This window comes from Lupinus angustifolius, unplaced genomic scaffold (genome assembly GCF_001865875.1).
Source record: "Lupinus angustifolius cultivar Tanjil unplaced genomic scaffold, LupAngTanjil_v1.0 Scaffold_58_61, whole genome shotgun sequence".
Taxonomy (NCBI): domain Eukaryota; kingdom Viridiplantae; phylum Streptophyta; class Magnoliopsida; order Fabales; family Fabaceae; genus Lupinus; species Lupinus angustifolius.
In genome coordinates, this window is record NW_017722852.1 from 1 (window position 1) to 65041 (window position 65041).

The window sequence follows — 65041 nt, forward strand, 5'->3', positions numbered from 1 at the left end:
CTTTGGAATGCCCATGAAATCATCATCGGTAAGGTATCTGGTACAAAAATCAAGAGCTTCTTAAATAAAATATCGCTCGACAATACAACCCTGTGGTCTTGATTGGTTCTTCACATACCCTTTTAATGTCTTCATATAACGCTCAAAGAGGTACATCCATCTCATATAGGAAGGGTCATAGTTGTGTCTCTCAAACAAGATGAATGCTTAGATGAAATATTATGTCAAAAAAGAAGGTGGGAAATACATTTCAAGTTCACACAAAGTCAAAATAATTTGTTTTTGCAATGCAGGTAATTTCTCAAGGTCAATCACTTTGCTACAATTGCCTTGAAGAAGAAGCATAACCTAGTTGTGGTTCCTCAACTTTTTTATCAAGGTCAATCACTTTGCTACAATTGCCTTGAAGAAGAAGCATAACCTAGTTGTGGTTCCTCGAACTTTTTTAGGTAGAATTGACTGTATTCCAATAGGCAAGAAATGCTCCATAAGTACATGATAATCATGAGACTTAAGACCTTTTAACTTGAGGTCTTTCATTAATACGAGGTTCTGAATGTTGGAAGAGTACTCTTATGGAACTTTAACACCATGAATAAATTTACAAAATTCCATTTTCTTCTTCCTCGATATAGTATAAGCTAATGGAGGTAGAAATGTACGTTTTCCCTTCATTATCGGCCCCAATTCCTTTCTTATTCCCATACTAACCAAGTCCAACCTTGTATTCAAGCTATCTTTGGTCTTACCAGGGACATTGAGTAAGGTACCAAAGAGACTTTCAAACACATTTTTTTAAATATGCATAAGATCGAGGAAATGTCTTACATGCAATGAACTCCAATATATCAATTCAAAGAAGATTGACCTTTTCTTCCACTCACTTGTAACAATTTTTTTTGCAAAAGGTTTACCAAAGTTAATATTAAAACCCTTTAACTTTTGAAATAATTGGTCACCTATCAACGGCAAAGGAGCACAACCTTCTTCATTGTTTCCATCAAATGCTTTTCTCCATCGTCGATAGTGATGATCTGAAGGCAAAAATCTATGATGGCCAAGGAAGACATTTTTCTTATAGTGTTCCAACCTCATTGAATGAGTATTGTCTTCACATACATAATATGCAAAATGTCCTTTTGTACTATATCCAGGCAGATTACCATATGCTCATGATCAATTTTTCTCCATTGAGGAGAATCTGCAAGATACCGAAGCTTGCCATCTTTAATCATTTCTTCATCATGCCATTTCAACTTCTTTGCATCTTTGGCATTGCTAAACATATGCTTGAATCTTGATTTGATGGAAAAATACCATACAAACTTTTTGGGAATTGAGTTTTCCTTCTTATATCATGATGCATTACATTTAGGACAAAACTTTAATAAAGCCTACTCATTAAAAATAAGATGCAATCATTTTCATAAGCATATATCTTAGTGTAGTCCATGCCTATGGAGTGTAACATTTGTTTTGCATCATAGGTTCGAGAAGGGAGCACATTATCTTCCGGCAACATATCCTTCAGAAATGCAAGCAAGCCGGCGAAACTCTTATCAGTCCATCCATTAACAGATTTCAACTTATACAACCTTGACATCGCTGTCAATCTTGTGAATTTAGTACAACCATCATATAATGGTTTCTCAGCATCACTTATCAACCGCTGAAACATCTCAGGACAATCCTGAAGATCCTCTTCGACAACATTTGTCATTTCCTCGAAACGACCGTCTTCATATGCATTTGTGTAGTCGTCTTTCATATGTATCTCATCATCATAATCCATAACATCTATCGTCTCACCATGTCTTGTCCAACATGTGTAACTTTGCTCAATACCATGACACACTAAATGACCTTTTAACTCATTTGGAATAATTTGGTTTGAGTAACATCTTAAGCAAAGACATACAATTCTATTAGGGTTTTGAGTATTCTCAATTGCAAACCTAACAAATGATTTCACTCCTTCTTCATACTCCTTCGTCAATTGATTGACACTCATCCATTTTTGATCCATTTTATATTAAAAATATAATGAGCATAAATCTCTAAAGCTTGGAGTTAAGCTTGCAGAGCAAATGCATTAATATGAATAGAACCCTAACTCATAATGTAAGCTAAATGAGTCAGAAACCCCAACTCAATACAAGCTAAATGAGTGAAATCACTTTCACTCATTTATAAGGAAAATATTTATAACTCAATACAAACTAAATATAATGTAATTAAAAAGGCAAATAACTACAAGAAAAACTCACTTTCAATTCGGTGTTGAATGCGTGAATGATGATTTTGAGGTTAAATGAGTGAAGGATTTTTGAAATCAGTGTTGAATGATCTTCGTGTTGAATGAGTGAATGAATTTTGGTGTTGAATGAGTGAATGGTGATGAGGTTGAATGATAATCATGTTGAAATGCGTTTCGCTACTAAGTAAATGAGTGTTATGATTGCTGATAAATGTGTGAGAATGCGGGAACATTTTAATTTTTTAAGGTATGATAGTATCTTCAACAATGCATAATGAAGAAGGCGCTATCAATGATATCTAATCAAAAGCGCAACCTAAAGGAAACACTATGGAAAAACTCCCCATTAAAATATGAAGGTAAGTGTTCCACAACGCAATCTTAAGGAAACGTCGTGGAAGATATAATAATTTTTTTACTAATTCATTTTTTTAATGAAATTCAAATTAGTAATTACATTATGACATTCGATTAATGACAATTAATTAAATATATAGAACAATTAATAATGGCAATAAATAGCATTCAAGCAATTAATTGATTAAGCACTGTGTTAAGCGATTAAAAAGAAATAGTTTTGATCATATCGACATGGATTCTTATCGTATACGCTGTTGTATAGCTAAAAGAGAATGAATGAGAGATAAGTATTCAACATCACTTGTTCTCTAATCTGGTTGACTTGGTCATCTGTATATGATTTGCCAACAAACTTGATTTCATTAGTTGGCCACTGCTGAATGATCTCCTTCATGAATTCTAGCACGTAATAGCCACAATCTACCTCGTTTGTTTGGCAAGGGGTTTACAATTAAAATGAAGTAAACATATAAGTATAACATTAGTTGGTCATTACACATATAATTGTTGGAGATGATTTGTGTCAATATCTGTAGACGAGTCCACTTGATTTTGTTGGGATTTGGTAACTTGTTTCTACCATGATTATTCAATTTGTAAAATTTCACCGCACTAAACAATATAAAATGTACTTAATTAACAAAAAACTAGGAAAGTGAACGTGTAACTAAAAGTTTAAATGAGTAGTCTACTTACTTAGAAAATATCTCTTTCATAGCGGCGTAGTTTTTCATATCACCACGTGTCAATGAGTTAAAGTAGTATATTTCTTCATTGACCCGATTAATGGCAACCAAAACTCAATGTTGCCTAACAAAACATATGTACATGGTGCACATTGTTGAGCTCAAGCGGGTTTGAATGCCATACAAAGTGCACATTGTTGTTGATGGTGTTTGGTGAGGAACACATGATTCTTGAGCAATGTCTTCCTTCGATCTTCTCTCTCCACAAACTTCTCTGCTTCATGTCGAATTGTTGACGATGATTCTTTATTGAATCTTGGAAGCGAAAGATAATAATTAGTATAGAGAATGCGCAGCGGTTATCAAAGCCTCCAGGATGAAGGCTCTAATACCATATTGCGAAAATAATGCGAAAGCGTAAAATGAAATTTGTGGATATTTCTCATTAAATTATCAAGGCATGAAATGCCTTATTTATAGTGTAAACTAACTAGCTAACAAAATAATAAACACATGTTAAAAAATAATTCAACATGTGTTAAATGTGTAAAATATGTTTAGGGTTTAGGGAGCAATATGCGAACTCACCAAATACTTATAAAGGATACGAAAGCAAGCTTGGATTTAAAAAGGGTGCTAATATTGATTGGAGTGACTATTATTATCTTCATTATATTCCCTCGTCATTGAAGGACTACAACAAATGGCCTCATGTTCCTCCTTCATGCAGGGAAGTGGTTGAGGAGTGTTCGGGATGTCGCTGCACCAACAAGGAGTATGGCATAGAGTTGGCAAAGCTGCGTAGGAAGTTGATGAAGGTTTTGTCCATAAACCTTGGATTGGAATAGGAGATTCTTCAAAATGCATTTGAGGGAGATGACACAGATGCATGCTTAAGGGTGAATTGTTATCCTGGAGGCATGACTCTCTTGCTTCCATATGAGCAAGTAGCTGGTCCTCATGTTCACAAAAAACATAATTGGATTACGGTCGAACTTGCTCCCCATGCCTTCAGTGTCGATATCGGTGACCAAATTTGGAGCAAGTTGCGGTCTACACTTTTGAACCCCATATTTGCAGGTCCATTTCACATTTACCCCTCTGTTATGTTCCCTGAATAAATATGACAACCCTTTTAAGTATGATATGTCCTTTGTTCTTTTTAGTTTTTTTTAAACAAATGGTAAGACCCATATCCTTTTATTATTAGTAACTAGGATAATAAGAAATTAACTTGGTTTTTTAGCTACGGTATTTATGTAGTTAGATACCTTTTTAATAATTAATTAAGTATTATGCTTTTAAATTATTATTTTATTAGAAAAGTAGTAAAATTACTAATAGAAAAATGTTTTAGTAGGAATTAGATAACGTGATTATGTCTTGTGTCGCATCATCTTTCCATTTTGAGCTGAGAATCGGTCACGGTCATTTGTACTGTTTCTGCTACCTATTGAAGTGAGAAGACGATAAGAATCAATATTGACTCCTCATGTATTAGTTCTATTTCAAACAAATCTCTAAGCTTTATATGGAAAAAATAACAATAAACGTTTTAATTATTTTGGGATTCAATAGCGAGGTTATAACTCGTATTGCGTCTTTCTCCTCACTTCGAGTCAAGAACCAGTCGCAGTCACTTTTACTGCTTCTACTATCTATCAAAGTGAAAAGAAGGTAAGCAATCAATATTGACTCTTTGTCTATTAATTCCACTTCAATTAGATTCAAACAAATTTCTAATTTTTTAACCAAACCAACTTACCAATTTTTAAACAAAAACTACATAGTTTTGATTTCCATATTGCACCTAGGGATACGTAGGAGCAAGATGAACTCTTGTTAGACACAAAAAAGTAAAAAATAAATATTTTGTTTAAACAATTTAACTTAAATAAGTCAAGGGTATTTAGTTCATGCAATTAGTTAGGATACCGTTTAATTATGGGCGAATGATGTGTTATTATCTTCCTCGATCCGTAATCGACTCCCGAACTCAAACTCTGATATAAAAGACCATTTTATCCTAATTTGGGCTCAAATTGAGTTTTCCACGTTTTAACCGCAAAAGACGTGGTAGTGACTCCTAAAGAGGTCGTGTAGCCGAAAATCAGGGCACGACAGACATTTATAGATCACCTTATATGATTTTTATGCTACACATTTCATGATTGATCTAATATCATTTAATAATGTTAATATATATTAGGATCATTGATTGATTTAGTTATGATTGATATAACAACATATAATTAATGGACGATATAAGAATATGTATCAAGTTTATAATGACATTTTTTGAGCACATGAAGTCTAACACAATTTGAAAAATTACATATATGACCAGTGAGAGATTGTAAGAATTATTGGGTCATACATGTAACATTTAAATATGTTTAGGGTCATTATTTTAAGTAGTCAAATCAAAATGATCTAATTCAAGTAATGTAAATGACTATAGACATAATTGTCATGAAAACTATTGTGTAGATTAGAGGAGTAAGCGGTTTCGATTTAGACCGTGAAACCGATAAAACCAAACCAAACCAAACTGGAAATATGGTTTGGTTCGTTTCACATTTCAGTTATTTTTTTAAGGAACCATTCATGTTCGGTTCGATTTATAGTTTTATAAATTTAGGAACCGTTGGAACCAAACCGAACCGCATATTAAAGAAGTAGATACTAAGGAATGTTATTTTGTTTTCTTAAAATTTTTCAACCAATTTTATAGTTTAAATTATCAATTTTGTATGAATTGTAGTATTATATGTTACTAAATTGTTATTATATACGTATTACTAACTATTTTTTTCTCAATGTCTTGATATTTGGAACATATCTTCCAACTTTTGTGGTATTGAGTTTAAAACTAATATATACCATATATTGTCATACTGTATTGTTATGTGTTACTAATTGTGAATTAGAAGGTTATATATAACTATTATATATTTTACTAATTGATCTATATGTTACTAGTCGTGAATTGTATTGTTATATATGATACTAATATATATATGTTACTAATTGTGAATTGTATTATTATATATGTGATAATTTTATTTTTCCCTCCATAAATTACATAATTGTTATATATGTTACCAACAAACAATTATGAGTTTCAAGTTTTTTTACTCATCTATATATGATTCATAGTTTTTGATAATAATAGTAGTAGTATTTTTCCTTTTATAAATAAACAATATCTCTTATATACACTTGAACGTTCAATTGATGCACAATTTTTTATAAAATATAATAGGAAAAACCATGGAACTAAACCGAATTGAACCATTCAAGAGTGGTTCAGTTCGGTTCTTATAGTTGAATTTGCGGTTAATTGAGTGGAACTAAATCATATGTTTGTGTTTGTGTTCGGTTCGGTCACTAAAATACAGTAAAAACCGATCTGAACTGAACTTTTACATCCTAGTGTTGGTACCAAAAGTCTTATTATTATTTTATGATAGACAAAATTGGAATAAGAACATGAAGTAACATCATCCTTCATGGACGGTTATGCACTTCTTATAAATAAGAGTTATGGTACCCAAGTTATTTGCACCAACTAATCCATCAATGAATTTCCTACTCTAATATCCCTTCATTAGAAAGGAGAGATTTAAGTCTTAAGGGAGATTATGTATAATGACTTGAAAGGTCAAAGAATCTACATGTTCTACTATGAACATGCATTTGTATACAAGGACAAATGATATGAAGTTGGTGGATACATGATGAATGATGATATAAAGTTTATCCAATATATTCTAAATATATATATTAATGTACACTTCCGCTCAAGTTCTAATTTTATATATTTGTTATGATTTAATGTGAAAGAATTTGACTTTATTGAACAATAAGCATGAATCACATGCTTCCTTGGTGCCCAAGCAACCAACACAAAGCAACACCTTGACACAAACTGACCGAGACAAGCACAAGCACATTATGGCACATGGGGTTGGCCATAGAGACAAGGCCCTGATGCATCAGAAAGACAAGGGCTTGATGCATCAGCAAGATTACTCGAGGCAGGCAAGGCAGCAAGGCACAGACCAGGCAAGGCAAGGCACAGACCAGGCAAGGCAAGGCACGGGCCAGGCAAGGCAGGACACAGGCAACACAGGCAAGGCAGGGCACGAGCCAAGACAGAACATGAGCATGGCCCAAGCGAGGCAGGGCACGAGCCAAGCAAGACAAAGCATGAGCATGGCCCAGGCGAGGAACAAACCAGATTAGCCAACCTTGGGTTCTTATGATGTTTTATGTAATCCAATATGATTCAGTTTTAGGCCTAATTGTTAGTATAGCTTCATTGGGGTATTAAGGGAATAACAAAGATTAATTAGTTATGTTAGTTAGGAGTCAATGGGCTAGCTTGCATCACAAGCAATAGTTTGTATGAGTATAAAGGAGCATTATGACTCCAAAGCAAATTAATGAAAAAAAAAAAAAGAGGTATTATTCAGATTACTCAAGCAATAGACTTAATAGTTGTTCGTACTATATTTAGCAAAAATAGCACTGGATATGCAAAGAAATGCTATGTGTATAAGCTTAGTGTATATCTCAAAAATAGCTTTGTATATCTAAGTCAAACAGTGAGCAAATCTTGTCATATATTGGTATATTTGTGATTGCGAATAAATAGTATGGAAGACTGATTATATTTAATACGTTGTTTTACATATATCGGTATATGTACGTGTGTTGTTCTTGTTGGCTTGGGACATATTGATTGTGTTGATTCATTAACTTGGCCATATGATTTGATTAACTGTTTGCTAACTAAACTATGGCTTTATTCAAGAGTATGATTTTAGAAAGGAATGGAAGAGGAATGTGTCTATTTTTATAATCATCTCAATTTAGAGTTTTACTAGATACAAAATATAAAAATAGCTAAAAGTAAAATTATATAATTATATATTATTGTCAATTTCTCATTGTTAATTACATTTTTAAATGAAAAATAAAAAAGATTCTAATATTATCATTAATTTATTATCTTCATCTAAATTTTATAATCTCAAATAAAGAAAAAAATTATCTTCCTTTCCCATTCTTAGCCCTTTGATATATCTCTTTCCTTTTCCCTCGTAATATTATCATTAGTTTAATAGCAAGATTTTGTGATAATAAATTTTTAGACGTGAATAACATCCCAATTTTCTTTGTAAGCATAAAGTTTTGTATTTTGAGTGGGGATCCATTGACTATCAATTTTATAGATATCTAATGATTAAGATTTACCCACTAATTCAAAACCATTGAATTTCCCTAAAATTCAGCACTATGATGGGGAGTAAATTTAAAAAACTTATTCTCGAAGTAAGTGAGTCCCTCCTCTTGTATTTTTTGGAAAACTAAACTAGATTCTTAACCCCCTTAATGTTGATCTCTATTAATCATCTTTTGGTTGTAAAACCTCTTCGAGTATGAACATGTTCTAAAAGGAAAACATGTGTTCATCTCTAGATGTGTTTTGCTAAAAAATTCTATTTATAGTTTGGTCTATGCAATCCCTTTTCACATGTTAAAACATGAAGAGGATGAAGAAGAATTTGTAATTCAAGAGCAGAGAGTAATTATTGGACTTTAATAGTTAAATGGGCCTTTAGAATAACTAACTATAAATGACAACTCTTATTGTCAATTGGTTGTTAATTACCAACATTCACTTTCTATGAATAGAAGCATTATTCATTTTCTCTTCTTCACTTCACTACACACGTTTTCTTCTTCCTTTTCTCTCCCAATCTTTAACTTCATCTCTAACAGAGGAATAATGGAAGCCTGTAGACACTTACAAAGCTATATATATATATATAGTTTGAAAATGAGTATCTCATTCTGCCAATAAAAGTCTGATATGTGTACTGTTTTGTTTAGTTTTAGAAATATTTTTGTAAAAAATAATTAAATCTAACACATTCATTATTTTAGTAGCTATAGGAGATAACTTATCAACTTATACCAGAAAATACTTTATTCTCATTTTATAGTATTAATAGATTAAAATGTATTCCATTAAGAAAATCTCTAAAATGTTAAAGGATAAATATGATGTATTTTTAGTAAGATAACTGTCAATCACAACAAAACAAAACTCAACATTAGAGATTCTAGATCTTTTATGCCAAATTTTCATGTATCTTTGTACCAGCTCCACCAATTTTTACAAAATACTTAAATAGGGTAATGTCATAGTTAATGAGAAATTATATAAGATGAATTATTTATTAATAGGGAAAATTCTATTAAGTTGGTATAAATGGTCATAAGTAAAATTGTGTGATTGGACACCGATTTAAATCATGTAATGAAGTGTTCTTGACCTTTATAAATTATAATTTTAGAATGTTGGTTATCCCAAGTATGAGAGTCACCTGTTACTTTTCTTCTCCCTCAATATGTAATAATACTCATTTTTTGTACTAGACTCTCCAATTCTAAAATGTGAGAGGAATAATTTTGTTTTTATTTTTATTTATTTAATTTAAAAATAAAATTAAATCCTTAAGCTTTTTGGATGTCATATATCAGGATCTATACCTAATACTGGATTCTCCTGTATTAAAGAGTAACCAGTTTATGGATTAGTGGTGGTTTTTGATAAATAGGAGAATTATTAAGTTTTTTCGATTATTTCACAGGGGATGCAACCGTGTATTATTCCATATTTGTGTAATAAGATTGTAATCCATGATATAACAGGTTTAATAATTGAGTATAGTATTTATTATGTGAAATATTTATGCATTATTGATGTAAAAATTTATATACAATTATTATATCATTTTCATTATTTGAATTACTTTTTGAAGAATAAATGATAATTAAATATAAATGGTAAATGATGCAATTATAATATATCAAACTTACGTATTGTTAGTGCATTCATTTTTTTCTCTCTTAATACTTTGTCTTTTAAGAGTATTGTATACATGTTATCTTAAATGATAGGTATCACCTTAATATGATTAAGAAGATTTATGGTATACAAAATTTTTATTTCTCAAAAATTTCTAAAATAAGAAAGTGACTACAATCAATGATGTCGTGGATAAAAAAAATCTGATCAAAATGTCCAAAACAACCATTACCAGGTACGCGTGGATAATCACATAACCTCAAAATAATCAGCGCCACTACACGACAGAACAAACAAAATTCGTGGCTAAAACTATCCGTCACTAATTCCATGTAACATAACAATGTTCCAAAGCAACAACACAACCTTCAACACTTCTCAACTCTCATGAGATTGAGCTCATGAACACTTCCTTCTCCATAGCTTCAAGCACCAACCTTGGAGCTCAATCTCACTCACACTCATTACCACGCTTCTTTTCCAACCCAACATTCCTATTTGTGACCCAATCTCACTCTCAATGGGGCATTGCAACCTCCTCAGTAAGAAGAAGTAGCCAATGGAAGATACCCAGATGCAGTTTCAATGGTTGCAATGGGAATCAGGGCAAAGATGGAAACTTTGGGCCACAACAAGAAGAGGGTGTGGTCCATTGTGAGGTTCAAGTGGTATCTTGGAGAGAACGTAGAGTTAAGGCTCAGATCTTAGTTAATGCTGACACTGAATCAGTTTGGAATGCTCTCACTGATTATGAGCATCTTGCTGATTTTATACCAAATCTTGTGTGGAGGTAAGTGATGATAGTGCTGATTTCCTCTTACTTGTTGATGAATCATTTATAGTGACTTGGACAATCTTTCTCAAATGAGATTTTGAGGTAGGGTTAGTGTAGGATAAAACCTTACCATTTGGCTGAAAGCTTAATCCGGGCGCAACTTATTTCCTTAAATCCAACAATCAATATCAACAAGGCCTAACACACTTGGTGATACTTGGGTTCCTTAAGCACGATATCAAGGGTTTGATTTATGTAGTGTGTATGAAAAAAAAAAACTTTGTTGGAAGAGGCAAAAACCAACAAGGAGTTGGTCTAGTACGTTAGCCCCGTTGGATTTTCACTCCTCAGGTATCTACAAGAACAAAAGTCAAAGTTCGATTATGGAAACAACAATTGTTGAGAAGGACAATCATGCACCTCAAATGAATTAGTTTCTTACCCAGAGTAAGGCATACCCTAGGTTAACACACAAAAAAATCATTATCGTGATCTATACGCCTCAGGAGGGATAACGGGTGTCGGCCGGAGGACACCCTTGTTGTTACCAATAAAACCCAACAATTTGTGTGTCACATTTCAATGTGACTTCGGCTCCATCTAGGCCTTGCCAAGGCAGGATGTTGTCCCACGACCAATAACCCCCTCCCAACATCTGTTGCGCCTTGCTTGGGAGTTGAATTTGTGACCTACTCTGGTACCAATTATAGAATCAGATGTTTACCACTAGGCCATAGGCCAAAAGCTATAAGCTATAACGGTTAGTCAAGACACAACTTTATTTCCTTAAGCCCATTAGCCAACGTCACATTTCTTGAAAGTCATGCAAAATTTATGTTGTGATTCCAAATGTCTAAGAAATAAGGGGAGTGTGTTAAGCATGCAAGTCGCATGTCAATTGATTATATGGTATTAAAATAAAAATTAATATATAATAACTTGGACAACTCCCTCATCATGAACTAACTCTTTCTGATGGAATCAGGTCATATTATTCCAATAGTATTGATTGATATTGAAGTAAAAAAATGAAAACAACTAAAGTTGTTTGTTGTTGTTGTTGGCAGTGGACAAATTCCTTGTCCATATCCTGGAAGGATATGGTTAGAGCAAAGGGGACTCCAAAGGGCGATGTATTGGCATATAGAGGCTCGTGTTGTGTTAGATCTTCAAGAAATCATTAATTCAGTAAGCATTGTAAACACTGGTATTAGTTGCTTGTTTCATTCAAATCAACTTAAAGCATGTAGTAAGTAATCATTCGATACTTTTGTAACGGGCACTTTAGCCATTAGATGCACTTAATTCTGAAACTTGAAACTTTCTTACTCCAAACCATGTTCTCTTATACGATTTTGTCCATGATCTATATACTATACCATTTATGAAGAATAGTTTCCATTCACAGTGGATATGCATTTCATATTTGACTGATTAGTTGGTCAATAGGAAAAAGAAGTTATAGAAGGGATAACCTTCTGTTAATTTAATGCTACATATTCCTTTCAATGCTTAGGCATGGGATCGAGAACTTCACTTTTCCATGGTTGATGGGGACTTTAAGAAGTTTGATGGCAAATGGTCTGTGAAATCTGGAACGAGGTAGAATCTAATTCTCAAAGCAGATACTTGCACAACAGCCTTGCATCAATGTAAAGAATAAGAGCATATATAATCTTCTAGTTTTATTATCTAAACTCATTGTAGACTTAACTCAATTTAAACAAGCATGTGTGCATATGTAGTAAAACATATCGATCTAAAATAAAGCAGCACACTCAAAGTATGAAATATCGGATCAAGGTTTGATGAATGGAGGGATTCAATTTTGGCCACTATATGTTAATCTTTCTGTTTGATACCAAGAACTAGAATCAGTTGGACTTCCTCTTAGATACAAGTTTAAATAATAATTCATTTGCATACCATTATATCAATATGTTGAGCATCTTCGGTTAGAAAACCTTCATGCAGGTTTACATTAAAATTCATTTTCATGAAACATGTTCATGTGATAGTCCATAAATGATCAGCCCTAAGAAATATGCAACATAAAGTTTATTAATGTACAATATATGTGATACAATGTCTAGTTTGGCCGATAGGTTTAGGTTGAGTAACCTCTAGAAGGTCCCTCTCTAACCCAATCAACATAACATTACATATTCAAAAAGACATGTTCTTTAGATGCATCCTTCTATTTTCTCTGGTTTCCCCATTGAACCGCCAATAAGAACTAGGTATATGGAGGTTGATCTTGCAAATAATCAAACATTATTCACCTTTTGCTCCGCTAGGTACATCTCTTGTATTCATTACAGTTACACTTGATGGATTGGTCCCCTAATATCATGTGTCAAATATCTAGGTAATAGTATGGAAATTCTATCATGTTCCACTTTTTTTATGGCTCAAAATGCAGTGAAGTATGACACCTTAAAACTTTTTACGTGAGAGATAGAATGAAAAATAACTTGGCTAGTTTGCCATATGTAGTTATGTAGTAATGCACCCAATAAGACAATGACTCAACTCAAGAGGAGTTTATATGAATTTCATTTTCTATCAGCATTGATTTTTCTTATTGGCATTAGTCAAAATACCATTTTATTTTTGTCGTTTACACATCAATTGTGGTTTATACAGGTCATCAACAGCTATTTTATCTTATGAGGTTAATGTGATACCGAGGTTCAATTTCCCAGCTATATTCTTGGAAAGGATTATCAGATCTGATCTTCCCATAAACCTTCGAGCTTTGGCTTACAGAGCTGAAAGGAATTTTGTGAAAAATCTCAAACTTCCACTGCCGGAAAACCACTGGCACGAATCTGTGGCTTTTAATGGATCATCTGTAAAAAAGATAAACAGTGCTTCATATGACAGTGATAAGTTACGTCCTGCAGAGAAGAAAGAAGGGTTTTCCAGCTTAGTTTCTGGTTCCTTGCCTGCATCTTCCGGTGAGGTGAGCAGCAACTGGGGTATATTTGGAAAAACTTGCAGACTTGACAGGCCTTGCATGGTGGATGAAGTTCATCTCCGCAGATTTGATGGACTTCTGGTAACCGATCGATACTAATGTATTATGTGGTGGCCTTAATTCTGAAAATGATCTATCTGTATTGTCAAAGTCACTAATAAAGTGACTTTCATGTGAAGGAAAATGGAGGTGTTCATCGCTGTGTTGTTGCAAGCATAACAGTTAAAGCTCCTGTTCGTGAAGTATGGAATATTCTGACTGCCTACGAAACTCTTCCTGAGTAAGTCATCTGTTTCTTCTTTACCCGAGATGTATTGAAATCATGTAGTGAAAGAGTCCCAGATCTACTGTTTCATTTTCCTAACTTGGTTCTGCACCATTTGTTGCAGGATAGTCCCAGATTTAGCAATCAGTAAGATTTTATCACGAGATAATAATAACGTCCGCATTCTTCAGGTTACCTGTCTGAACATTATGTCCTATTTGTTTATACCCTAGTCTGTTGCTTCCTTTGGCCACTGTATTAAGCTTACAAGCCAGTATTTTACCGTCATTATCCACTGATAGTATAACAGACACGCTTAGCATTAACACTTGTACAAGCCTGGAATGTACACTATTTTGGTCCATAAATTATGTGACTGACATGATTTCCTAGGTTAATTGATATGCAGGAAGGGTGTAAGGGCCTTCTTTATATGGTGCTTCATGCTCGTGTTGTGCTAGACTTGTGTGAACATCTAGAACAGGAGATCAGTTTTGAACAGGTTGAGGGGGACTTTGATTCGTTCCAGGGGAAATGGATTTTTGAGCAACTAGGAAATCATCACACGCTACTGAAGTACTCTGTAGAGTCGAAAATGCGCAAAGATACTTTCCTTTCTGAAGCCATCATGGAGGAGGTTTGTCTATTAATTGGTTCATCTATCAAATTTCATATATTGATTATAAAACTTATCTAGATTTTTCAAGACTCATTTTAACTTAGCCCCTGGTCAATGTAGTCCAGTTAAGACAAACTTTTGATAGAAACTTGAATGGAGCTCAGTTAACTGATATATGATTGCAGTAAGTTCAGCCTATATAAGCGGAAACCCGATACTTCCTATGAGTAGAGTATGGAGAAATTATTCCATATCTTGATTCTATTCATGACATAAAGGTACACTATATAAGCAGAAAATGAGAAATATAAAAGGAAATAAAGAATAGCCGATTCCTATAATTCAGAATCCCTAAAATCTAGCAACAGAGTAAAAAACATATTAGTTGATCACAATCCGTCTAATTATGAGATTCTGATATTTCTCATAAACTCCCCCTCAAGGTGGGTAATGAATATCAGTCATTCCCATCTTGCTGACATTGGACTAAAAATCTGATTTCAACAAGGCCTTTGGAAGGATATCTGCTTCTTGCAGCTAAGTTGGAGCATAGTGTAGGTTAAATGTCCCATTTTTAATTGTTGACTTGAGTAGGAGAATAACCAAGGAAAATGCATTTATGAGATTTAGGATCAAGTTTTCCTCGTGTGGGATTTGAGTTTTGAACAAAAACCAAGCCTTTATTCCACCAGGTGGGGTCAGGTACATGGGTCGAACAATACCATTATGCTCTATAATAAATCATGTTCATTAAGAAAGCATTCATCTCTAAGTCTTTATCATTTTCCCTTTTCATCATCAAACGAGAAAATTTATTTATCCATCTACTCACTGCTTGAATCCCTGAAAATTTGTGATTTCTTTGCATATCATTCCAGGTCATTTATGAAGATCTCCCATCAAACTTATCTGCAATAAGAGACTACGTCGAGAACAGGAATGCATCAAAATCTTCAGAAGTTTGTGAGCAGAGTACAAATTCAGAGCAACAAATTGTTTCATGTGACTTGCAAAATGATGACGACTTTGGCTCGGCTGAGGAAGTTTCAAATTGCAATGTTCAAAGCTCATCTCAACAAAGGCCTAAAGTTCCAGGCTTACAGAGGGATATTGAAATACTAAAGTCTGAACTCTTGAAATTCATCTCGGAACATGGACAGGAAGGATTTATGCCAATGAGGAAGCAACTTCGATTGCATGGACGAGTGGATATTGAGAAGGCTATAAGTCACATGGGGGGATTCAGAAAGATCGCGACCATAATGAACCTGTCCCTGGCTTACAAACACCGGAAACCGAAGGGTTACTGGGACAACATCGAAAATTTGCAGGAGGAGGTGGGCTGCAAAAGTTCCATTCTAGTTATCAAAATGGCCTATATGCATTTTCAATCTCAAATATTCTCATTTCCTTTTTTACTTTGTACCACTTGCCACCTTCATACTCTTGTTAGTTTCATGGGGAAAAGGCTTCATACTAATGGACATTTGGTATGGGGTTAAAAATTATAATGAAAATTCATGAATCAGTTTTGTTTATACAATATATTTTACTTTCATTCATGAATTTTCACCCCATTTTTACACCTACCGAACTGACCCTAAAAGTATTATGGATGAAATCTTAAGATCTTCAACTTAAGCAAGGTGTCATACTCATATGCATTACATTATTTCATCTCAGATCACAATTTCGTTATGTAGATTAGTAGATTTCAAAGGAGCTGGGGAATGGACCCTTCATTTATGCCAAGTAGAAAGTCATTTGAACGTGCAGGTAAATTGAGATATTCTTATTCTCAAACTTTGATATTATTGTTTGCCATATAAATTATAAATATAGCTTTACTTGCTTTCATATTATCAAACTAAATACGCAACATTATTGTTATCAATTAATGCCACTACATCATTGATTATAAATAAAAACATTAAATAATAAAAATGGGTGATCCATTGCACGAGACTTCTAGGTGTCATATAATACATGCACACAACCTTACCTTGGCAAGCGAATAGGCTGTTTCTAGGGCTCGTGACTTCTAGGTCACGCCAAACTCACCCTCTTAACGAATACATTAAATATAGAAAACAAACCTTATGCTCTTTAACTTTTCATCACTATCATTTTCAACATTGTTCTTATGTCCCACAGGGCGCTATGATATAGCACGTGCATTAGAAAAGTGGGGTGGACTTCATGAGGTTTCTCGGCTTCTGTCTCTCAACCTAAGACATGGAAGTAGACAACAAGATGCACTTACAAAAGATAAGAGAAGTGATGCTAAAGCATCACCTAATGATGTAGATGGTGAGACCAAGACACCATCTAAACCATGTATTTCTCAAGATACACAAAAGTGGCTTAGAAAGCTAAAGCATTTGGACATAAATTGGTTTGAGTAACATATTGGTTTGAGTATACAACTAGCAAGTTACCTGTACATTCGCACGGGCGGTATTTTTTTGCCGCATGATTAAGAACATATATCACGTGTACATTTATGGTTAAGAATATGCATCTTACTTATCCATTCGTATGGTTAAAAACACATATACTATCGGCGCATTCGTATTGTTAAGAACACGTGTGTGACCCGTGCATTCGCATGATTAAAAACAAACATGTTAGCAGTTCATTCGCATTCCTAAAAAAACACATGTTACACGTGCATTTGTATAGTTAAAACACACATGTTACTCATACATACATTCACATTGTTAAGAACATATGTGTTAGTATGTATTTGCTTGTTCAAACACGAGGAAAATAAATAACAATTTTGAATAATATTTCAAATAGAAATTTCAAATAATATTTCACTTACTCCTTATTATATTTCAAATAATAAGAAATGATTTTCCAGAACTCCACACATTAATTTTAAGCTTATAATTTTAGATCTAAATAGAAATTAAGCATAATTTCAAGTCCATTTATTCTATTACCTATATAATAAAAAAAGTTCTTGCCACATTATCATGGACATGTCAACTTCTCCTTCAATATTTTCTCTCTAAAACAACTCTATTTGCTATGGTGAAGCCTCACACACAATTGCAATTTTCCAGAACTTCACTCATTAATTTTAACATTGTAATTTTAGATCTAAATAGAAATTAAGCATAATTGTGTTTTTAATTTAATCATGACGATGTTCAAAAGAGAATTAAAAATGTATTCCATTTTTTCTTACAATTAATGTTTTTTCTTTGATCATGTGTGTTGGAATAATATTAGTTAATAGATCGGAGAGAGGAGATTGAAAGATAAAGAGATAGACTTGGAAATTATTCAACTACAATTTAATGTGATTTGTCATTTTTATTTGAATTTAAACATTTATTATAATAATAATAATGGAAAAGCAATAATATTGTTGTGTTCTTTGCCAAAGTTCTACGAACACTTGGTGACAATATTGACGTATGGGAAGACTTAATCAAACTAGATGAGATCACATCTGCACTTCTGTCCCACACTCAAAGAAGATAGAATGTAGGGGAGGGTCTTAGGGTGATGGTCTGTATGTGAAAGGGAGCCAATCGCGTGGGAGGAGACAAGGCAGAGGAGGTCCTGCCAAAGGGAAAAGACCAAATTCCAGGGGCAAAACACCAGTAGAGTGCTTTAAGTGCAAACAGATTGGGCATTACAAAAAGGATTGTCCCAATGAATGGAGTTCTAGCAAGCCGGTGGGGAAAGATGAAGTATCTACATCTACAAATGTTGCACATAAATATGACTCTGCTTACAATAGTGAAGTTGTTATACTATATGTATCAACAAATTAGAATGCAGATGAGTGGATACTTGACACTGGTTGTTACCACCACATGACGTCAAACAGAGAATGTTTCACTACATACAGGGCAGACAATTTTGGTTTCGTGTATCTCAGAAATAATAAAGCATGTGGATTTATTGGTATAGGAGAATTCAGAATTGTGATGGATGATGGTGTAATGAAGACGTTATGTGAGGCTAGACACATACCAGATTTGAAGAAGAATTTGGTTTCTTTGGGGATATTCTAGGCCAAAGGATTTAGATATAGAGTTGATGGGGACTGTAATATTCTTCGAGTATGCAAATATGCTCTGATTGTAATGAAGGGTAAGAGGACTATAGGGAACCCTTACAAGCTAGGGAGAACAGTTGTAGGTGGAGTTGCTAGAGTGATTGAAGAGATTTAAGTAGATTCAGATCATGATGCTACAAAATTATGGCACATGCATTTGGGTCATATTAATGTTCATAGCATGACAAAACTATGCAAAAGAGGACTGTTGAGGGGAGTCAGCAAATGTAAGCTAGATTTGTGCAAGTATTGTGTGCTTGGGAAACATGCACGAGTTAGTTTCAAGGCTGGCCAACATAAGACTCGGGGTATTTTAGACTATGTCCACACTGATGTATGGGGACCCACTCAGGAACCATCCCTAGGAGGATCTAGATATTTTGCTACCTTTGTTGATAACTTTTCTTGCAAGGTCTGGGTATATTTTCTAAAGCATAAGTCAGAAGTCTTTGCCAAGTTCAAGGTTTGGAAGGTAGAGGTAGAGAACCAGACTAGTATAAAAATCAAATATCCCAGGTCAAACAATGGTATGGAGTACAAAGACTCACAATTTCAGAAATTCTGTGAGGAACATGGCATTTAGAGGCACTTTTCAGTGAAAAAGACTCCTTAGAAGAATGGTATTGCAGAGATGATGAATAGAACTCTTACATAGATGGCCATATGTTTGAGACTTAATGTTGGACTTTCCAAAGGATTTTTGGCAGAGGCACTTAGTATGACATGCTATGTCATCAATAGACCACCATATGCTTCATTGGATTGTAAAGTTGTTGAAGAAGTATGGACAGGTAACCCAGTCAATTATAATATGTTACGCAAATTTGGTTGTCTTGCTTATGTACATGTACCTAATGATGAACAACCCAAACTTGATCTCAAGTCCAAGATGTGTATCTTCATTTGATATACCAAAGGTGTGAAGGAGTTGAAGTTCTAGGATCCAGTTTCCAGAAAAAGTAGTGTTGAGCAGAGATGCAATGTTTGATGAAGATTTCATGTTGAAACAATAAATTTTGACAGAGGCACCCATGCCAAATGGAGAGACTTTGGGATCAAATATGATTCTAGTGAGCAATGAAATGGTTCAGGTGAATAAAGGCAAGAAACCACGCACTAGTTCAAGTCAAGAACATGATGATTCTCAAGCGGAGAGTTCAGGTGTGCAGGAGTATTTACTTGGTAGAGATAGGGATAAACGTCCTATGAAACCTCCAGAGAGATATGAGTTTGACGATATGGCTTCAGTTGCTCTCCATATCAATTGAGGAGATCCATGTAGCTTTCAAGAGGCTATAAACATACAAGAGAAAGAACAATGGATGGGTGCCATGATGGAGGAGATGAAGCCTCTAAACAAGAACCAAACTTGGGAGCTTGTCCCATTGCCCCTCGACAAGCTTGCAGTTGGGTGCAAGTGGGTGTACAAGAGAAAGCCAAAAGTATCAGAAAAAGAATGGGAAAAGTTCAAGGCCCATCTTGTAGAAAAAGGATATTCATAGCAGAAGGGTATCGACTAAAATGAGATTTTCTCCCTAGTGGTGAGACACACTTCTATTAGGGTAGTGCTTGTCTTAGTAGCCAGCCAAGATATGCACTTAGAACAGATGGATGTGAAGACTGTCTTTCTACATGGTGAATTAGAGGAGAAAATTTACATGACACAACTAGAAGGGTTTAGTGAAACTAGATAGAGTCACTTGGTTTGCAAGTTGAAGAAGTCTCTATATTGGTTGAAGAAGTCTCCCAGGCAGTGGTACAAGCAGTTTGACACCTATATGTTTAAGCTTAGTAAGCACTCTGACTATGATTGATGTGTTTATGTGAGAAGCCTTGATGATGGTTCTTTTATTTTTCTGCTACTATATGTTAATGATATGTTGATTGTTGCTAATTATTTGAGTGATATCAATGAGCTGAAAGTCATGCTAGGTAAGGAGTTTGACATGAAAGATTTAGAGGCTGCTAGGAAGATTCATGGGATGGAAATTCATAGGGATAAGGTAGCTAGAAAACTATGCTCTCCCAACAAAGCTATGTCGAAAATATCTTAGAGAGATTTGATATGAGCAATGCTAAAGTAGTGAGCACTCCATTGGAAAACCACTTCAAGCTTTCCTTAGACCAGTGTCCAAAGACAGATGAAGAGAAGAAGTACATGTCAAAGGTTCCATATGCTAGTGCATTGGGCTGCTTGATGTATGCTATGGTTTGTACTGGAGCATACTTGGCACAAGCAGTTAGTCAAATATGTAAGTACATGCCGAAATCAGGGAAACAACATTGGGAAGCAGTCTAATGGACTTTCAGATATTTGAAGGGGACTACAGGTATTGATATCATTTGGCAACCTATCAGAGTAAGCCTTCAATTACAGATTATGTTGATTCGGACTATACAAGAGACTTGGATGATAGAAGATCCACAACGGGGCTTGTCTTTACCCTTGTAGGTGGAAAAATTATGTGAAGATCATCAGTTCAGTCTGTTGTTGCTATGTCCATAACTGAAGCAGAGTACATGACAACTGATGAAGCTTCTAAGGGAAGCCATGTGGCTTATGAGGCTGATAAATGAGTTAGGCATTGAGCAAGGTAGAGTTCTACTGTATTGTGACAGTTAGAGTGCCATCTTCTTGGTAAAGAACCAGGTGTATCATGGTAGGATCAAACATAGTGATGTGAGATTTCACAAGATCAAGGAGTTGGTAGCTTGTGGGCCTATACTATTGCAGAAGGTTCACACTTCAGAAAATGCAGCTGATATAATAATCAAGCCGATTACCATGGACAAGTTCAAGCATTGCCTTAGCTTGCTGAACATTCACTGATGCTGGACTACGAAGCACCCCCAATCAATGGCGGAAGATGGAGATTGATGATATTCGCCAAGGTGGATATTATTGTACAATAACTCATATCTCTAGATAACAACAATACAAGTTATGAGTTTGAGCTGATGTAAATGGGTTGGGTTAGAGGGTTATATATTCATGTTATGTAAACCTAATGTAACAAGGAAAAGAATAGTCAAACACAAATCATTATTCTCTAATAATACATAGTGGTAGCCTCTCAACGTTCCCTGGGATGTTGACACAATTGGCCGAACCTCGTTACCAAATATTTTGTGTTATTCTCTTTTCTCTATACTCTTTTATTATTTGATTGCTCGCTTATTCCCAACAAGTTAGGTAACTTCACTCCACTTGATTAAGTGTGTTTGGTAAGACTCTAAAGGGAATTATAATCCTGACATAAGTTATTTGACCAAAAGTAAGTCTCTGGCCATAGACAAAGCATTTGATGCAGAATGAGACTACGAAGGGTTTGGGAAAATTGTGCAAGAGATTTGAACTCAAGTACTTACTCTTTATGTCCCGATTTGTTTGAAGGGTTTTTTAAAAGGACAAGATTTAAAAGCTTAAAAGTGACTTATTCATAAGTGTCAAATTTACATATTTGAAAATATATATTTTACAATCTTATAGTTAATATGACACTCTTAGGTATATTGTATAAGAAAGAGAAAGGTACTAAAGTCAGAGTTGACTTAGAAAAATAGCAACATGATATTTGTTCGTCATTGGATCGGGTTCATAGTCGGATAAGGTCCATAACATCTCGAACTTCAATATGAACGGTCAGATCGAAAAATTAGAAAATGAACATTCACTAAGTGAACACATCTCATTGAGAAAATTTGACAACTAAAAGTTGCGGGTTCTTTATGCTAAATTTTTAAGCGAATTTACTTTTGTAGAGTGAATTTGGGGCATCTGTTGAAAAAATTCCATTGCACTAAGTGAATTTGAGAGAGATAGGTTGGATTTCTGGGTGATCAAATTGGCTAAGCGAACTTATGCGATTTTCTGTAACTACAAATAGGCAAACATGGTTTGTAACCTAACTTTTTTCCTTATATTCATACATTTTCCTTCTCTTAGGCTAGTAGTTTTAGGGAATTTATAATCCATTGGAGAGGGAGGGTGGAAGGTTGAAGGCATTGCAACCTTGTGCAATTCATCTAGGTGTTCTTCCATGTTGAGTCTACATCTTCTCCATTGTGTTGGTTACCATGAAAATGAGTAACTAACTCCTCTCTTAATAATATTAGATGTAGTTATTTACTTTGATGTATCTATTTTCATTCACTTCAATATATTCATGTTTATGCAATGATTTTTATGATTTATTCTTATTCTTAACGATTGTTTTAGCTTAATCATCTAGGACATGATTTTGGATGTTAACTGTATGGTGGGAACCGTATGTTTAAGTCTGAACTAGAATATCTCGTCTAATTTGTATGAATGGATTTAGATTGATTAGTCAAGATAACATCCAAGCTTATTTCAAGCCACTTCGTTAATCATTCACGGAATTGACAGTTAGGGTAATGAATTGTTGGCCTTGTCACTAAGGAGTTAATCATATTAGATAGATATGATGCTGACGAAATTAAAGTATAGATAGAATATGTAAGTCAGATCATCCAAATATTCACACTTGAATAGTGAAGTCTAATCCCAACACTTTTATCGCTATAAACCCCTTTGTTTAGGACCACAATTCTTGTTAGACGACCTTATACTACTCAAATCTATGTAGATACAATAACTCGTTATACATGTTTGCGACAATTCTATATATTTCACTCACTAATTCCTCTCTTAGTAAAATGTCACTGTTGTGAGAGACATGCGTTTAAATATTAAGCATTCTGACAAATTTTTTATTTTAAGCTTTTGTTATTAGTTTTGCGTTGTACATAAATTTGTTTCTTTTTACTCTTTTTTTACTTGTTAATTTGCGTTGATAGTGTTCTTGACTCTTGTTATAGTAAGAAAAAAGAATCAACTAACCAAGTAGAAAGAGCAATAAGGAAGTACCTCTGTTCTTAGTTCATCTTCATCTCCTCCAAGGAATGCAAAGTAGGTCGAAATAGATATAAAATTTATTCAACTCTTGTATGACAACTCTTTTGCAGGACTAGATTTTGATAATCCATATCTCATATGGTTAAGTTCTATGAGCTACGTGAAACAATTGAAATAATGGAAGAAGAATATTAATTAATTATAAGGCTATTTCTATTCTCTTTGATAAAAAAAGATAAGGAGTGACTTTTGAACCAACTATCACAAGTAAAAGTTGGTTGGAACTAATTGGAGGAGAAATTTATGAATCATTTTTTATTCATGAAGGCTAAAATTGCAATATTTGTTTCTCTCATGGAGTAAATGAGATTATATGTGAAATATGAGAGAGATAAAGATCCTTGCAGAGATAATGCCCAACCACGGATACAAATCCATGCCATGTATAGTTTTCTTCCTAATAATTGGAGAAAAATAAGGTACATCCTAAAAAAAATTATGAGCCTATGATGCGAATGAATAGCATATTGTATGTTTATGAAAAACTCATGTATCAAAGATTTTTTTCCTCATAATCTTAATGTAGAATAAAATTTTATAACTGTGTTAGCTTTAGATAGTTTAGTGTTATTCGATGTTAATTAATCATAGGTAAAATGGTGTGACATTATAGTTTGACGTTCGATGTTTTTTTCATTTGAATACATTATCTTCTTTTTTATTTGGGAGGTTAATTAACATATAATAATACTAAACTATTTAAGGATAGCATGCCGCTAAAACTTTAGAAAAGTTGGGGCTTGTTGGGGCACTATCATCATTTATGGGTAATAGTTTGTTGATGAGGAGTAGTAGTTATGAGGATGTCGAAAAGTAGAAATGTCTCTAAGGAGAATTTGGGTGAACATCCCCTTTCCCAAAAAATGTAACACTTCATGCAACAACAAATATGCTCCCAAAAATTTGGTTGAGTATCTGCTTTTAACCAATTACAAACAGTAACACATGAAGTGACACACTATTTATGATAACAAATATGCTCCCATAAAATTTTATGTCTCGTGCTTTGAATGCGAGGGTGAGAGATGGGTGATGTGACCATGATGGTCTTGGTGGTGATGGTCAATTGAGGCCAAGTTATAGTAAGTCCATGATGAGAATCATTCCTAATTGATATCGAAGTAAGACCAATGAATCTTGGTAGATGAACCATTGAGTATATTCAATGATGACTATTCCAAGGTCTTGAAATTATTCTTTGACTCTTGAGAACTTTAAAGTCTAACTTAGAAAGTTAGAGTAGCACTATGTCCGATATTGTAATTAACAACGACCATTCAACATTGTTATTTTGAACGATGTTGTTGAATATTAGGCGGAAGAACATCAACAACGCAAATTAAAGCAAGCGCTGTCAATGTGGGTAACTTTAACAACACATTCTTGAAACAACGTTGTTGAACATCAGTGACATTAATAGTGGCTTGAATCAGTTTTGTTTAACGATGTATGTTATAGGAGTGTTATTAATGTACATCTATTCCAGCAACATTAAATAAGTGCTATTGAAGATGACACAGTAACATCGCTTTCTTAAATATGCGTTGTTACTTGTATATGAGGTTTTAATTGGTTGCACATCTTCCAAGGACGACCATAATGATTATCTACCCATTTGAATCAATAAATTTTGTGGTTCACTCCATGTTCTATGTCATTAGTAAGTGTATGTGTTTCTATAGATTATTTTGTCTCATTCATTGTCTCCTTTTATAATTAGTCATGACACCCAAGGAGAAGAAGGTAGGAGGAAGAAAACACAAAGTAATAAAAAAGAGAACAATACAAGGCAAAAAGAAAAATGGAAGTTTTTTTAAAAGGAATATAAAAAAGACAGACAATAGATCTCAACAACTCGAAGTGTTAAAAGTGCTAAAATTGTATTGTTGGGAATCCTATATCAAAATCATGTCAATGATGTCTTTAACATCTTTTGATTTGGAAAAAAGATCCAGATTTCAAAAGAAAAGTGGTTGTTATACAAGATTTGCATGAGATGAAGAATTAATCTGTAAATCATTTAGTTCATTGTCATCTACCAAATCGTTTAGTTCATTATCAGAATCTTGTCAATGAGATCTTTAATATCTTTTGATTTGGAAAAATGATCTAAATATCAAAAGAAAAGTGACTGTTATACAAGATTTACATGGCATGAAGAATTAATATGCAAATCGTTTAATTCATTGTCATCTACCAAATCATTTAGTTCATTTTCATCTACCAAAACATTTAGTTCGTTGTCATCTATCAAATCATTTAGTTCATTATCATCTACCAAATCATGTAGTTCATTGTCATGTCACGCAACAATTAATATATTTTAACACTTTGAATGAAAAGTGAACAATTATTTTGGATGTTAATTTCTACTTCTGTTATTTATTTGAATGATTGTTAATGTTTAATATTTTTGCAGTTCCATATTAATAAAAAAATAAGCAAATTAACAAAACTTAATAAACACAATAATCAAATTAACAAAACTTATGTTTAATATTTTTGCAGTTCCATATTAATATACACAATAAACAAATTAATGTTATATTTTGGAAAATGCATAATTAGGAAAACATAATAAAAAAATTAACATTGTATTTTTGAAGTTCCATATAATATGTTAATTTAACAACACTTAATTAGGAAAACATACATTATATGAAGACGACCATTTCGAGGAAATGACACACATTGTAGAAAAGGATCTTCAGAATTGTCCTGATATGTTTCAGCAGTTTATAAGTGATGCTGAGAAACCATTATATGATGGTTGTACTAAATTCACAAGATTGACAGTGGTGTCAAGGTTGTATAAGTTAAAATTTGTTAATGGATGGGCTGATAAGAGTTTCACTGACTTGCTTGCACTTCTGAATGATATGTTGCTGGAAGATAATGTGTTCCCTTCTCAAACCTATGATGCAAAACAAATGTTACGCTCCATTGACATGGACTATACTAGGATACATGCTTGTGAAAATGATTGGATCTTATTTTGTTAATGAGTATGTTTTATTAAAGTTGTCTTAAATATCACGATATAAGAAGAAATACTCAATTTCCAAAAAGGTTGTAGGGCATTTCCCATCAAAGAAAGATTCAAGCGTATGTTTAGCAATGCCAAAGATGCAAAGAAGTTTACATGACATGATGAAGAAAGGATTAAACATAGCAAATTTTGACATCATATAGATTCTCCTCAATGGAGAAAATCTGATCATAATTATCCTAGTTATGGTCAAGAGTCAAGAAATCTATGTCTTGCATTGTTAATGGATGGAATTAACCCACATAATGCTCAAAGTTGCTCCCACAATACATGGCTAGTGGTGTTGGTGATATATAACCTACCTCCTTCTCTATGCATGAAGCGCAAATATGTGATGTTATCTATGTTAATTTCTAGACCTAAACAACCAGGAAATGACATAGACATATATTTAGCTCTATTAATTGAAGACTTGAAGCAAATGTGGAAGACATACATAAATGCATATGTTGCGTATAGGGAAGAAAGATTCAACTTGAGGGCTTTGTTGTTCAGCACAATTAGTGATTTCCCTGCATATGATAATCTGTCCAGATATAGTAAAAAAAGACATTTTGCATGTCTTGTATGTGAAGATAATACTCATTCAATGAGGTTAGAACACTATAAGAAGCATGTATTCCTTGGTCATCGTAGATTTTTGCATTAAGATCATCACTATCGACGATGGAGAAAAACATTTGATAGAAATAATGAAGAAAGTCGTGTTCCATTGTCGTTGACAGATGAACAATTATTTCAAAAGCTAAAGGGTTTGAATAATAAATTTGGTAAACCTTTTGAAAAAGAAATTGTTACAAATGGGTGGAAGAAAAGGTCAATCTTCTTTGAATTGCCATATTGGAGTTCATTATATGTAAGACATTTCCTCAATGTAATGCATATTGGAAAAAATGTGCTTAGAGGTCTCCTTGTTACCTTACTCAATATCCATGGTAAGACCAAATATGGCTTGAATGCAAGGTTGGACTTGGTTAGTATGAGAATAAGAAAGAAATTGGGGCCGATAATGAAAGGAGAAAATTGAATTTTGTAAAACGAGGAAGGAAAAAATTGAATTTTGTAAATTTCTTCAGGATGTTAAAGTTCCAGAGGGATACTCTTCCAACATTCGGAGCCTCGTATAAATGAAATACCTCAAATTAAAAGGTCTTAGGTCTCATGTTTGTCATGTACTTATAGAGCATTTCTTGCCTATTGGAATACAATCAATTCTATCTAAAAAAGTTCGAGGAACCATAACTAAGTTATGTTTCTTCTTCAAGGCAATTTATAGCGAAGCGGTTGACCCTGAGAAATTACCTACAGAGCAAAGATAAATTATTTTGACTTTGTGTGAGCTTAAAATATATTTCTCACCTTCTTTTTTTGACATAATGGTTCGTTTGTATTCATCTTGTTCGAGAGACACAACTATATCACTCTTCCTATATGAGATGGATGTAGGCATTTGAGTGTGATATGAAGATGATAGGAAAAATCGCAAGTGCACGATTATATCGTCAAGCACGAGGACAGGAAAACTCCTTTAATTATAATAATTAATCTATCCTTAACTCAAATAGGAATTAAATGTGAATTTAGAATAATTGACAAGAATGATTATGAAGAGTTCCCAGGATAAAGGTTACCGCCTTCACACTCGCAAATCCTTGTTTTGCTCATTTTCATGAACTTTAAGTTGTGAGGGTGAATTGCTCTTTGATATGTGTCATTATCTCTCGAACTCCGAGATGTATACTCAATTGAAGTCGCACCTACTCTTCTGGTACGATTATAAATCAAATCATTTACTTGGATCTTTCTATCCAATCACTTCATAGCAACCAAAGGTGAATTTCAGAAATCCCCGAGAATCCTAATGCTACTCTCGTGAATTAGGATTCTAGTTTGAATAACTGAATGATCAGATAGTTGGGTTCACCTCTCGGTCTTTCCCCAATGTATCTAAGAGGTGTAATTTGTTGGCCAAACAACTCACAAGAATAAAAATCAGTTTAAAGATTCAAATCATAACACTCAATGAAATAGAAGTAAAAACAAGTATTTATTGAATGTAAAAGGGCATAGCCCTAATCCTAGAAACAAAGAGAATTACTCACTCATGATGGAGAAGATAATACAAAATTCTAAATTAGAGAATTGTAATATAAAGTGTAAAGTGTACCATCCTTGATGAGGAACCCTCATTTATCCTAATTACAAAATATTGGGCTAAACCCAACAAAACAAATCAAAAAATAGGAATATAATATAACATCTATGACTTCTTTTGGTCCTTCAATTGGTCTTCGCATAACCTTAACACTGAATTTCATCTTCTTGTACCCAATCTCTACTCTTTTTTGCTTTAATCCATCCAAACTGCACAACATAGCCAAAAACATCTGCTCAACCCGAACAAAGAGAAATAAAAGCTAAAAGCAATCCTAAAGTCCTAATTATGTCTTAAAATACAAGTTAAAAATAATGCAAATGTAGCATGATTTCACACTCATCAAATCCCTTCAAGCTTATCACTTGCTTGTCCTCAAGCAAGTATTATGTCTAACTTTCACAATCATGTTTGAATGATGATGTAGAAACCATGACCCAAAATGACAAGCAATCTCATGTTAGTTTTGAAACAATCCAGACATCAAGACAAGACAATCATAAACAAATTTAATTCAAGCTAAGTCTTTGAGTCATAACAACTGCATGAATTAGGGTCGTTCTTCTCTCATCACTCTCATGTGTTTAAAGGTCATAGTGTTATGCTCAAAAAGTTTCATGAAAGTAAATTACCATAGACTTGATTATACACCAAATCACTACTAATAGTATTTGAATGCATGCAAAAATCAAGAGGTCTTTAAATGGTTGTAATGGGGCCAAGGTGAATGATTTAAGGTGGGATAGTCAAAAAAATGTAATTCAAAAGGCTTACAAATGTTTCCCAAAATACTTAAACCTTTTAGACATCTGTTTGAAGTGTTGAGATTTTCTTAATAAGCCGTACTTTTTCATATGATCTTTTTCAATCAACCTTTCTCCTTACAACATATTTTTTTCCAGTTCCTTCTCTTTTAGTATACTTTGTATTTCTTCTTCTTTTTTTGTTGTTGAGATTTTCTAAAAGAGAAGGGATGAAATTTATTTATTTATTTTCTTCTTCACCTTTTTATGGATTCTTTCATCATACATGACATTTTTTACCTTTCTCATTGCTTCAACCAAACATCATAAATTACTCCAACTCTCATTTGAGTAGTTATGAAAAATCATTAAAGTTCAGGCTCAAAAGTTGGCAACTAATGAGTTTTCAATGTTTATAGCAAGCTGTTGAAGGTCAAAAGAAAAAGTCCCACTTGCCTCTATCATTTTAATGCACACGGATAGACTTCAATCTTGAAACGGTCACAAATCAAGTTCTACAATGTACAATCATAGAAAATTATGCACTCATGAAATAAAAAAAATGGGTTTTATGCAATTGTCAATTCAAATCAGAACCTTTATTATGTTTGGCCCAAGTTTCTCACATTTGGTTCATTCAACAAAAGTTATGGAAAAAGACTTTTATTTAACCAAATTTAATTCATAATATCAAATCTAATGCCTTTCATATTATTATTCTATCAACAATTTTTTCTTCAATGAGGTCAGAGATCAACAATCATCATTCATGCATACCTTTTCATTTAAAGCATATAGACAACACATAGAACAAAGCAAGGGATAGATGATATTTGAAACATATGATAATGCATGATAATAAGAATATTCAACCTAAAAAATTTAAAATCTATGTGGTATACATGACATGAATGAACTATCCAAATGCAAAAATCCCTCAAGCTTAGAAATTTACATTGTCGCCAATGTAAAAATCTAAACAATAAGAGAAAGAAAAATAAAACCTACGGGTTAGGTAGGAAGTGTTTTTAACTCATGTGCCAATTATAAGTGGTTGGTTTCATTGGGTGTAGTGAAAGTACCTACAAAAGAAGATAAAAATGTCCCAAATGGCCCATATGTCCCAGATGGACTAGGTGCAAATATCCTACTTGAATGTGGCAGCTAATAGGCATTATCGTGTTAGCACTTTTCTACATAATTTTTTTAGAGTTTATGATTTTTTTGTGGCCGACACTATATACATCCCCTTACAAAGGCTTTGAACACGGGGAGGCACTAAAGCCGACACTAAAACACTAAAATTAATGAATTAAAAAATGTACCTCCAGCGTGGGTTGTCTCCCACGAAGCGCTCATTTAATATCATTAGCTTGACGGTTGATCCCTGCGCATCACGCAGGATCCCATGAACTCATACTTGATGATGAAGAGAGTGTTTTTACTTCCATTTTAGGTGTTTTCCCTTCATCTCAATTATCGTATTTATGTATGACGCTCAAGCTTTCCTCATGCAGGTTGTAGGTGAGTGTTGAACTTGCATTTATAGATTCACTACCCTCAACCACTTCCTCATAAAAATTTGAAGTGTCACCTCTCAACATGCTTTTCTCAAAGAGATTCTCATATTTCACTTTAGGCACTTCCTTCTTCACTACTTGGTTCAGTATATCAATCCCGCAAAACACGAGTCCTCAAGAGAAGGTTGTTTAATAGATTTAACAATATCAAATTCAACCTTTTCATCCCCTATACTTAAAGAAAGTTTTCCATTTTTAACAACAATTATAGCATAAGAGTTAGCCAAAAATGACCTGCCTAGTATGATTGGAATTTGTACATCTTCTTCCATCTCTAATACTACAAAATCTGTTGGAATGTAAAAATCCCAACTTTGATAGGAACATCCTCGAAGATGCCTATAGGAAATTTAACTGACCTATTCGCTAATTGAAGTGATATAGTAGTGGATTTTAGTTCACCCACGTCCAATTTTTTACATACTGATAAAGGCATGGCGCTCACACTTGCCCCTAAGTCATATAAAGCATGGTCAAAATTAGTGTTACCAATTAAGTATGGGATAAAGAAACTACCAGAATCTTTTAGTTTTGGGGGCAATTTATTTTGAATTAAAGCACTGTACTCCTTAGTTAAAGAAATTGTTTCATAATCCTTTAGTCTTCTCTTTTTAGATATAATATCCTTAAGAAATTTCATCTACGCAGGCATCTGCTTGCAGTGCCTCACTAAAGGCGGTTTGATATAAATTTCTTAAAGATATCTACGAATTTCCCATATTTCTTTTCTAACTTTGCCTTTGCAATTATCTGAGGAAAATGAATTGGTGGTACATATGGTGGTGGAGCTACATACTTAGATACATATTCAGAATTTTGTTCCTCTTCACGGAGTTGTGTCTCAATATATTTCTCTCTCACTTGTATATCATTCTCAATTCATGGAACATCATTGAGTTCCTTCCCACTCCTTAACCGGAAAGCCTTACAATGTTCATTATTTGGATTTTTCTCTAGCAGTCCTGGAAACATCCATATTTGCCTATTAACATTTTTCCATGTATGGTTAGGTTTTCTATCTTAGAATTCAAATCATTTAACATATTCGCAACATTTTTATTAATCATTATTTGATCCTCTTGAAATTTATTACGGTTAGCAAGTACCTTTTCTTGACCTTCTATTATTGTTATAAGAGTGAGATCAATAGGAGAAGATGGTACCTGTGGAAACCGTGTTGAAGGTTTCCTATTACCTTTCTCATCTTGATATTGATGATTTAAAGTGTTGTTGCTACTCCAGGAAAGTTTGGGATTGCTCTGCCTGTATGGTGGGTTGAGTTGTTGTGCACTCCTTTCCTTGTTGTCATCGTAATTGTATGATTCAGGTTGTTCATTGGTCCAAGCTCCATGTATAGGTTCAGTGATTGTTTGCATTCAGACCATTCATGCCCTTTTTTCCACACTCCTCACATGTTGCAGTAGATCCAATATGATTAGCATGATACTTTTCTAGCTTTCCAAACTTTTGAGAATGGTTTTCTAGCATAGAGATTACCTTCTCCATTTGATTGCCTGAATATTATGCACCAGAGTCTCTTCTTAATGGTGTCTCCTCTCATTCGCCCATTGATGATGATTGGAAACTACATACTCTATGATCTTTGAAGCAACACCAATTCCTTTGCACATAAAGGCACCACTTGTTGAAGATTCCAACAATCATTGTGATGGAAAGTCTAGCCCACTATAGAAATTCTGAACTAGCATCCATGGTGGAATGCCATAATGAGGGCAAGATTCAGTCAACTCTATTAATCTTTCCCAAGCTTCAGCAATTGACTCCCCATCCTTTTGACTAAAGTTTTGGATGAGGTGCCAATAGTGCACAGTTTTGGAAGGAGGAAAGTATTTGTTGAGAAAAGTCTCCTCCAAAGTTCGCCATGTTGCTTGAATTTCAGAATTTTGATTTCAGGATGTGAACTACGAGCATTAAGGGCTGCATACACGCACACATCTTTCTCTTGCTTTTTTCTCTTTGCGGTCGTCTTCTTCTACGAAAAGTCATTTATGGCTCTGAGTAGTAATTTGAACTTTACATAAACCAAATGGGCAACCTACAAAGGTACCAAGAAAAATGAAAACGCATAATACACTAAAGTAAAGTAATGAATTAATTGAGAATTAAAGAAATTTTGACACAATCCCCGGCAATGGCGCCAAAAACTTGATAGGGCAAATCGCAAGTGCATGATTATGTCGTCAAGTAATAAAATATTGATCCCACAAGGACTGGAAAACTCCTTTAATTATAACAATTAATTTATCCTTAACTCAAATAGGAATTAAAAGTGAATTAAGAACAATTGAACAATTGACAAGAGTGATTATGAAAATAGTAAAAAGGTTGAAATCTAATTTAGGAAGAGTTCACAGGATAAGGGTTACCGCCTTTACACTCGCAAATCCTTGTTTTGCTCTTTTACATGAACTTTAAGTTGTGACGGTGAATTGCTCTTTGATATGTGTCATCCTCTCTCGAGCTTCGACACGTGTACTCAATTAAAGTCATATCTACTCTCGTGATATAGTTATCAATCAAATCTTTTACTTGGATATTTCTATCCAATCGCTTCATAGCAACCTAAGGTGAATTCCAGAAACCCCCGAGAATTCTAATACTACTCTCGTGAATTAGGATTCTAGTTTGAATAACTGAATGATCAGATAGTTGAGTTCACCTCTAGGTCCTTCCCCAATGTATCTAAGAGGTGTAATTTGTTGGTCAGACAACTCACATGAATACAACTCAGTTTAATGATTCAAAACATAACACTCAATGAAATAGAAGTAAGAGCAAGTATTTATTGAATGTAAAAGGGCATAACACCAATCCTAGAAACAAAGGGAATTACTCACTCATGATAGAGAAGAGAATACCAAATTCTAAATTAGAGAATTGTAATATAAAGTGTAAAGTGTATCATCATTGAGGGAGAATCCTCATTTATCCTAATTACAAAATATTGGGCTAAGCCCAACAAAACAAATCTAAAAAATAGGAATATAATATAACATATACGACTTGTTTTGGCCCTTCAATTGGTCTTCACATAGCCTCAACACTAAATTCCATCTTCTTGCACTCAATCTCTACTATTTTTTGCTTTAATCCATCCAAACTACACAACATAGCCAAAAACACCCGCTCAACTCAAACAAAGAAAAATGAAAGCTAAAAGCAATCATAAAGTCCTAATCATGTCATAAAATGTAAGTTAAATGCAATACAAATGGAGCATAATTTCAAACTCATCCTAAGACATTAAAGGGGTATGTGACGAACTAATCAAAACCTGAGGGTTGTAATGTCGAGCGATATGTTGTTGAAGAAGCTCTTGATTTTTGTACCGGAGACCTTAACGATGGTGATTTTATGGGCATTCCAAGCCTCGGTATGCAAAAAAATCATTTGGTGAATGTATTACTAGGAATGAAATATTGACTATAACAATAACCGAATTGGCGCAAGCGCACTTATATGTTTTAAATAATGCCGACGAGGTTGAGCCATATATTGAAAGACACAAGGAGATGCTAAGGAAGTCTTACCGAAGTAAGAACAAAAATTAGATTTGCAAAGAGCATAATCGGTGTTTCATAAAGTAGCTAAAAAATCACATTGATGAGGAGTTGTATATAAATGCAAATTCAGTTTCTGAATGATTAAAATGGTTAGCCAATGGTCCAAGTATTCATGTCTTATCCTACACTAGTTACCTAATTAATGAGTTGACATTTTATACGAAAAACAAGATGATCAAAGTAAATGCAAAATAATGGTGTGACTCTTGTTGCTCGAACTTTATACATGTCAAGTGCAAAAGATAGAAACCCAATATATTCGAACATGTCAAACTTTGGGGTGATTGAAAAAATATGGGAATTGGATTACACAATGTTTCGGATGCCGATTTGTTATTGTATGTGGATTGATAACAACAATGGCTTCTGAATTGATGAGTTAGGGTTCATGTAGGTGATCTTAATAGTCCAGGATATAAAGATGAGTCGTTTATTCTAGAATCAGAAAATCAACAAGTATTCTATGTTAATGACTCAGTTGATATGAAATTGTTCATTATTCTTTTAACTAACAAAATAATCATCAATAATATTGATGACAAAAAATGTGAAGATATTGACGAAGAGGATCAGTTTTTGGGACACATCGATCGCGTGAGAGCAGACCAACTACAAATGATGATTTATATTCAAGATATGATCATGATGAAGGGCTTTGGGTGAATCAATATCTTCCTCCAAATAAGAATGATCTTACAAGCCAAAAACAATCAAAGAAAAGAAAAAAGAATATGCAAGTAATCTTTGTATAATTATAGCTTAATTTTGATTGTTCGTAATTTGTATAATTTTGTTTGTAATTTGCATAATTTTTTGTTTGTAATTATGTACTTTGTCAAAACATAATTGACATGATATTCATTGTTTGTAGTTTGTATTGTATTGATATTAGTAAAACAAACTTCTGGTCTGTATTAATGTGCTATGTTGCTGAGAATGTTTGTGCTGCTAATAAATGATTATACATGTATTAATTTCTATAAATCAATAACGAATTCTAGGGGAAGTCCTAGAATACGCTATTCTAAAGGATTAATACAATAGCGCTTTTTATAGGCTATGATGTTGTATATGATTAATACAACAGCACTATGTGTGTGTTGCGTTTTTGTATTAAGGTGTTATTTGAGAATATTTATGAATTATACAACAACGCTTTTCTACTAATGCATTGTTATATATATGCAATACAACAACACAAGAAAAAATGTTGTTAATAATGCCTATAAAATGTGTTATTAATGTATGAAATATATGACAATTCTTAGTGTACGATACCCTTTTGTATGTTTGCAATATATAACAGTGCTTTTTGTGTGATGCATTGTGGTAAATAGTCAATACAACAACGTATTAGAAGCATTCTTAATCATGACAATATACTACTATGGTTAAACAGAAAGCGCACGAAAGCGTTGTTATACATTTAAAATACACGATGTTGAACTACAACTTTGGTGTAGTTTATTACTTTTCAAACTGTCTTGAAAGTATGCTAATAATAATTATCCACTATGTCTTTATGATGAAACCTCCCCCCCCNCCCCCCCCTTCACTATATAAAGAGGACTTGTGAGGAAGAGAAGCAATAAGCAAGTGAGAAAGAATAACATAGAGAAAAGTGAGAGAGTTTATATGCATTTAGTGTGAGACTTGTATTCCTAGTGAGATACTATAGAGATTGTATTTCCATCCTTTTTGGGCGAGATCGAGTGTTATCCATTTAGTAAGAGAGTCATATATTGTAATCCTACTTTCTATGGTGGAGATATTTTCTACACTAGGTCCCGTGGTTGTTTCCTTCTCACATTGAGGAGGTTTTTTCACGTTAAAATTCTTGGTGTTATTATTCTACTCTTCTCTATTTTATTTATCCACTTGCCGCTTTTGCAAGTGCCCATTTTGTAACACACAGAGAAGAGAAATTGATTCTGAATTTCCCGACAGTAGTATCAAAGCTTTCAGGTTCATGCGGAGAGCTTAGTTTGTGAAGTCCAAGATGGAAGGAGCTGCTAATGTCTCATTTGATGGAGACATGTTCAAGTTGACAGATGCCAACTATTCATATTGGAAGCTCATGATGGATGACCATTTATACTGCAAGGATACGCATGAGCCTATTTCTTGCAAAGACTTGCCAGAAGGTAAGGGTGACAAAGATTTGGAGCTTTCGAATCAAAAAGTTGTTATAATGATTTGGAAGTACATTGATAGAATTTTATTTGAGCATGTGTCTACATACACAAATTCTTATGAGTTATGGTTGAAACTTGAATCTATGATTCAAAAGAAAACTCCTAGAAATAAAACATCTCTTGTCAGAAGGCTGGTGAAACTCGACTAAAGAGATTGCTAGAGCATGATAGAGCACTTGAATTCATTCAAGGATCTTGTCAATCAATTGACAAAGATAGATATGATGATAGATGATGAGCTGCAAGACTTCTGCTACTGAGTTCGTTCCCTAAAAGCTGTGATATATTGGTGGTCACGCTCAACAAATCAATCTCTGATGGGAAGGTCTCAATGGATGTTGTTTCAAACAGTCTATTGAATGAAGAATCCAGAAAGAAAGAACGGAGTACATCATTCCATTATGAAGCAAATGTTGTGGAAAGACGTGGAAGAAGTGAAAATCATGGGAGGAATGGATCTCATGGAAGAAGCAAAAGGAAATTCAGAGGTCGTTCTCAATCTCGCATGAGGTCATTAATATGCTATTATTGTAGCAATGAAGAGCATGAGATCTGAATGCAGGTTCTTGAAGAGAGACCAAAATGTTGAAAATGTCTATGAAGGTTTAGTTGATCCAAGGAAAAATGGTCATAAGCCTACCACAACCGTCGCCACATATGATGATGTTCTCCTCATTAGAGAAGACAATTACCTAAATGTTACATACGATGATTATGCTTGGATCGTTGATTATCGTGCTTCTTTCCATGTAAGTTCACATGAAGGTTTCTTATCAAACTACAAGAAAGGTGATGATGGTTCTGTGAAAATGGGAAACCACGTTACAAGCAAGATTGCAAGAATTGATGATATTGTGTTGCTAACAGACACATGAGGAAAGCTTGTACCGAAGGAGGTGAGACATGTCTCAGATATGCATCTCAATCTTATCTCAATGGATAAGTTGGATGATGTTGGTTTTGTAAGCCACTTTGGTGTTGGGAAGTGGAAACTAGAAAAAGGCAACCTAGTCATTGCTAAAGGCTCAAAGGAAGGATCTTTGTACATTATGCAAGGAAGAATTTTTTCTGGAGAAGCAAATGTTGCTACTGACTCCAAAGATCTTTGGCATAGGCGATTGGAGCACATGAGCATGACGGCACTTCAGATGTTCGCCAAAGACCACCTTCCAGGTATAAAAGGTCAAATTTTAGATTCATGTACTAATTGTCATTATGGTAAACAACATAGAGTCAATTTTCAGAGAATAGACAATCCCTCATTAAGAGATGAAGTACTTAAATTAGTAAATTCAGATGTTTTTGCACCATCTAAAAGATCTTTTGGAGAAGTCTACTAGTTTGTCACATTCATATATGATCACTCAATAAGAGTATGAGTGTACTTGTTGAAAAGCAAATATCAAGTACTATCAACATTCAAAGAGTTCCATCCACTAGTAGAACGTGAGACTGGGAAGAAGTTGAAGTATCTGAAAGCATACAATGGTGGAGAGTATCATGGTCCATTTGAAGTCTTATTGCAAGGCTTATGAGATTAGACTAGAGAAGACACCACCAAAGACTCCTTAGTTGAATGGAGTAGCTAAGAGGATGAACCACACAATTGAAGAGAAGATTAGATGCATGTTGCAAGATGTCAATCTCCCCAAGTATTTATGGGGTGAAGTAGTGAAGATTGCAGTAGATGTCATAAATAGGACACATTCAAGACCCCTGAATAGAGAAATTCCGGAGGAAGTATGGTATAAGAAGAAGACATCCTTCAACTACTTAAGTGTATTTGGATGCAGAACCATCATTCACATTCCAAAAGATGAAAGAAAGAAGTTAGATGCTAAGATCAAGGAGTGCATTTACCATGGGTCCCCAAAAGATGACTTTGGGTGCAGAATGTGAGATCCAATAAATAAGAAAATTATGAGAAGTAGAGATGTTGTGTTCTTTGAGGACCAAGCGATCAAAGATGTTCAAACGAAAAACCAGTACAAGTCTAAAGTTCGCAATGATTCAGGGGGAGAGATTCCTCAACGTACAGATCCTGATCATCAGATAGATCCAGAACAGATAGACCAACAAGTAGATCCCACTCACACAGAACTTGACCAGATAAATGAAGAGTCGGGTCATGATGAAGTGGTGGTAGACACACAAATGCATCAAAAACCCAAGCCAGTAGAGCATCAAATTCAAGTTGAACTGAGGCACTCCGGAAGTGGCAGAATACCTTCTTCAAAGTATCCTAAAGAAGATTATATCACATTCAAAGATAACAGTGAACGTCAAGACTTCTTAGAAGCTATGCAGGCAACTAATAATGAAGAGTCGAGTAAAGCCATGAAAGATGAGATAAAATCATTACATGAGAATCATACTTATGATCTGGTGGAGTTGGCCAAAGGATGAAAAGTCTTGAAAAACAAATGAGTTTATAGGCTTAAAGTTGAAGAAGAAAGCTCAAGACCATGGTACAAAGCTTAGATTATTGTAAAAGGATGCAATTAGAAGAAATGATTTGATTTTGATGAGATATTCTCACCAGTGGTGAAGTATTCCTCCATAAGAGTAGCATTGGGTCTAGTAGCTAGCCTAGACATAGAAGTTGAACAACTTGATGTCAAAACAACTTTCTTACATGGAGACATCAAAAAAGAAATCTATATGGAGCATTCAGATGGTTATGAAGAACTAGGCAATGAACACTTAGTATGTCATCTGAATAAGAGTTTATATGGTCTGAAGCAAGCCCCGAGACAGTGGTACAAGAAGTTTGAATCCTTCATGACCAAATACAGTTTCAATAAGACAACTAGTGATCATTGTGTATTCATTAAAAGGTATGAAGATGAAAACTTCATTATCCTCCTGTTATATGTTGATGATATGTTAATCGTTGGGCGTGACAAGACCAAGATTGTTGGTTTGGAGAATGCTTTAAGCAAGTCTTTTGCTATGAAAGACTTGTGTCCTGCAAAACAGATTCTTGGAATAAGGATAATCATAGATATTTCCAATAATTTGTTAAGGCTATCACAAGAGAAATACATTAAGAAAGTTATCAAGAGATTCAACATGGATAAGGCAAAGCCTATTAGTGTTCCACTTGTTGGACATTTCAAGTTAACTGCAATGTCCAACTAGTGATGAAGAAAGGAAAAAATAAACAGAATGCCTTATTCCTCTGTGGTAGGAAGCCTAATGTATACCATGATTAGTACAAGACCAGATATTGCTCATGCGGTTGGAGTTGTAAGTTGGTTCTTGTCTAATCCCGGCAAAGAGCATTGGAAAGTAGTAAAGTGGAAATTAAGATATCTAAGGGGAACTACTAAAAGATGTTTATGTTTTGATAATGAAGATCATATGTTAGTATGATACACATATGTTGACATGATTGAAGATATAGATTCCAGAAAATCTACATTAGGCTATCTAACTACCTTTGTAGGGGGAGCTATATTTTGGCCATCCAAGTTACAAAGATGTGCAAAACTATCAACAACTGAAGTAGAATATATTGCAACATCTGAAGTTGGAAAGGAGATAAAATATATGAAAAACATCTTGAATGAATTGGGTCATGTTCAAGATAGATATGTTTTACACTATGACAACCAAAGTGCAATCCACCTAACTAAGAATCATACGTTTCATTCTTGGACAAAGCATATTGATTATCGTTATCATTGTATACGAAATTCTTTGGAGGATGGTGAGTTGCAGCTAGAGAAAATTCATACAGATGACAACTAGTTTGACATGATGACCAAGACAGATTCACTCAAGAAGTTAAGAGATTGTTGTAGAGGTGCAAGAATGGTGATACCCATCAATTAATCTAGGAAGGGGGGTTTGTTGAGAATCCTTCGTAATTGATATGGAAGGAAAACCAATGAATCTTGGTAGATGAATCATTGCGTACATTCAATGATGGTTATTCTAAGGTCTTGAAATTATTCATTGACTCTTAAGAACTTTGAAGTCTAACTTAGAAAGTTGGAGTAGTACTTTTCAAGGTGTCTTAAAAGTATGATAACGATTTAATTCTCCACTATGTCCTTATGATGAAGCCTTCCTTCCCTTCACTATATAAAGGAGACTTGTGAGGAAGAAGAACAACAAGCAAGTGAGAAAGAACAACATAGAGAGAAAACGATAGAGTTTATATTCACTTAGTGTAAGACTTGTATTCCTAGTGAGATAATAGAGAGACTTTGTATTTCCATCCTTTTTGGGTGAGATTAAGTGTTATCCTCTTAGTAAGAGAGAGTCAAATATTGTAATCATACTTTCTATAGTGGATATATTTTCTGGACTAGGTCCCGTGGTTGTTTCCTTCTCACTTTGATGAGGTTTTTCCATGTTAAAATTCATGGTGTTATTCTTCTACTCTTCTCTATTTTCTTTATCCACTTGCTACTTCCGCAAGTACCCATTTTGCATCACACAGTTGGTTCCAATGTAATTGTGATATTATTAGAAATTGAATGGTTGGGTAAATTGATCATTCAGGTTATTTAGGTGTCGTAATTGATGAAACTCTCAATATATGCAAGTGACCAAACCAACTTGATGGGTAAGCGTGGTACTAAGTAGAATTGAATTTAGACTAAGAGAAATTATTACATAGTCTTAGACTAGAATAGTTTTAATCATATCCAAATGTTAATAATATATTAATGAGTTAAAATATTATATTTTATGATATTACTAAGAATATTTCTTTATTTTTTTGGATAGTGAACTAATCTCTTTTGATGTATGTGATTGTCTCTTCTAACAAAAATCACTATCAGGAATTGAATTATTGACATTTTAGTCTTTTTGAAGATATAATGAGATCTTACACCTACATTTTAACTCATGCAATGAACACATACATGATTTATTGTTTTTTCACTACTTTTTAAAAATTGCGGAAAATTTTGATCATCTTATTATTTTCAATGCATAGCAACAACTAAAGTTAAAAGTAATCATGGAGTCTTGATTAACAAATGATTATTTTGTCTTTCAGAATCAGTTAATAACCAATTTATTTGAAAAATTAACTTATGCCTCCAATTTTTGAGACCTATGTCACATTTTACGGTTTTTACCATACAACAAACAATGAGTAAAGAAATAAACTAAAACAAGTAAATAAATAAAAAACACCATACATGGGTACGAATGAAAACCGCCGCAATAGTAGAAAAAAATAACAGAAGAGACAGACACAGTAGTGGATACTTCATGCTAGTCTAGATACTAATATCTTACATGCAAGTTGTTATATTGCAGGACAGAACAATAGCATATTACCATAACAAGTCAGTAGCAATAATAGCAACAACAACACGACAAAATTACATTTTATTATTTTAATCATTTTAGTACATTTTCTTACCGTGGTTGTACTGAAATTGGAGGACCAACTAGCGGGAACAACGGTGTGTTTTACTCGAACAAAATCAACTGCATACTTATTATGATAGCACATAATCCAACTTAAAAAGCTAAAATGATTGCACTTTTTGGGTGTTTTGAGAATTGAGATTATACTTACCTGGTTCCTCATATTGGGTTTTGGTATGTTGTAGCTGGATTTGAATACTTAAAACTTTTTATAAAATAAATATCATATAAAAAGTATGTACTAACGGTGTATGAGATTTATACACCGTTATTACATAATTTATCATTCATAATTACTCTTTAAAATAATATAAATGAGTAAAGATGCTATATTTATTATATATAAATCTTTATACTAATAATATATAAATATTACACTCATACATATCCAATATAATATTATTTTTACTATAGACTTATAGCCTAGATGCAAAATGTAACTAGAGAAAGTATGTATCATATTAATCTCTTTTGGGATGTCATTTCCTTCTTATCTTATCACTTAACAATTGAATATATGAATCTAGCATATCTCCTTGTACCATTATACCAACCCCTCTCCTATTTAATATGGGGTAAGGTAAATAAGTGAGATGTAATTGAATTTAGATATGTACACACAAAATTCAGAGTTCATCTTGTGATCACATGGTCCTACACTTCTCCTTTCTCTATCCCTTTTTCCATTTTCTCTCTCTAAATCCCATCACATAACAAAATAGTATTGTATAACATATCATTACCCTTTCTCTATCCCTCCCATGATGTTCCTTCCACCCATGCAATTCCTCTGACATTCCTCTCAGATCTCTCAAATCCTTCACTTTCTCTCTCTTTCTTCATTCAATTTAATTCATCTATTTTCCTTCCACCCTTTGTTTTCTTTTCTCTTTGGATTCATATTTTTCCACATATTTCATAATGATAATTCCCTTTCCTTGCCCCTCAGTTCTTCTGAGCATGAAATTGGGTATTGGTAGGTACCTATAATTTTTTAGTTTAAACTTCAAAGGAATAAACTTTAAGCAAATAAGTTTCAAAGGGTCTTGCAATTTTCTATCTTTTTCTCCATTGAGTGAGGTATGACCATTAATCCCTTTCACTATATAAATGTTACAGTCTAGGTAGTTGAATTTTGAGTGTATAGGAATAAACTTTAAGCAAATATTTTCCAAAGGGTGTTGCAAAGTTCTATCTTTTTCTATATTGAGATAGATATGATGTGACCAGTGAGTGATTCCTTTCACTATATAAATGTCAAAATTTGAGGTAGATGGATAGGAAAGTGAAGTGTAAGCAAAGTTCATAACCACCTTTCTACTGTGTAATTATTTTCAAGTTACTCTTGGTTATACAGTTCTCTTTATTCTTTCTTGTTTTTCTACCCTTCCTTTTGCTTTCACAATTTGCCAACTCTCTTTGCTTAATGAATGTCATTCATTGCAATGAGCTCTTGATTCTTATGATTGAGCATTAAGTTTCTACTTTATAGTTTCCTTCTACTTTATGCAATGTGCTTTAGGATTTTGTTGTTGGGGGGTTTGTGTTAAACACAGTGTGGTACTTGGTAAAATTGTTGTGAGGTGCTGCTTAGTCTTAATCTGTAAATGGACCGAAGGAGTTGGCTATGGCGCATGAAATCGATTGAGAATAGTCCTGGTGAAACTGAGAGTTCTGGATCATTATCATCTTACTCAGAAAGATTCTTTGATGATCAGGTAGATAGTAATTTTTGGATAATAGACTGTTCTTTAAATTCTATTTGTGCATATTGTCATTGTTTTATTTGATCATATTTGTCTCCTTCCTAATTAACATGGCTAAAATGGCATGACTTCAATATTCAGTATACTAAACTGTGGAATTCTCAACATACAAAGTAACCTTATCAAAAGGTAGTAATGGCATGGAGGGAAAAAAGAGTGGAAAAAATTGTTACTTTCATTGCAAAGGCTTGAATAATAATTATTCTTGTTGGTAATTTGGGATTGCTTTTAGTATCTAGGCAATAAATAAAATGTTATTAATTGCTTGGTATGCAGATTTTACATGGAAGAGTTACTAATCTAAAGCATATAGACCATTAATTCAGTGTTCCTTCCAGTTTGAGATATAAGATTATTCAAATTATTGTAAAATTGGGAAAATGTATGAATCTGATGTTTTTTGCCATGCTGTAAAGGTATATCCCGCCGAGTGTACTCCGTCGCCAGAAGTCACCTCTAAGACTGCACCAGATGAAGATGTTACTGATGTGAAGACTCTGACAGAAAAACTTTCTGCTGCTCTCTTAGACATTAGAACCAAAGAAGAGTTGATAAAGGAGAATGCTAAACTTGCTGAAGAAGCTGTCTCAGGTATTTTTTGTTTGGTCATTTCTATACATGGTAGCACTGGAAGTAATATAATGCTACCCATGATTCTGCATGTTAGTTGGACAGTGATTTGGTCATCATTTTTTAATCATATTAAAATCATTAGTTTTTCATGTTGTGCCGTTGTTAACTTGTTATGCTTCTTTCTTCTTGAAGATTCTATTCATCGTGTCCATCTTTTGTGGCAATAAATTTTCCCTGATTTGGGAGATGACTTTATTTTGCAGCTGTGTCTGAGTCATGCTTTGTTGTTTTTCAATCAGATTATTCTATTTTTTCGAGTGTTTTCATTGTCGCCTTTTGAAGGATGAATGTCTAAAATGATGTCTAAATATGCATGACTGGTGAGTTATACTAAAATGTGCTTAATCTGCTAGTCCATGGTACAGTTCTCTTGCATAGGGAAGTCATGACTATCAAAATTCTGCTCTAGGGGGATTATCGGGAAGTATAAGCAAATTCGTCGAAAGAGATCTATTTTCGTTTCCTTTTTGGGATAAATAAATGAACTAAAGACTTCTATATTGGCTTTTCATTTTATTTAGGCTGGGAGAAGGCTGAAAATGAAGTGTTAACTTTAAAGCAACAACTTGATGCTGCAAAGCAGAAAAACTCAGTTCTTGAAGATCAAGTTGCTCATCTTGATGAGGCACTCGAGGAGTGTATGAAGCAACTGTGGCAAGCTAAAGAAAAGAAAGAGCAAAATATTAATGAATCTGTTGCAAATAACCCTTATGGCTGGGACTCTGAAAAATCTGAGCTCGAGGGGAAAGTTAAGGATCTCGAGGCTCAACTTGAAACAGCTAAAGCATATGCTGCTGCATCAATTCGGTCTGATCTTTACTACAGGCTTGAGGATGTGGAAAAAGAGAATTCAATTCTTAAAAGTGAGCTACAATCTCGACTGGAGGAACTAGAATTCAGGATCATTGAGAGGGATTTGAGTAATCAAGCTGCTGAAGCAGCAAGCAAGCAACATTTGGAGAGTGTAAATAAGGTGGCCAAGCTTGAAGCTGAATGCCGTAAACTAAAAAACATAGCTCGTAAAACATTATCTTCTAATGATCACAAGTCTTTAACCGCTTCTTCAGTTTGTGTAGAATCTTTCACAGATAGCTTGTCAGATAGTGGAGAGAGGCTACAAACATTTGACAGTGATATGCGCAAATTAGGAGGCTGGGATATGAATGAACATGAGCGAAGGCATTCTGATTCGTGGGCTTTAATTACAGAACTTGATCAATTTAAGAATGAAAATTCTAATGGAAAAAAATCAAAAAATCATATGGTTCCTTCAACTGAGATCAATCTGATGGATGATTTCCTTGAAATGGAAAGACTTGCTGCATTGCCAGATACCGAAAATGGAGGCAGTTTTCTTGTGGTAGGGTCAGCATCAGACCAACCTAATGTTGGCCAGGAAAAAATGAAAGCTGAAGCGGAAACTATGGCTCAAAAGAACACGGAATTGGAAAAGAAGCTACATAAAATGGAGGCAGATAAACTTGAGGTGGAGTTGGTTTTAATCAAGTGCCAAGAGCAACTTGAGGCATCGGAGAATCGGATAAAGGAAGCAGAGTTGAAGGTAGAAGAGCTTCAAAGAGAGTTAGCTCTTGCACGCAAGTCTAACCAAGAAGTATATGAAGAACTAAAACCAATTCAAGCAAAGAATGAGATAACCGAGTCAAAATTCATAGCTGCTCAAACTGAGGTAGAAGAATTGACTTTGAAAATTTGTTCATTGGAGGAAGAGATTGAGAAAGAGCGGGCTTTGTCGTCTGAGAACTTGGTCATGTGTCGGAAGTTGGAGGATGAGCTTATGAGAATGAAGGATGAAGCCCAACACCAGCAAGATGCTGAGATACTGTATAGGGAAGGTGTTAATACTAATAGTGAGCAGAAGTTAAAGCAGGTTAGTTTTCTAACACAATAGAAACTCTATAACTTAAACCATCTTTAAGTATTTTATATTGTACAAACAGACTAGCTAAGTGCTGATTGGTTTGTTTTCTATTTTCATTTTCTGTTTATACATTTTCACTTATGATGACAAAAGTGTCACCTTATTTTCATCTTATTTCCTGTATCCAAACTTATGGTAAAAACAAGAGAAGTTTTACCATTTCCTTTACACAGGTTTGTGAACAAGAAATGGTGTGAAAACAAAGTGACATATTTGTAATTATGAGTAAAAACATATCATTTGGAAAGTAAAACAGAAAAACAAAATGCCCCTTAATAACCTTACACTGTTTTCTATGAAGAATATTGTCAAGTGCATCATGGTTAAAGCTAATTTCAGTTGAAACTTTGACATGTGACGCTCCAGATTCCAGAAGCTTTGTTGGAATTGCATTTGACGACTAAATAGATAAAAGCCAGTCAAATGTGCTAAATAATGTCCCATATTAAAATGACAGCCCAGTGTACAAGGCTCCTCCCATTTAGTGGGGTCTGGGAGAGTAGATGTATGTAGCCTTATACTATAACCGAAGAGGTTGTTTCCAGGATTTGAACTTGTGTTCTCATAGTTACTGAGCAACAATCTTACCTGCGTCAAACTCAACCTCTTATTAGTGTCCAACATTAATCATCTTTTATTTTTTTGTATTTTTGATAGGCACACATTAACCATCTTATAGTTGAGTCTTTCCATATAAAGAGCTTGGTATCTTGCAGGAGAAGGAACTTGCATTGGCTGCTACTAGGTTTGCCGAATGCCGAAAAACCATCGAATCTCTTGCACTGCAGTTAAAGTCCCTTGCAACATTGGAAGACTTTACACTTGATTCAGAGAACTCTATGGAATCAACTTGTGAAGTTAAACAAGGTCCTCAAAATGGTGAGCAATTGAAATTACACAATAGTGAGTTAAGTTTGCTCCAAAGAGATTCTGAATCATCACTTTCACTAAACAAATCTATTGCCTATGAGAAAATGCACAGTAGTTTTGGTAGGTTCCATCCTAGAAGCAAGAGTGTAAGCAGAACAAGAAATCACTTATAAGGAACGTGGAGAAAAGATAAGGTTGAGTTTGCAAGTGTGGTTTATAATTATTCATTTGTGTCTATCCAAGTTAGTTATTATTTACATATAAATATAACTGCTTGCAGAAATAAAAGTGTTCAATGCAAATGTATAGTCCTACATAAATTCCAAATAATGTATACTTGCTTGAGTTTCCGTTTACAGTTAAATTATGTTAACTTTTATATCACCAATAATTTTTTATATAAAATTGATTTAGTCAAATCAACCCTCGTATATTAAATTTCATAAAAATTCAATCCTGTTTAGTAATCTATTTATATACATTAAGATTAATGTAAAATATATGAAAACTAAAACTATTTGATTATATATCTATTGATGCCAAAAAAAATTAAATTTAAGACAAATGACCTAGATGATATATAATTATTAATCAACAGATGGATGAGGGCACCTTATATTTTATAAGTAGTTCTTAATGATATAAATTTGACATAATTTTTTTTTAGTATTACCAAAGGTTCTTTTTCACATTTTTGAGTCAGGAACTAATTTTGTTAGGTTCTGTGATTGCTCCTCCAAACAAGTGTCGCTCATAGAAATCGAACTTTCAATCTTGATGATCCAGTGGGGCCTTACACCACTAGACCAACGTTGTATTAGTATAGTTGACATAATTTAAGTTAGTGTAAATTGACTGTTCTTCTTCTTTTAACTGCTGCATTTAAGAATAAGGCAACTGCAATCCCTTAATTTGAAGGGAAAATATTTGTGCTATGGTCTTGAGACAGGGATTTGATTGCAATTAATTAAGGTAGTTTTACACTGTTGTCTGTCATCTCATATCCTAGACCATTTGTTGGCAATTAAACTGAAAACTTGGCTGTCAGGGTACTTCTTTATGGAACAAACCAAGTAGAGAAAGTGATGTTACTTGTTGTGATCTTGATTGAGGGACTAACTAAATTAATGTTTTTGATTAGAAGACTATATGGATTTATAATTTTCAAGGATAAATCAAGTATTAATTTTATGATTGATGGATTAAATTAATGCTACCTACACTCAATAAGGACTAAAGTGACTCTTTCCTAATTTTGTGTTCAACTAATATTTGATGTGACATCTTTGACCACGAGTCCACCAACCCACCCCACTCCTCACTCCTATGGGACCATATTTATATTTTTACAAGTAAATGCTAGTATAATTGTATTTGTTATGGACCAGATTGTATTTCACAATCTCTTTCGCTTCTTTTCTTGTATCATTTATCATAACCATCATATTATCTTAATTATTTTTTACATTGATATTACAAATAATTCTTTTAAATCATGGAAACATATAAATATTGGAGCATATATTTTCTGTCACCTCATCATTTGATTGGTCATAAAAATATTTACTTATTAAATTTTTAAGTTAAATATTTTTTTTAAACTAATTACGCAAATGATAAATAAAGTAACATATTTTTTAGGACAATGTTTCCTATTATATTACAAGTCCTATTTTATCTAATCAATTTTTCTGCTATGTATTGATGCGTTTGATTCAAAATCTCACTGCTCGTGTTGGATTTTCTGCTATGAAGATGATCTTGTACTGCCTCGGGCCTCATGTTGTTTATGCTTAACTTTATTTTTTGAGACTGTGTCGAAAAGTTGATCCAGTCTCTCAAATTTATCGCCCATCGAAATGGTAACCATAGATTAGCAATGTATTGATATGAACGTAATCAGGTTTTGATTACAATTGATAATGTCCAAGTATCCAATGATTTCTCAAGTTATAAGTGTAAGGAGATGAAAAGAAATATTCTTTATTACTCATTTTCATCAACTATTTACAATTAAGATTTAAATACTATGGCTTTTCTAACAATTTCCTAAATTGTTGACAAAACGATACAGACTAAACTATATAAAATAGGACTTATAAATGTCTCTTAAGTGGTGACATGATAAATACTTAATCCAAAACTCAAATAAATTACATGATTAAATTCAAAACATAACATAGTCAAAAAATCTAAAACATAAATACTTTATATGGATGAAATAGGTTAATCTCTAGTACTAGATTATATGAATAAAGATGAATTTTTAATTTCTCCTATTATTTATTTTTTTTAAATTGAACCTAAGTATTTTGCATCACATGTCAACAAATCATTCGGTGTTGGACCTTTATGGTTAGTTTGGGAGTTAAATTTTGGAGGGGAAGGAAGAGAAAGGGAAGTCTTGGGAGCCATAAATATACTTGTGGGATGACTTTCAAACCTTCCATTTCCTCCAAAATTCAACTCTCAAACTAACCCTTAATGTCTTCCATTGAAAACTATGTGTTTCAGGTATCTAGTTCAAAATAAAAAAAGTCTAAGTTTGGGATAATAATATAACTCTGATTAACATGGTCATTATAGTTAGCTTAGAATACTTCTATTTTTAGGAATAAGAATTTAAATATGTTGTATGTATTGGATTTAATTAAAGTTCGTATTTAACATTAATTAAATAATATAGATGAGTTTGATATTTCCTTTATAGATTGATATATGAATCCATCTGCTTGTATTATATTATGTGTTTGTTAAATCTTACCCCTGATACTCTATTCTAATACATCTTCCCTTATCAATAAGAAAAAGTATTGGACCTTTACAAGAGAGACCCAATCTAAAACATAATTATATGAAGCACCCTACCAACTACCACATGACTAAAAGTAAAATAAATGAGTTTACACAGATTTCTACCGAATCTTTTTTATAATAACTAAAACCGAAAAACTATGTATATATACACATATAATATAAATTTTGAGTGTAATATGTATATAATGATAGTGTAAAAAGTTATTCATAATCAACATATCATCTCATATTCATTTTTATTTCTTTTATTTAAGATTTAATGACGATGAAAGTGAATAAGAGATGATAAAGTGACAGTGTAAAAACTCTTATAGTGTTAATGTATATATGTTTTTCTCATAATTTGTTTTTGTTTATATTAGATTATCATGGTAGAGGCTTTCTATTCAAGAACAGAAAGTGTGATTTATTCGATTCTAATTCAAGAGTGTGTTATTGTTTTCAATCTAATATACAAGTATGTATGAACGCTTGTGCTTTCTACACGACCCCAAGATTACGTAAATTAAGTAAAGTAATCAAGCACTAGATACTTCACCTATTTCACATCATTTTAACTTTTATTATTTTAAAAACTCAATACACAATTACATTTTATTTCACAACTATATGCTTATTTATTAATTACCTTTTCCACCATAATATTTTCATTCCATTGGAACAAGAATAAAACATTAGCCAAATATTCGCTCTGTTTGTAGTCATTTTAGTATATAAAATGTATCTGTCAATCGATTTAGTCCTCGTGAAAGACTAAACTGACGGATGAAATACACATGACTAAATCTATTTATGAAATATATTTTTAGGAACTAAAAATTTATGAGTTTAAATCTATGCACTAAATGTAGATTAATATGACTCAGAATCTGTTACATTTATATTTATTAGCCAATAAAGAGATAATATGGTTGTTATGAATATCTCACATACTATGTTAGAGTATTTATGTAACTCATTATACTGCTATTCATGTGATAATTTTTTTTTCTGCATCAGTTTTATTTTTCTTTCTGTATAAATTATGTGTCTTGTTGATGAATAAGATCAAGCATTCTACATAACACATTTCCTCTCTGCACTTTTGTCTGCTACATAACTAACAAATTGGTAACGAAACTATATCTTGAGGGATATGTGAGAATAACGTAAACACAAACCAAAACCAAACACAACCAAAACACTTTTTCTATTACCTTCTATTGCCTAAAATTGTCAAAATGAGTTCAAAAATAGTGTATGCTGCATTTTAACCTACACTGTTTACTAGAAAGAATTATCATATATGGACTGTTAGAATGAAAGTTTTATTGGATACCAATGATCTGTGGGAAGCCATTAAACAATATTATATAATTCCAACTCTTCCACACAATCCAACTGTTGCACAAATTAAAAATGAGAAGGAGATGAAGCAAAGAAAATCCAAAGCAAAAACATGTCTATATGCAGTTGTTTCACCCACCATTTTTAACAGAGTAATGACACTGAAAACAGCTTTTGAAATCTACAATTTTTTGAAGCAAGAATATGAGGGAGAGGAAATGGTGAAAGGGATGCAAGTGATGAATTTGATCTAAGAATTTGAAGTTCAAAGGATGAGAGATTCAGAAACAATCAATGAGTACTCTCATAAACTTCTAGCCATTGTCAACAATGTAAGCCTTTATGGTACTGAATTTTCTGATTCTAGAATAGTTCAAAAGATTCTAGTTACATTTTCTAAAAAACATGAAGCTACAATTTCATCTCTAGAAATATCTAAGGATATGGCAAACATCACCTTAGCAGAAGTGTTGAATGCATTACAGGTGCAAGAACAAAGGAGGCTTATGAGGCAAGAAGGATCAGTGAAGAGTGCTTTTCAAACCAAATTACAAAACAACAATGGTCGGAAATACAAAAAAAGTAGACAAAATAATAGGTTCTAGAATCAACAAATACAATAACCAAAGTAGCAATAATGAAGTCTTTCCACCTTGTTCCCACTGCAAAAAAACTAATCATCCACAAAACAAGTGTTGGTGGAGGCATGATGTAAGATGTTATAAGTGTGGCCAGTTAGGGCACATGAAAAATATATGCAAGTTTCAACAACAACAAGGAGAAACTAAGACTGTTGATGATCAACAAGAAGAAGAGCAACTGTTTGTAGTATCATGCTTTGACACTAACAGTTTTGTAGAAAGTTGGCTCATTGATAGTGATTGTACAAACCACATGTTTTATGATTGAGAGCTCTTCAAAGAGTTTGACAAAACTACTATTTCAGAAGTCATAATTGGAAATGCGGCATATATTGCAATAAAAGGCAAATGAACAGTTGAAATTAAAAGTTATACAGGTTTGAAATTAATTCATGATGTCTTATATGTTCCTAAAATTAATCAAAATTTGTTAAGTGTTCCTCAGTTGATGGAGAAAAACTATAAGATTTTTGTTTGAAGAGAAAAAGTGCATGATTAAAGATTCAGAAGGCAGAGAGGTATTCAAAGTTCAAATGAAAGACAAAAGTTTTGTCTTGGATTTGATGAAAGATGAGCAAGTTGCAATACACAAAGAAGACATAGAAACAAAGTCTCCTACACACATTGCCTGCTGATATGAGAAGCAAACAAAACTTCTCTTTCCGCAAAAAAAAAGTATGGAAGGCTACATAGAAGCTGCAACTGATACAAACAAATGTTAGAGGATCTATGAGTACACCATCAGATGATGCAAGATATGAAGAAGTTGCAACTGACCAGAAATTGATTGATGCGATGAAGGAGGAGCTCATGGTGATTAAAAAAATGATACATGTGAGTTGGTAGAGATGCCTAAACTAAGAAGGGTATAGGAGTCAAATGGACTTACATAACCAAGTTTAATCTTGACGGTTCTGAGAATAAGTATATAGCAAAAGCTTGAAGTTTACAACTCTAGAGTCAAGGAAGAGTGTTGATTAATATGGCTGATAGGAATATTTTACCTACTATGTTAGAGCACTTATGTGACTCATTATGCTATTCATCTAGGAACTTAATTTTTATGCATGAGATTTCATTTTCATGTTGTATAAATTATGTATCTTGTTGATAAATAAGATCAAACCTTGTACATAATACATTTCCTCTCTGCACTTTTGTTTGCTACATAACCAACGGTAAAGTTTTTTAAGCTATCAGTATATATAGACCATTGATCTGTATTACTTTTGTTAGAGAGTCAATGATAATTAATATATAAATGGTGGATGATTTACTAACAATATAAAAAAAACTTACCGTGAGTGTATCTATTTAATCTAACATTTATTAAGTAACTATGCTAAAGTGATTTATGATTTTACTATACCAAAATATTTTCACTCTAAAGCATGTTGGAACTGTATTTATAGAGAATAATAGCTAACTTGACCTCAAGCTATTAAGGATTTAAATTCTTTAGTGAGTTGCATACAATGTTGCAACGAAAGAAAGCAAGGAAATCACATTCTTTGCCAAGTCAGCTGAAGGGGGCCCACATGGGAATAATTCTGTTAGCATGGATTCGGGGATTTCAGTGCCAAGGAAAGTAATGAGGAAACACATGATTAGCTCAAGGCTGCAAGACCACGTACACCCATGAGCTAATATTTAAGTAATCATGACAGTAGCTATAGGCATGCAAGATTGTGAGAATTATCTCTTTCTTTCCTATCCTTCATACTCTATCTCCAATGTTGCATCAATGTACTTTTTTTTCCTTCCAGATTATTACTAGAAGTGATTTAATACAAACAATATCAATACTATCTCATTAATTTTTTCCTGCACATTATATTTGGTGCTTTCATCTCTCAATGATAGAAAATACCTGGATGAAAAAGCTCAGCTCCAAAGTCAAGCGCAACGCTGAGGCTATCGAAAAATTGTACGACGATCTCCATGAACAAATGGCATGTTTGGAAATCGCAAACTCCTCTCGTTTTGAACAACTAGAAGCAATACACTTGAACACAAAAAACAATTTTTCTCAGATCACAATAGCGCATGATATGTTACTGAGACAGAGTCCATAACGAACTTCCCACGGTGCTGGTAAGTCAAGCAAACAATCATTTCAGGTGAGAAACATTAAACTCGAATTTCCACGTTTTGATGGCAAAAATGTGTTGGAATGGATATTTCGTGTAAAGTAGTTTTTCGATTATTATGCTACGCCGAATCCAAATCGATTAACTATTGCCTCTGTGCACTTGGAAAATGACGTAGTCTCTGGTTCCAGATGATGCAGCATTCTCACCCATTTCATAACACACGCTTTAGAACTAGATTTTGGACCATCGATTTATGAGTGTCCAAGGGCGAGGTTATTCAAGTTAACTCAAACTAGTACTGCACCTAACTATTATGTGCAATTTACTTCTTTAGCTAATAAAGTTTATGGCTTGAGTAACACTACTTTGATAGAATGTTTCATTAGTGGTTTAAACTCTAAGATCAAAAGAGTGTGATGATTCACATACCCATTTCGATTGTTAAAGTTGCATCCATTGCTAAGGTTTATGAGGAAAAATATTCTTCATCCCATACATCACAAAAAACCTCACCTTCAAATTCTTACAATCACATACAACCCTTCAATTCAAATAAACCAGAACAATACCATAAAACAACACACACCCATCTCCTACCAACCCCCCAACTAGACCTATGAACCCAAACCAAATAAACCCACATATAAAACCAATTTCCCCAGATGAAATGCAATTAAGAAGAGAAAAGGTCTCTGCTATTGGTGCAATGAGCAATTCTCTTTAACCCATAAATGCCCAAACCTTCATATTATGATGTTGCAAGTTAATGAAGTGAAGATGATAATCACCAAGAACGTGACAACATCCAGCCGCATCGGACATCCCATGACTCCGAACTCACCACAAATGACCACCATTTTTCTCTGAATGTAATGAAAGGGACTAGTAGCATGGGAACTTGGTGATTCACAAGCCAAATTGGACATATTAGTGCACAAGTCCTAGTTGATGGAGGAAATTCATAAAATTTTCTACAGCCTTGACTTGCTGAATTTCTCAAACTACAAGTATAGCTAGGACCATGTGTGAAAGTTCTGGTGGATAATGGCCAAACTATGAATGCTGAGGGAGTAGTTCCCAAGTTGACAATCACAATACAAGGCCATGTATTACTAGTCTCATTGGTCTTATTACATGTGGTAGGTGTAGATATTATTTTGGGCCCATCTTCGCTGGAAACACTAGGTCCACACATAAGTGACTATGCAGCTTTAACATTAAAAACAAATTGCCAAGGAAAATTTATAACCCTGCAAGGGTATAAAGATGCATCCCCCAAACTGTCTCAGTTTAATCATTTTAGATGAATGTTGACTATTGATGCCATAACTGAATCTTTTACAATTTAGCTACTTCAATCGCCTATGGAGGAGGATACTTTGACAGAACTACCACAAGAAATAGCTCCTAAGATTGCCCAATTGTTGCACACATACAGTTCAGTATTCCAAATTCCAACTTCAATACCACCTTTTCGAAGCCAGATTCATATTATCCCACTGATGGAAGGCACTGAGCTAGTCAAACTCAAACCGCACAAATATCCACATAGCCAAAATGAGCAAATTGAGAATATGGTACATGACTTTCTAGACGAATGTATTATACAACCTAGTACTAGCCCTTTTTCTTCATCAATCATACTTGTAAAAAGAAGGATGGTAGTTGGCACTTTTGCATTGATTATAGGGCCTTACATGTTGTGACCATAAAGGATAGTTTTCATATGCCAACTGTTAATGAATTATTAGATGAGTTATTTGGTGCAAAGTTCTTTTTCAAAACTTGACTTAAGGTCAGGATATCATCAGATTATGGTGCAACCAAAAGATATGCATAAAACAGCTTTTAGAACACATCATGGCCATTATGAATGGTTAGTCATGCCTTTTGGCTTAACCAACGATCCTACAACTTTCCAGAGTTTGATGAATCAAATTTTTTAGGAGGCTTTGATAAAATACGTTCTTGTTTTCTTTGATAACATACTCATATATAACCCTACTTGTCAGGCCCACTTGACAAATTTAGAAAATGTGCTAAGAGTTATTCAATAACATGTACTATTTGTGAAGTTATCCAAGTGTTCCTTTGGGGTCTTGGAAATCGAATACTTGGGTCATATAGTTTCTGGACAAGGAGTATCTATGGAGAATAGTATGATTCAAGCAATTCTTCATTGGCCAATCCCAAAAAATGTGAAACAATTGCGAGGATTTTTGGGCCTCACAAACTACTATAGACGTTTTATTCAAGCATACGCCAAAATTTCTGCTACCTTAACTGAGTTACTAAAAAAAGATGTCTACTTATGGACTGCTGCCATTGAAACAACATTCCTAAAGCTGAAGGAAGCTATCATGTCAACATCTATTCTTGGATTACCAAACTTCCAACAACCTTTTATCTTGGAAACTGATGCATCAAGCGTGGGGATAGGTGCAATGTTGCATCAAAATGGCCACCCAGATGCTTATTTTTCTAAGAAACTTGCACCACAAACACAAAAGAAGTCAGCTTATTTTCGAGAAATGTTAGCCATAGCTAAAGCAATTGCAAAGTTCAGACACTATCTATTAGGCCATCATTTTGTTATCAAAACCAAGCAGTAGAGTTTTGAGAAGTTTGGTGGATCAAAATTTGCAAAGCCCAGAGCAACATGAATGGCTCCATCGTTTCTTTGGATATGATTTCACAATTGAGTATAAGCTGGGAAAAGACAATTTCGTTGTTGATGCACTCTCGAGAGTACTGTATTTTTCATGGTCATATCTAGCCACTTCAATTGTTACAAAATTGAAAGAAGCATTACAGCTAGATCCCAAATTGCAAGTAGTTATGCAACAACGTCTAGAGCAGCCACTATTATACCCAAATTACTCAGTGAAGGGTGACTTATTATACTGGAGAGATAGAATTGTGGTCCCTAAAGAGGAGGAAATTATCCAACAACTTTTACAAGAATTTCATATCCCACCAATTGGAGGACATTCTAGAGGTGCACAAATTCGTCCAATCTTTGCTATTTGTCAATAGGCTAAAACTCTACACACTAAACCTCTAGGGCTACTGCAACCATTATAGATATACTTACGCAAGTATGGGAGGACATAGCAATGGATTTTATAACAAGGCTCCCTAATTCTTATGGTTTCAATGCCATAATGGTAGTCGTTGATCGTTTGACAAAATATGGTCATTTCATAGCACTCAAAGGTGACTACACTAGCAAGTCTGTGGCCGAGCTATTTATGACATATATTGTTAAGTTGCATGGCATTTCCAAGTCCATCGTGTCTGACAAAGACAGTTTTTACTAGTAATTTCTAGAAGAATTTGTTTCAAATGTAGAATACCACGTTGGCCATGAGTTTTGCCTATCATCCGCAACCAGATGGCCAATCCAAAGTAGTGAATAAGTGTTTGGAAATTTTTCTTTGGTGTTTCACTTTTAACAATCCTAAGAATTGGTACAAGCCTTTGAGCTAGGCAGAATGTGGTTCAACACATCTTTTCATACTAGTATTGGCATGACTCCGTTTAAAGCATTGTATGGGAGAGATCCACCTACCTTGGTTCGATATAATCCTCAAGCCTCATATCCTATTACTTTGCAAGATCAATTGCTCAACAAGGATATCATATTACAATAGTTGAATCATCAATTGGAAAATGCTCAACTCTACATGGAAAATCAAGCTGACAAGAAAAGAACAGACACGTCTTTAGCAGTCGGAGATTTGGTCTTAGTCAAACTTCAACCTTATAAGCAACACTCAGTATCCTTAATAAGAAATCAAAAAATAGGTATACCATTTCCCATTGTGGCCAAAATGGGCAGCATGGCCTATAAATTGCAACTGCCAACTAAAGCACGACTACATCCAGTTTTTCATATTTCTCAACTAAAACCTTTTAAAGGTGTACGTCAAGATCAATACATGTCTTTACCTCTTACAACAACTGATATGGGTCCAATAATTGTACCAATGGCCATTCTATAAACCAGGGCTATCAAGCAAGGCTCACAATTGGTATCACAAGTGCTCGTGTAGTGGGAAAACATTACCCCAACTGAGACTGCATGGGAGAATTTAGATGAGATGTTAGACAATTTCCCAAACATCAACCTTGAGAACAAGGTTGTCATATATGGGGATGGTATTGCAATGAAAGAAAGCAATGAAGGCGTTCTCTGCCAAGTCAGCTAAAGGGGGCCCACATGGGAATAATTTTGTTAGCATGTATCCAGAGATTTCAGTGCCAAGGAAAGGAAAGAGGAAATACATGATTAGCTCAACGATGTAAGACCATGTACACCAATGAGCTAATATTTAAGTAATCATGATAGTAGTTATATGCATGCAAGATTGTTAGAATTATCTCTTTCTTTCCTCTCCCTCATACTCTATCTCCAACATTGCATCAGCATACCTTGTTTTCCTTCTAGATTATTACTAGAAGTGATTTAATACAAACAATTGTAGTATTATCTCGTTACTTTTTCCTGCACATCACGATTCTACACATTACACAAGTATTGATTAAATGTTAAAGAAACTTTCATTGTTATATGATTTTGCCAACTTTCCTTCCACTATAAGATGGCGCCCCTAAGTCAATTACCTTCATTCAGCAATGGTCCAAGAAGCTCTAGTACATCAACAATAAAAAAAATTATGTTTTTTTTTTGTTTTTTGATAGGCAAATGTTAGTATTTTTAGTGGAAGAGAATTGAACCTTCAACCTCCTTATAACTTCACTCCTTAAACCCTCTATGCTAACCAACTAACCACCTTATGACTCCCGAATGAAAAAATAATGTTAATGATATCTTAGTCATATATGAGGATGTTGAAGGTGTATTGTATCTCTAAAGATGTTTTTTCCTCCAAAGATTTTTTATATTCTTTTGCACCATTTGTTTGTAACTATAGTCCTATATGTAATGTACCTTTTGTAGGTGATACCAAAAGCAGATATCTCAAGTAGATGATCTAAAAGATAAACTGAATAACCAAGTACATAAGTCTGCTACATAGGGTAACCCCTAGGATTGAAATTAAGTGTGTAGTATGTGTTTGAATTTGTTTATTTTGTTTCCATAAAAACTTAATTAAGATGTTCCAAAAAAACTAACTGTAAACTTTGCACAATATGAAATTAAATCTAGATATACTAAGTAGAGCTTATAAGAAGAAAAAAAAACATGTATAAGTAAATATTGGAAAATTGAATGTTATATGTCAAATTGTCAACAAATATAAAGCCAAAGAACCTAATAGAAACACCTTTGTCTTCTTGTTGTCATCTTAGCAGATCATAGTAAAACTCTAGCTTTCGATATTCTAACTTGTGCATGGCCTGATATCACAAAAATGCCATATATTTAAAAGGAATATAAGAATTATGATCATTGTAAACTCATAGTTATAGGAACAAAAGTCATATCTTTAAATAATTGATTTCAATTATTCTTATTCAACCGAAAATCTAACCAAATTATCACATGTTAAACCCTTTAAGGCCATAACATATTTGAATTGGAGAGAAGAGTCCAAAAACATATGATAAGATAAGATCAAGGAGGCCTATTATAAAGAATGTATATAAGAGAGGAAAAAGGGGTGTGTGGGTTAAGGGGTAGCAGAATTATGGTAGCAGAATTATTGTTATGCCCCTAAGGCAGTTAGTGTTAGTTAAGGAATATGTCTCTAAATAGAACATTGGGGGGGGGGGGGTTAGTTAGTTGGTTACTGTAGAAGCTGTTTGAGTAATCAGTTGACATGAAATGATCGATAGATCCATTGTAGGCACTCTTCCATTATAATTGATCTTCTTCTCTAATAAAATTCTCTAGAACTCTAGCAGAATCAACTTGATTCTAGTTTAGGGGCATTTCTTTTCAATTATATCTACTTTATTGTTCTTTCTTGATACTAGTGTTATCATTGGTATCAGAGCACCAATTATGGTGCCTAAAGGAAGGGAAATCCACAATTTCTTGCTGCTGAATTATACGTATGGTATCAACTAGAACCATGGCTAGAGACAACGATAGTTTGACCCAGGAACATGAAGAAATACATCAAGAGAGGGATGAGTTGCATATGAGGGTCGAATTGAACGAGGTACGTACCAATAAAACTGAAGAAATACTTGAAGATATAGCCATGACGTTGGGCCTTTCCAAGGAGGATAATTATGTTGGTATGAGTGGAGATAACGGTGAGGAAGCTGAAAGCCCCAAACCAAATTAAAACCAAGACAAATGGCGCAAACTGGAATTCTATGTTTTCTTTGGGGATGATGTGTATGGGTGGATTTAGAAATTGGAGAGGTATTTTGCGATGAGGGATGTTTCTGATGAAGAAAAGTTGCAAGCTACCTTAGTTGCGTTAGAAGGGAAAGCCCTTAGCTGGTTCCAATGGTGGGAACATTGCAATCGATCCCCAACCTAAAGTAGTTTCAAAATAGCATTGGTAAGAAGATTTCATCCCTATATGATACAAAATCCTTTTGAATTGTTATTATCTTTGAAACAAGAGGGTAGTGTAGAGTCATACATTGTGGATTTTGAGAATTATATTGATGCCCTACAAGAGGTTAATCAGGATTTTGTGAAGGGAATTTATCTTAATGGGTTGAAATAGGAAGTAAGGCTATAGGTAAGGGTATATGAGTTTGATACTCTATCTAAGGTCATCCAAAAGGCTCTCCTTATTGAATAAAACAATGTGGTGATTAATAGGAAAAATAGTTCTGGGTATGTGGGATTAGGGACCCCTTTTAAGGGGCCCTCCTACAACAAGGTGGTGTCTTTGGAGCAGTCTTCCACCAACAATAGTAGAAGGGAAGGGTTATCTGTAGGAAGTGTTGTGGGAAGCAGTAGGATTTTGCCAGAAACATACAATTCTAAGGGTATAGGGGCTTACAGGAGACTCACTAGTGTGGAAATGAAGGAGATAATGGAAAATGGCTTATGCTTCATATGTGATGAGCCCTTCACCAGGGATCGCATCTGCAAGAATAAGTATATGAGGATGCTTATCCTTTGGGAGGAAGAAGGCTCTGAAGGGGAGATAGAAGAAGGACTAGAGCAATAAGCTTTCAATTCCCAACAAGTGTCCCTATATTCTATGAATGGGTTAACATCCACTAGATCATGGAAGATAGGAGGGATGCTTCACAAGAGACTAGTGGTGGTGATGATAGATTATCAGTAGGAAGTTGGGAGAAGTTAGGGCTGACTTTGGGAAGATGGTATTGAACATTAATAATAGGGATTCAATAATGACACTAGTATGAGACCCTACTCTGACCATAATAGTTTTTTCATTAGGAGCCTTCATGACGGTTCTAAAGGAGGAGGGAAAGGGTTTGTCGATTCAGTGTAAAAATCAACATCCAGCTCAATCTGTAAATATGGTTCCATCAAAAGTGCAAGAGGTGCTTTAATAATATGAGGGGGTAATTTTGGATCCTTAAGGTCTGTCATCATTTCGGAGGCATGACCATGCCATCCACTAGAAGGAAGGGCCTAAAAATCCTAACATCAGACCCTATAGGTGCCCATATTACTATAAGGCTGAAGTGGAGAGATTGGTTGCTGATGTAACACCGCAAATTTTACAATTTTGAATTATAAGATTTTATTAATATTGTTATTAATTATATTTTCGAAAATGAATTTCTGGGAATTTTAGGTAAAGAATTAGACGAAACTCTAGTTGAGTTTTAGTCTTGTAATTCTATTTCCAAGTTGGTGGTAAATTTTCATGATTTTAAGAGACAGCCGGTTTCGGACCACTCTCAGGGCCGAATCTCACCCGGTAAGGCTCAAAAAGTGGTTTTTGAGTTCTGTAACTCGGAATCGAATTGCAATTACGCCATTGTCTTTGTAATCACATTTCGAGTCAGGATAGACCCTGAGATGGTCCATACCTATTTGCTAAATATTTTTCACTCGGAATGCCGAAATCTGAAATTCTAATCAGATATTGAAATCGGGCGATTTGTAATACCCGATCGAGTATTGGTCGATAATACTCGGGCATGTTTATCGCACGTGTTCGCGAGGTAATNTCATTACACATTGGGATGAGAGATTTGACTTCCATAAAGCAAATCTCCCATCACTTTCACCATATCTCATGAGCTCATCATTAGCCACCCTAGGAGATTTTTTCATCATTGCCTAGAGGAAATCTGATTTCCCTCTCTCCTTAAACCCTCACACTCCACACTTCACTCCCTCACTCTTGCATTTTTCAAAGAAGAGGTAAATCCTCTCTTCATATTTTCTCTCATTTTCATTTGTTTCTTCCATCTTCAATCCTTGATCTCTCAACATTCAACCAATGGATGTTGATGAGATTTAAACATGTTGTTCATGAACATGTCAAGAACATATTCAACCGTTGAAATTTTATAAAACGCCTTCTAACTCATTTTCTCCTCAAAACCGAATATGGTGATGTTCTTGAACTTATGAAAATATTTTGTTGAAACCATGAACAACTTGTGTTCATGGAGTTGTCATGATATTTTACTACATGTATTTTGTTGTTTTAGCCAAAAGGGGATGATGATGAAATCAAAGGAACCTTTAGGAAGTGTTTTGAAAATGAGAATGTATGTATTTCTATTTGTTGTTAGCCTTAAACCATGGCTTGGAACAAGTTGGAAAAATAGGAATCTTTGCTAAAAAGGATGTTAAAGTTTGTGAGTACATGAATGCCTCATGAAACTCTTAAAGGATACTTTGAATAACTTACTTTGAAGTGGTGAGATTATTAAAGAATGTCTTAAATCGGAATATGTAGTTTTACTAAAAACCATACTTTTAAAATGGATAATCGTGAACGGACTTTCGATGAAAAAGGATGGTCAATAACATGTGATGTTGGACCGGATGGATGAAATGGNGGATGTATAATCACGATGGGGAAAAACAGAAATGATTTTAAGTATTTTAGTAACGATTTTAGAAATATCGGAAACTAACGGATTTTTATTGTGGTAGTTACGAAGATTTCGGTGTTCGAACCTTGAAACCAAACCAACCTTAGTTAACAAGTTAAAGCATGCTTCATTAAGGTGAGAGAGAACACATCGTGACATAGTGGTGTCCAAATATGACACCCGGATTTCCTAAACCATCTCAAAGGTTTTGGAGTTAACTTGGATTTTAAGAAATCTAAGATTTTGTATGTTTGAATGTTTTTGAATATATATGATTGTTGATTAAATGTGTCGAATATTGTATATGAATGTTGTTGGGAACTTTTCTGCGTGCATGTGTTTGAGAAACCATGTTTAAATGTATTTCGGTTGTCGAAAAGGGCAAAATTGGTATTCTGTCCAAGTCCCTGTCGCTTGGGCGAGAAACTCTTGCCTGGGCGAGCACAGCCTCGCTTGGGCGAGGACTAGGTGAGGGACTGGGCGAGGGGAAGTTTTAGTTCTGGAACTCCCTCGCCCAGGCGACAAAGTTTCGCTTGGGCGAGTAAGGGCCTCGCTCGAGCGAGAAGAGACCTCGCTTGGGCGATAATACCTTCGCCTGGGCGAGGAAAGCTTCAGTGTATTTGAAATTTAAAGATGAATGGTCGCTTGGGCGACTAGTCCCTGCTTTGGCGAGGGACATGGTGGAAAGATTGAAATAAAATAATGTGATGAACCCGGGTAGGGAGTGTTGTGATATAAAGGTTGTGGAATGAGATCATGGCTTAGATGAGAAGCATGACTCCACAAAGTATGAAAGTATTATTTGTGTTTATGCCTTGTTGGGCAAGTATCTGACTTGAGGTCGTGAACTAGGGGGTACCCTAGTAAGGGTACACGATATCACTGAACAATGATCGACCGACCATAAGAGGCTTGGTCATGTGACCGTCCAAGAGTATTCGGTGATGGGTTGTTGTGATTGAGATGTTACCTTGAGCATGTACAATTGACGTACTATCGGGTCCCACGAGAAGCATTCCTTGTTGGGAGATTGCTTAAGGATGGGCCGATCATGGATTTGATTAATACATTTGCATTTTGATTTTGATTAAGAATGCATTGCATTGTGACCATGAAGTAGTGGAGAGGAAATGACGGGACGACTTAGAGCACCGTGATGTAAGCAGTGACGACACTGATTGGACGGTGATTCGCCAACAATATCTTGAGGGAGAGTCTGGGTGAGACGAGTCCCTTGTATTCCTAGGGAGGTACCCTGTTGGATCGGACAGTTCTCACAGGCCAAACTAGGCACTCTCTGACAACCCCGGGATTGTATTCGAGATCGATGAGAGGGATGCCTAGAGCGTTTGTACGACCTAGGTCCGGGTAGGACTGTTCCTGAGGGAACCGATCGATCTATTTTTTATTCCTTGCGTGGATATGTTATTTCGGGTGGTACAAAACG

The 65041-nt window shown here is 34.2% G+C and overlaps 2 protein-coding genes and 1 long non-coding RNA gene across 4 annotated transcripts; 2 read left to right on the forward strand and 1 right to left on the reverse strand.

The window, feature by feature from the left end:
• Window positions 1-3446: 3446 nt before the first annotated feature.
• Window positions 3447-25893, reverse strand: LOC109339138. The gene is made up of 3 exons (XR_002106623.1): window positions 25882-25893; window positions 20456-20457; window positions 3447-3563 (listed from the first exon to the last, which is right to left on the reverse strand). It is a non-coding gene; the product is annotated as an uncharacterized LOC109339138 (long non-coding RNA).
• LOC109339137 lies at window positions 10515-17327 on the forward strand. Its single transcript, XM_019576533.1, has 10 exons — window positions 10515-10976; window positions 12029-12149; window positions 12478-12563; window positions 13608-14022; window positions 14121-14221; window positions 14331-14397; window positions 14616-14843; window positions 15704-16162; window positions 16529-16601; window positions 16980-17327. The coding sequence occupies exons 1-10, from the start codon at window positions 10588-10590 to the stop codon at window positions 17228-17230; spliced, it is 2190 nt and encodes a 729-aa protein (XP_019432078.1). The 5' UTR covers window positions 10515-10587; the 3' UTR covers window positions 17231-17327.
• Window positions 25894-43209: 17316 nt separating the features above from the next.
• LOC109339139 (filament-like plant protein) lies at window positions 43210-47976 on the forward strand. 2 transcript variants are annotated; one of them, XM_019576535.1, is made up of 5 exons: window positions 43210-44263; window positions 44728-44902; window positions 45466-46832; window positions 47600-47727; window positions 47776-47976. In XM_019576535.1, exons 1-5 carry the CDS (start codon window positions 44153-44155, stop codon window positions 47924-47926), a joined length of 1932 nt encoding a protein of 643 aa, XP_019432080.1. In that variant the 5' UTR covers window positions 43210-44152; the 3' UTR covers window positions 47927-47976. The 2 variants fall into 2 exon arrangements, with proteins under 2 accessions (XP_019432080.1, XP_019432079.1); XM_019576534.1 differs by having other exon boundaries at window positions 47600-47976.
• Window positions 47977-65041: the final 17065 nt, after the last annotated feature.

Excerpts from the sequence above, each read along its gene's own strand:
- LOC109339137 (XM_019576533.1), top strand. The coding sequence starts at position 10,588 with ATGAACACTTCCTTCTCCATAGCTTCAAGCACCAACCTTGGAGCTCAA. Across the intron at positions 14,222-14,330 it reads GCCTACGAAACTCTTCCTGA|GATAGTCCCAGATTTAGCAA; the intron begins GTAAGTCATCTG and ends CATTTGTTGCAG. Across the intron at positions 14,844-15,703 it reads CTGAAGCCATCATGGAGGAG|GTCATTTATGAAGATCTCCC; the intron begins GTTTGTCTATTA and ends ATATCATTCCAG.
- LOC109339139 (XM_019576534.1), top strand. The coding sequence starts at position 44,153 with ATGGACCGAAGGAGTTGGCTATGGCGCATGAAATCGATTGAGAATAGT. Across the intron at positions 44,264-44,727 it reads AAAGATTCTTTGATGATCAG|GTATATCCCGCCGAGTGTAC; the intron begins GTAGATAGTAAT and ends CATGCTGTAAAG. Across the intron at positions 44,903-45,465 it reads TGCTGAAGAAGCTGTCTCAG|GCTGGGAGAAGGCTGAAAAT; the intron begins GTATTTTTTGTT and ends CATTTTATTTAG.